Here is a 72,089-nt window from a genome sequence, read left to right on the forward strand (position 1 = left end):
CAAACTTATGGTCACCACGGGGGAAAGAGGGAAGGATAAACTGAGAGACTGGGATTGACGTATACACCCTACTACATGGGCTTCTCATGTGGTGCTAGCAGTAAAGAACCCATCTGCCAGCGCAGGAGACACAGGGGACTCAGATCCAATCCCTGGGTCTGGAAGATCCCCTGGAGGAGGGCATGGCAACCCACTCCAGTATTCTTGCCTGGAGAATCCAATGGACAGAGGAGTTTGGTGGGTTACAGTCCACAGGGTTGCAGAGTCAGACAGGACTGAGGTGACTTGGCCTCACACTATTACATATAAAGTAGATAACTATTAAAAACCTACTGTATAGCACAGGAAGTTTACTCAATAGTCTGTAAAGACCGATGTGGGAACAGAATTAAAAAAGAGTGGATATATGTATATGTATATGTAAATGTGTGTGAATGTATATGTGAATATGTACATGTAAATGTATGTGTATACATATTTATATGCACATAAATATGTATGTGTGATATAATATTTACATATCTTTGTGTATATGTAAAACTGATTCACTGTGCTGTACAGCAGAGACTAACACAACATTGTAAATCAGCTATACTGTAGTAAAAATTAATTAAAAAATAAATGAACAGTTCTGCCCTGTAATCAGGTAGTGACTTCTTCACAAGTCCCTGATTATATTCCATCCCATCCTAAGGACACTTTTCAGATGTTTATGTCTTTCATAAACAGTTGGTAAAAGTATAAACGTAGACATTGTTGGTGAAGAAAATAGTAACAGACTTTCATGAACTGTTGCTAATAAAATTAAGAACCAATACGTATCAAGTCACTTTTGCGTGTACCTTGTAATATTAATTCCTCTAATCCTCATAGCCTACTCCTGAGTTAGTTACTCTTTATCATTCCCTTTACCAATGAGGAAACTGAGGCAGAGCAGTTAACTAACTTTCTCATCATCACGTAGGCTGCAATAGGGCTGGAAAATCAATCTGGCTACAGAACCCGTAGCTCCATATACATCTGACCATGTCTCATCCCTTCTGTAGCTCAGAAGTCCATGCCTTCCACAGGACAGACACAGGTCCTCTCTCATCCAACTCTTAAGAAACCCTCTCCTGCCCTATTTCTACACCATATGATGGACTCCTCAAATCCACCAGGTCCTTTCTCCCACCAAGACGCTAATGTTCCTGGTTGCTCTACACAGAACTGTTCTCAGCACACTGGTGTGAGCGCCAATGCCTCTCTCTCCTCTCAGCTATGAGGAGATGGCAGCTCAGGTACCAAGGGGCACCCAAGGACCGCCTTATGATTGCCCGATTTTCCTGCCTACTTGCTCCTTTTAGACTTCAGGTTCTTTTCCAGTGTTTGTACCTTTCTCATCTCTCCCTATTATCCACTTTAGCCTTTTTTTGTTGTTTACTGAAGTATACTATAATTGATTATAGAATTCTTCAGCTGATAGATAGTTGAAAACATACATTTTTAAAAAAATGGGACATTTTAAATTTCCAAATCAGGTAACTTGGGAGAGGAAATAAAACAGATATTCAAGTCATCAGACTTTGTCACCAAGCTATTTTAGTGACAAAGCAAATTTAAAGTTGTGATAATCTTGCAGTTTTCTTTATCCTTTGGTGAATCCTTTGGTTTCCTTGTGAAAGTAAAGGCATTCTCTGGTTGTCTCCCATCATCATGGTGTCTTGTGCTGTTGGGAGTGAACCAGTCACTGACTCTCCATGTTGTAGTTCCCTCAGCCATCCTTCTTTCTCCAGACATTTTACACTGTGTATATTGACTCTATTAAAAAGTGATTGCATTCATGTTTTTATTTTGAGAAAGAAGGTGACAATCTCCATTCTAGGGTTGAGGACTTAAAAGTAGAGGTCGTGGAGTGCTAGTCACTCAATTATGTCTGACTCTTTGCGACCCCATGGACTGTAGCCCTCCAGGCTCCTCTGTCCATAGAATTCTCCAGGCAAGCATACTGGAGTGGGATGCCATTCTCTTCTCCTGGAAATCTTCCCAGCCCAGGGATAGAACCCAAGTCTCCTGTATTGCAGTTAGATTCTTTACCATCTGAGCCACCAGGGAGACCCTCTGAGGCACCAGAAAAGGAGCTGGAATCCTAAAGGAGAAACCTGGAAGAAAGAAAGTGAGGCTTAATTTTGCATCTATAAAGGGGTGATGCTGGGGTCCATCACCAGTCTGTCTCTAGGTCAGGTAGCGCTGCCCCCGCTCTCACACACAAAACATGTCTGATGACAGAGTGAACAAAGAACAGATATAGTATGTTCTGAAATTGCAGGATACTTTTTATACCTTTTCCTATCTATATCTCTTCCCCTCACAATTGTAATGGAAAATTCCTCAGTAGGATTGGAAGTCATTTTCTCTTCTCCTTTTGGGGGGATTTCAGGAAGAAGCTAGAGGGGTGCCAACCATTATCTGAGGATCAATATTAGGCTTTTAGTGGAGATTTTTCTATAGAAGTTCCAAAGAGCTTCAGCGGTCTTCTTAGAAAAAATGTCCAGTTTTGCAAACTACCTGAGTTTAATTATGGAGGCAATAAAACACATTCTTTTTTATCTCTTTCATGAAATAGAGTCACTCACTACAGCCTTATTCAGGAGAATCCTATATAACCTAACTCCTACCATCTTTCATTCTGTCCTAACCCCTCTCTGAATTCCTATCACGGACAGCAATTGGAATATAGAAAACTCTGGATATGCCTAACTAACTGTACTTTCAGACTTTACCACAGAGCTGGAGTTGGGGCTGGAAGGAAAATAACCATTAAATTATTTTAGTAACTTTAATCTCACTTTTCAAATTCTGACAAAGTATAACAGTGACAGGAGGTCCACAGTAATCAGGAAATATGAGTTCCTCTAAAAACAGACACTTTGCCACATCTCTTTGGACATTAATTTTCTTTTCTTCAGGTAATAGAAAGCCCTGTCCTAGATGAAAACATGTGTTATTGATACTGGCTGAGCAGCAAGACTATCAGAGAGACACCTTGATCATCTTTGAGAGGAAGAGTCACTGTGAGACACAAAAGGAATAAATACCAACAGGGGAGACTCGTGTGGTTTCCATTTCAATAATGGAGCACTGGACAGATTTTGGAATGACTTTCCCATTGCAGGCAACTTAAGACCTGGACCAAAAATATAGGCTTAGAAACACTTTCATGTGACAGTGGAGAATTCTAGTTTTAATTGTGGGATCTGCTTTTCTTCTGGGGACATCTGCCAATCTTGAAGGGGGCAATTTATTAAAAAAAAAAATTTTTTTTTTTTTTTTTTTACTTTACAATACTGTATTGGTTTTGCCATACATTGACTTGAATCCACCACAGGTGTACATGAGTTCCCAATCCTGAACCCCCCCTCCCACCGCCCTCCCCATATCATCTTGAAAGGGGCAATTTAGACAACAAATTGTGATTATGAAGTGCATTGAGGGGGCTTCTGGACTATAGATATGTCTTGTGTCTTGACATAGGTCATGACATGTGAGTGTTTGAGACATAAATCATTGATCTGTTTGTTTAAGTTATACATTTTTTTCTGTATATGTGCTCTATCTTAAATATTTTTTAAAATATCATTGGTCCATTAGTCCACAACCCCTTTAAAGCAACCGAGTTCCATGGGAGAGAGAATGAGGAATAATTTGCCTTTCCAGGTTAAGCTGAGAAATTAAGAAGATGCAAAGTGAACTTCCAACCAAACTTCCTCTTCCAGATTTTTTGTGTCATGAATATTGAGTCCTCTGAAAGGTAATTTTCTCTGTAGTTTCTTTTTCAGAGAAAGAAGATGGTTTTGTCCATTAACAGGTCAAGAACTTGAAAGTACAGGTGATAGGGCCTTAAAGAGGGAATTTGGAAGGAAGTTAAGCTTGATTTTCTTCTGAAAAGGAAGAATGTTTAGAACCCATCACTTCCCTGATGAAACCAGCCCAGGGTGAGAGGTCTGTCTGCTGCCAAAAGCGGGGCTGTGCTTTACTCCAGCTCCTGGAATAGAAGATTCAGTGCCAGCATTCATCCAGACTCAGCCTGCCTTGGCCGCTTGTCAATCTGTTATCAGTGCTCCAGCACCTTTTAGGCTTGTCATCTGGTCACCCTCTGAGAAGGAGCCTCATTCATCCCAAATTTCAGAACTACCCTTTGCCAGTTCTCCTGGATGTTAGGGATGGGGACTTGAGTTCTGAACTCTGCAGATGGACAGGTACACATCGATGGACCCCAAGCTTGGGACTACAAGGAGAACTGAAACATCTTGGAGGACATTTTAAACTAAAGATATTTTTTTTAATATTTAAGATAGAGCACATATAGAGAAGGAAGACTGGCCATCTTGAATATATTGAGGGGCTGAGCCAGATGCTCTCCAAGTTCTCTTTTTATAACCATGACTTTTCACAGACCCAGCTTTTTCCTACCACTTTCCCTTCCCTATCATCACTTTTCTTTTTCTTCTCAGCTTTCTTTACCTCAAGTGAGGTTAAAGTTCGAGATCTTCAGTAAGAATTGACAGTGTTGATTCATTAACATGTATTTGGTTTTTCCCCACTTCAGCTTTTGTTACTGTATTTAAAAGACTCCTTCTAAGACATAGTGAGGAGGCTGACTTAGTGCCTCAGAAATGTCAAAAGGTCCATTTCCAAGTGGTAACCTTTCCAAATAATAAAACTTATTGGACTATAACTATCAGATGTAGATTATTTGTGGTTGTCATTATTAATTTAAATTTAACCTGTGAAAAAATAGCTACAACTTGGGGGAAATAGAGAGTATGTCTAATATTTACCATTGAAAGTAACTGTTATCTCACTTCCCTGCACTGGTCAGGTTTGTATTCTAAAAATAATTGCATTGAGTTCTGATAATTACCATTAATGCTATGAGTCAATCAGAGTTATGTCACCATTGTTGTGTAGTAATAGAAGATGGAGATTCAGTCTAACAAATCTCCATCTAGTACCTGCTACGGCACTACTCAGCCACAAGATAAATTAAGTAGACCTTCCCTTTCAAAGAGAGAAATATCTACACATTTAACAATAAAATGATGTAATAAGCATTTGTTATGTAAGTTATGTGAAGAAAATAGTAAGACAGCCTGAAGAAGAGAAAGACTGAGCCTCCTCTGTGCATATGTTACAGAAGGCATGGGTCAGTCTCAGTGCTGGTTGTCAATGTATATTTATTGAGGGATAAATTGATTAAGTTTTGGTTGAATGAATAAAAATAGTTTACTAAGGGATAACTGACTTACAAAGAAATAGTAAAGAAACTAAAAATGTTGTTAGCCAAATGGTGCCAGAAGCTGGGGGATGATGGTAGAACACGGCAGATATCTGGAGAGTCTAAAAACTTGGTAAAGAAACATTTTCAATAGAAAATTTAGCTGATACAAGTTGAAATACTGCCAAGAATATTCCCTACATATCTGAAACAAATATCTAAGCACATTGTCATAAAACCATAACTCTTCAGAGCAAAGGAACTTAAGAGTTTATCTCAAACAAATGTTCTGTTTTATATCAGAGGACCCTAATACCCAGAAAGAATAAATAAGAGGTGCAGAAATTAAGCCACACAGAAAACTAGGAAAAAAACACTTTCAAAAACTATTTTAAATTAGATCACGGTGACTTTTGCTTTTTTTATGCCCTTTGTGTCACTTTTAACAGTTTTGTAAATGTTGTATGGTAGTCCTGAGAGAGTCAATTCCTAGGCAGGCTGATAAGAAGTCTGGGGCCCCCCAGGAGGAAAAAGGGGTCTGGGACTCTCAAGTAGGAGATAGGGGTCTGGAAATCTTGAGGAGGAGAAAAGGACAAACATCTTTTTTTTTCTCTACATTCCTTAGTCTTAGTCACATAAAACATTTTTTTTTCTTTAAGCCTAAAACTGATGATTACACAACAAACAACTCAGTCTCCTGCTTGAGGATAGTTTCTCCTTTCTGAAAGTCTTCTGACCTATCCTGATATCATAGAATGTATACTATGGCAGTGGTTCTTGTAAAATCTTCCTATTGTTAAGTTCTAATCCTGTTATCTTAAAATGTAAATTGTGGGAGTGGGTCTGGTAAAATTTTTACAAACTTGAGACATTCTTTCGATTTAATGTAATAACTAATTTGAAAAGCATATAATTCCCTTGCTAAAGACTCATACTTGGATACAATCTCAAAAACAAAGAATGGTCTCTGTTCATTTCCAAGGCAAAATATTAAATATTACGGTAATCCAAGTCTATACCCCGACCAGTAATGCTGAAGAAGCTGAAGTTGAACAATTCTATGAAGATCTACAAGACCTTCTAGAACTAACACCCAAAATAGATGTTCTTTTCAATATAGGGGACTGGAATGCAAAAGTAGGAAGTCAAGAAACACCTGGAGTAACAGGCAAATTTGGCCTTGGAGCACAAAATGAAGCAGGGCAGAGACTAACAGAGTTTTGCCAATAAAATGCACTGGTCATAGCAAACACCCTCTTCCAACAACACAGGAGAAGACTATACACATGGGCATCACCAGATGGTCAACACTGAAATCAGATTGATTATATGCTTTGCCACTGAATATGGAGAAGCTCTATACAGTCGGCAAAAACAAGACCGGGAGCTGACTGTGGTTCAGATCATGAATTCCTTATTGCCAAATTCAGATGTAAATTGAAAAAAGTAGGGAAAAACCACTTGACCATTCAGATAAGACATAAATCAAATCCCTTAAGATTATACAGTGGGAGTCAGAAATAGATTTAAGGGACTAGATCTGATACACAGAGTGCTTGAAGAACTATGGACAGAGGTTCGTGACATTGTACAAGAGACAGGGATCAAGACCATCCCCGTGGAAAAGAAATGCAAAAAAGCAAAATGGCTGTCTGTGGAGGCCTTACAAATAGCTGTGAAAAGAAGAGAAGGGAAAAGCAAAGGAAAAAAGGAAAGATATAAGCATCTGAATGCAGAGTTCCAAAGAATAGCAAGGAGAGATAAGAAAGCCTTCAGCGATCAATGCAAAGGAAAAGAGGAAAACAACAGAATGGGAAAGACTAGAGATCTCTTCAAGAAAACTAGGGATACCAAGGGAACATTTCATGCAAAGATGGGCTTGATAAAGGACAGAAATGGTATGGGCCTAACAGAAGCAGAAGATATTAAGAAGAGGTAGCAAGAATACACAGAAGAACTGTACAAAAAAGATCTTCACGACCCAGATAACATGATGGTGTGATCACTCACCTAGAGCCGGACATCCTGGAATGTGAAGTCAAGTGGGCCTTAGAAAGCATCACTACAAACAAAGCTAGTGGAGGTGATGGAATTCCAGTTGAGCTATTTCAAATTCTAAAAGATGATGCTGTGAAAGTGCTGCACTCAATATACCAGCAAATCCGGAGAACGCAGCAGTGGCCACAGAACTGGAAAAGGCCAGTTTTCATTCCAATCACAAAGAAAGAAAATCCAAGGAATGCTCAAACTACCACACAATTGCACTCATCTCACACTCTAGCAAAGTGAAGTGAAGTGAAGTCGCTCAGTCATGTCTGACTGCGATCCTATGGACTGTAGCCTACCAGGCTCCTCCGTCCATGGAATTTTTCAAGCAAGAGTACTGGAGTGGGTTGTAATGCTCAAAATTCTCCAAGCCAGGCTTCAACAATACATGAACCATGAAATTCCAGATGTTCAAGCTGGTTCTAGAAAAGGCAAAAGAACCAGAGATCAAATTGCCAACATCCACTGGATCATCAAAAAAGCAAGAGAGTTCCAGAAAAACATCTATTTCTGTTTTATTGACCACACCAAAGCCTTTGACTGTGTGGATCACAACAAACTGGAAAATTCTGAAATAGATGGGAATACCAGACCACCTGACCTGCCTCTTGAGAAACTTGTATGCAGGTCAGGAAGTAACAGCACTGGATATGGAACCATAGACTGGTTCCAAATAGGAAAAGGAGTACATCAAGGCTGTATATTGTCACCCTGCTTGTTTAACTTATATGCAGAGTACATCATGAGAAACACTAGGCTGGGTGAAGCACAGCTGGAATCAAGATTGCTAGGATAAATATCAATAACCTCAGATATGCAGATGACACCACCATCATGGCATAAAGTGAAGAACTAAAGAGCCTTTTTTTTTTCTAAAATAAAAGTATGTTTATTAAATTATAAAACTCATGATACTAGAGAGGGAGATATGCTACTTTATACCCGCCTAAATTTTTTCTTTTTTTAATATAAACTTATTTATTTTAATTGGAGGTTAATTACTTTACAATATTGTATTGGTTTTGCCATACATCAACATGAATCCACCATAGGTATACAGATGGTGGAGGAATAGGATGGCGAGACCACTTTCTTCCCCACAAATAAAGAGCCTCTTGATGAAAGTGAAAGAGGAGAGTGAAAAAGTTGGCTTAAAACTCAACATTGAAAAAACTAAGATCATGGCATCTGGTCCCATCACTTCATGGCAAATAGATGGAAAAACAGTGGAAATAGTGAGAGACTTTAAATTTGGGGGCTCCAAAATCATTGCAGATGGTGACTGCAGCCATGAAATTAAAAGACGCTTGCTCCTTGGAAGAAAAGTTATGACCAAGCATATTAAAAAGCAGAGACATTACTTTGCCAACAAAGGTTCGTCTAGTCAAAGCTATGGTTTTTTCCAGGAGTCATGTATGAATGTGAGAGTTGGACTATAAGGAAAGCTAAGCACCGAAGAATTGATGCTTTTGAACTGTGGTGTTGGAGAAGCCTCTTTAGAGTCCCTTGGACTGCAAAGAGATCCAACCAGTCCATCGTAAGGAAATAAGTCCTGAATATCCATTGGAAGGACTGATGCTGAGGCTGAAACTCCAATCCTTTGGCCTCCTGATGCAAAGATCTGACTCATTTGAAAAGATGCTAATGCTGGGAAAGATTGAAGGTGGGAGGAGAAGGGGACAACAGAGGATGAGGTGGTTGGATGGCATCACTGACTCAATGGAGATGAGTCTGAGTATACTCCAGGAGTTGGTGATGGATAGGGAGGCCTTACGTGCTATAGTCCATGGGGTTGCAAGTAGTCGGACATGACTGAGTGACTGAGATGAACTAACTGAACTGAAAGACTAGTGAGGGGGCCAGTCTCCGTACCCCCTCTGATGTCTATGTAGAAGCTTCTGTGTCTCTTTTCTTACTTTAATAAAACTCTGCTGCACAAAATCTTTAGAGTAATCAAGCCTGGTCCCTGGTCCTGAAGCTAAACATTCTTCTTCAGAGATCATGAATCCAACGTCATTCACCATAAGCTATCAGTCCCAGCAAAAATGCTCTGGTTATGGACTTCCTTTGTGGTCCAGTGGTTAAGAATCTACCTGTTAAAGAGATGCAGATTCTATCCCTAGGCCAAAAAGATCCCCTGGAGGAGGGCACTCTAGTATTCTTGCCTGGAGAATCCCATGGACAGAGAAGTCTGACAGGCTGCAGTCCATAGGGTTGCAAAGAGTTGGACACAACTGAAGTGACTTAACCAATGCAGGGAAAACAGGTTTGACCCCTGATCCAGAAAGATCCCACATGCCACAGAGCAACCAAGCCTGTTCACCACAACTACTGAAGCCGGTGCACCCTGAAGTCTGTGCCCTGCAACAAGAGAAACCACTGCAACAAGAAGCCTGTGCACTGGAAGTAGAGAGTAGCCCCTGCTTGTGGCAACTAAAGAAAGCCCATGCACAGCAACGAAGACTCAGCACAGCTGTAAATAAATAAAATAAAGTTACTGTTAAAGTCATTTCTTTGACAATATTTCATGGATGAGCAATTGGGGCACTTATGCTGGTATCTAAAATTTCCAATCTCTTTTGCAAAACATAAATCTTATTAACTTTTGCATCCAGAATCATATAATTGGCATAAAGGTCACAAAAGTTCAAAGAAAAATACCATCTATCCACCTTGTAGCTTTCTACAGTTTTGAAAAAGAAAACCAAATAAATGAGAGGGGAAGAGAAACTTCAGTTGTCAGGTTGTATATCAAGACAAGTAATGTCTCTCTTCTGCTTTGCATGTAATTCTGCTGTTACCAGATGGAAATTTGATGACAAGTAGTCTATTAGCATCAGATTTTATGATGGTTTATCTAATACCTGGAAACAAACCTCAGTAACTGCTTTCCCTAAACATGGCCTCTCTATCTACATACCACTGCCCCAAGCCCATTGCTATAGATGAAGAGTTTTTTTAGAAAGATAGTTAATAAAGCACAGTGCCAGTTATGTTCAATGGTCTCCAGAATGACTGTAGCATGTATCTCTATCAGTAAGGCAATAGCCCCAAAGAATAAGTTCACCTCCTTGATTCACGCTTATTACAAGCTATCAACATTTGCTAGGATACTAATATAACATGTGTACTTTTAAATAAACGGGCTTTCCAGATGTCACAGTGGTAAAGAATCTGCCTGCCGAAGCAGGAGATGCAGGAGACAAGGGTTCTATCCCTGGGTCAGGAAGATCCCGTGGGGAGCACGGCAACCCACTCGAGTGTTCTTGCCCGGAAAATTCCATGGACAGAGGAGACTGGTGGGCCACAGTCCAGGAAGTTGCAAAGAGTCAGACATGACTTAGCAACTGAGCACACTTTCAAATAGATACAAAAATAGAAATGTTAAAAATTAGATTAAAATAAACACCAAGAAGAAATGTGCTATTTTCTCACTGCATGTTATCAGAGAAGATCTTCCCCATTACCTGCTGTTAGAAAGATGTTAGAAGCACTGACTCTCCAACTACATCTAAGCTTCTTGAGGTGATGAGGCCTCATCTTATCTTGATTTTTCTCTGCATCTCCATGAAAAGTATCTAATACAGATGCTTGTGTCTCACTGGCACTCAGTTTTGCTGAGAAGTGATTTCACGTATGGACTCACTTTGCACTGATGGACAAGAGGATGAATTGTGAAGAAAAGATCCTCAACCATTTAGTTGGGCTGAGTTTTCAGGCAGAAGACATACTTAGATGCCTGAGGCTGGGCGAGTGAATGGTTTCATTTTCAAAGCACGGCAGTGTCTGCTGCCTTTCTATGGATACAATTTGCTTTCTCCAGAAAACTTTAAACCATACTTCTTTCTTAATGGGCTTTAACTTCAAAATCCGGGGAATTATATTTCAGAAAATAGCATCTGTCAGTCTAGTAGATACAGAAAGTCATTAAATCTGCCATACTCTTTTTACTCCCTTGGTCTCTCAAAAAGCAGGGAAGGGATTATATAGTAAAGATGCTTCACGTTGACAATAATTCATAAGCTCTTTCTTCAACAGGAAATAATTTTTTGGCTTCTAGATTATTTTTAGTCATATAAATAATTTCTCATTTTATTAAGATAGACATTTATTTTAGTCATCTGTGACAAACTATGAGATGTCTGCTTCATCAGCCCATAAAAACAGGCTTCTTTCTTCATTCCTAGAGGTGACAAAGCTAGATCAATGTCTTTAAAAGAATAAAGCTTAAAAAAATTAAAATCACACCCAAACCTAATCGGCCTTGTCCTTACACTGAGGGATTTGTTCACACACCAATTCGTAAATTTAAGCACCAACTGTGTGTCAAATTCTGAACTACTTCCCGATTAACCATTAACCTTTGAACATAAGGATATGAACAATCTAGCTCTAAAGGAACAATTTACCCAAATAAGAAAAAAGAAGATGCATGCAGTGCACGGCACTTCTGCCAGGACCTTTCCTCTCTATGTGCCAGATGCGCCTCCGTTTATCTTTTTCTTCTTTATTGGAGTAAGATTGCTTCACAATGCTGTGTTAGTTTCTGCTGTACAACGTGAATCAGCTATCTGTGTACATGTATCTCCTCCCTCTAGCACCTCTCTATCCCCCCGATCCCACCTCTCTAGGACATCACGACACCAAGCTGAGCTGTCTGCGCTATGCAGCAACCTCCAACTAGTTGTCTATTTTAGACATGTCTTGCAGAGCATTACATTGTTTCTGACTCTTTGCTATCCCTAGAACTATATAGCCCGCCAGGTTCCTCTGTCTGTGGGATTCTCTAGGCAAGAATACCAGAGTAGGTTGTCATTTCCTGCTTCGGATTTTATACACAGTAGTATGTATATGCTAATGCTACTACCTCGGTTCCTCCCATCCTCTCCTTTTCCAACTGTGTCCACTCTCTACATCTGTATCTCTCTTCCTGCCCTGCAAATAGGTTCATCTGTACCATTTTCCTGGATGTTTAACAGCAGAAGAAGCTTCTCAGGCACAGGCTCTCCTCAGCTCGTGTCTTCTTGCCAGGAATACAGTGGAAGACTGGAGAATCAGATGGTTAGAACAGTGAACCTGAAAAGGTCATAAAGTGGAATCTTTATTTTTCATGCTCTGTACAATGCAGTCTTCATCTGTAGAGTGAAGCTTCTGGAAGGGTTTCCTCTCCAGGATCAGCTGGCAAAAGACAGCCCTTTAGGCAATAGCTTCCAGTCTCCACTTGTTTTCTGCATATTTCATTTTCCATAAAAACATCTCAAAAAAACGGGTATCCAACAGTTTAGTTGCACTCTGATTTATTCATTAAACACATATTAGGTGCATATTAAGTGTCATCCCATGAACTGTTCTAGGACTTAATTATATGCTTTGTTCAGTTCAGTTCAGTCGTTCAGTCATGTCTTACTCTTTGCAACCCCATGGACTGCATCATGCCAGGCTTCCTGACCATCACCAGCTAGTGGAGATTTCTCAAACTCATGTCTATTGAGTCAGTGATGCCATCCAACCATCTCATCCTCTGTTGTCTCCTTCTCCTCCCACCTTCAATCTTTCCCAGCATCAGGGTCTTTCCAAATGAGTCAGTTCTTCGCATCAGGTGGCCAAAGTATTGGAGTTTCAGCTTCAGCATCAGGCCTTCCAATGAATATTCAGGACCAATTCCTTTTGAATGGACTGGTTGGATCTCCTTGCTGTCCAAGGGACTCTTGAGAGTCTTCTCCAACACCACAGTTCAAAAGCATCAATTCCCCACTGCTAAGCTTTCTTTACAGTCCAATTCTCACATCCATACATGACTACTGAAAAAAAATAGCCTTGACTAGACAGACCTTTGTTGACAAAGTAATGTCTCTGATTTTTAATATGCTGTCTAGGTTGGTCATAGCTTTTCTTCCAAGGAACAAGTGTCTTAATTTCATGGCTGCAGTCACCATCTGCAGTGATTTCGGAGCCCCAAAATATAAAGTCTGCCACTGTTTCCCCTGTTTCCCCATCTATTTGCCATGAAGTGATGGGACCAGATGCCATGATCTTCGTTTTCTGAATGTTGAGCTTTAAGCCAACTTTTTCACTCTCCTCTTTCACTTTCATCAAGAGGCTTTTTTAGTTCCTCTTCACTTTCTGCCATAAGGGTGGTGTCATCTGCATATCTGAGGTTACTGATATTTCTCCCGGCAATCTTGATTCCAGCTTGTGTTTCTTCCAGCCCAGCGTTTCTCATGATGTACTCTGCATATAAGTTAAATAAGCAGGGTGACAATATACAGCCTTGACGTACTCCTTTCCCTATTTGGAATCAGTCTGTTTTTCCATGTCCAGGTCTAGCTGTTGCTTCTAGACCTACATACAGATTTCTCAGGAGGCAGGTCAGGTGGTCTGGTATTCACATCTCTTCCAGAATTTTCCACAGTTTATTGTGATCCACACACTCAAAGGCTTTGGCATAGTCAATAAAGCAGAAATAGATGTTTTTCTGGAACTCTCTTACTTTTTCAATCATCCAATGAATGTTGGCAATCTGATCTCTAGTTCCTCTGCCTTTTCTAAATCCAGCTTGAACATCTAGAACTTCATATGCTTTGTACATATATACATTTTTTGTCTATTTTTTTAAACATATATACATTCTTTATGGAGGACATACACATCTCATTCAGGAAAGAAGAATGATGTATATTGTCATTACCTTAAAATTTATATTTTATGTTTTTTAATTTTTTTTGAAAATCAGTAAGCCTTCAAAACAAAAGTAGAAAATCCAAGAAAACTGACCAAAAGGGAAAAAAAAATCCTCCTGAAACTGATAAGCAACTATAGCATGCTCACAAGATATGAGGTATATTAATTTGCTCCAGCTGCCATAACAAAATAATCACAGACTTGGTGACTCAGAAAACAAGCATTTACTTTCTACATTTCTGGAGACTGGAAGTCCAAGACCAAGGTGTTGGCAGGATGGGTTCATTCTGAGTCTATTCTCTGTAACTTACATATGGCCACCTGTTTGCTACATCCTCACATTCTTGCCTCTGTGTACACACGTCCTTGGTGTCTCTCAGTGTGTCCAGATTTCTTCTGAGGACCATTAAATAAGTAAGTGAAAATGAAATCTTTAGAGTTGGCCCTAAGCCAATCTGACTGGTGTCCTTATAAGAGGAGATCATGGCATCTGGAGAGACACCCAGGCTGTTCCTTCACAGATTAAAGATCACAAGAAGTGGCAGCAAAATGGTGCCCATTGGCAAGCCAAGGCAAGAGGTCTCAAAGGAGACCAAGCAGCTGGCACTTGACTTTGGACTCCTGGCCTCCAGAACCACAAGATAATAAATATCTGTATTCTAAGCCACCCAGTCTGGTATTTTGTTATGGCAGCCCTAGTAACATAATTCAACAGTCAACACAACACTGAAGTAGTAAAACAAACTCAGAGGACTGACTACTTGACTTCAAGACTTACTCTAAAGTTACAGCAATAATAACAGTGTGATATTGGTGAAGGAATGGACAAATAGATCAATGGGACAAAATAGCACTCAAATTGATAAACACAGATAGAGTAAACTGGTCTTTGACAAAAGAGCAAAGATAAATAAATGGAGGAAAGATAGTCTCTCTAACAAATGGTACTGGGACAACTTGATATCCACACACAAAGAAATAAAATAATTTAGTCACAAACCTTAGACTCTTCACATAAATTAACTCAAAATGGACTTAAATGTAAAGTGCAAAACGATGAAACCCCTTGAAGATTATGTGAAAAAAAAAAAATCTAGACGACCTTGTGTTTGGTGATGACTTTTTAGATACAGTACCGAAGGCTTGAGCCATGAAAGAAGAATTGATAAGTGGAGTTCATTAAAATTTAAAACTTAAGCTCTGTGAAATATACTCTGTCAGAATAAGAAGACCAGCCACAGACTGGGAGAAAATATTTGCAAAAGAGATCCTGATAAAGGACTGTTACCTGAAATATTCAAAGAACTCTTAAAATCCAAATCTAAGAAAATGAAGTACATGATTTTAAAATGAGCAAAAATTTTAAACAGAAAGAAAACAACCTCAGAAGAGTACAGACTATGTGATTCTAACCATAAGACATTCTGGAGAAGGTAAAACTATAGAGACAGTAAAATGATCTGTGATTGCCAGGGGTTTGATAGACAGGGAGGGGTGAATAGGTGGACTATATGCCAGGGGTTTTTCATGGCAGTGAAATTATTCGCCATGACACTGAAGTTGTGGACATATAGCACACATGTCATTATGCATGCGTGCAAGCTGTCTCTTCAGTCATACCCAATTCTTCACAACCCTATGGACTGTAGCCCGCCAGGCTCCTTTGTCTGTAGGATTCTCCAGGCAGGAATACTGGAGTAGGTTGCCATGTCCTCCTCCAAGGGATCTTCCCAACCCAGGGATCAAACCCATGTCTCTTGCATCTCCTGTACCGGCAGGCAGTTCTTTACCATTAGCACCACCTGGGAACCCCACATGACATTTACATTTGTATACAATCCATAGACCATCCAACACTGAGAGTGAACCCTAATGTAAACTATAAGCTTTGATTGATAACGGTGTGTCAGTGTAACAAACATATCACTCTGATGCAAAATGATGATGAGGGAGGAGATTGTGTGTATTTGAGGTAAGAGAGTAAATGGGACTTTTCATTCAATTTTGCTGTGAACCTGAAATTGTTGTAAAAAATACATTCTAAATATTTTTTGGAAGTTAGCATCATGTTCTTCTGACCCTCACCAACACTTGAAATAAAGAGAGCTCCAAATTTTTCTTGAATTTTCTTCAAGATAAAAGTATGTAAGTACAAAATACACACAGTCACACAAAGTTTATCTAAACAAATGAGATCAGTCAATGCAAGTGACCTGTACCTTGCTTTAATCATTTATTAATATATTTAGAAAAATCTATTAATAATACTAGATACCAATGTAGGGCACTTTTGAAAGCTGTATAGAATTTTGTTGTTTGGATGTATTATATTTTATTTAACCAGTACCCTATACATTATGATTACATTGATTTTTAAATGATAGACTCCATATTCTATATTCCATTTCATGGTGAAGTTTTGAAAGAATGTCCCTGGGGCAAATTCTGGTAATGAAATTCTTGGATGGAAGGATGTAGAGATTTAAAATTGTTTTAGATATTGCCAGGTTACTCTTTGAAATGGTATAGTTTGGACTTTAGTCAAATGAGAGTGCCCATATTCCAAGACCTTTCTTAGAATTATATTATCTATATCAATTGTATTATCAATTATATTCACTTTTTTCAATTAGAGAGGTGTAAATGCTGCATAATTTTATTTTTACTCATTTAATATAAATAAATTTTTATGTTTATTAGCTGTCTTTCTGCAAAGAATTAATTTATGAGTGGAATATTCAATAATTAAATAGTATTAATTATTTTAATCACACTTACAAGGCTATTGTATATATTATAAATATAAATATTTTAGGCACTTTATTTTGATTTTCCAACATAACCATGCTTTGCCATAATCTAACTTTTAATTATTTTAAGTAACCATTTTTATCAATATTTCTTTATAAATTCTGTGACTTTTTTTTTACCACTTACATCTGTTCTTAATATTTTTCATATTATATTTTTACCACCCATGGTATTCTTAAGATTTTTGTTTTTACATTTATACAATTAAAACACCTCATATTCATACTAGCACTAAAGCAGCCACCCAGGTTTATCTTCTACAAATGTCAATTCCACTTTCACAATAACCATTATTTTTAGCCAATACATCTTTCCCACTGAATAAAATACCATCTTTAATATATATAACATATTCATGTACATATGGATGAATATTTTCTAGATTCCTTATTTTGTTTCACTGAAACTAATTTTTCTTTTTTCAGAATCATTGTAGCAATTTTGTATATGTATTCCTCAAAAAAACTTCATTTTGCAAAGTCTTCCACAAAACATCTCATTGGTATTCTAATTTGGTTGGCATAGGCTCCACAGATTACTTTTAGAAGATAATATCTTTATGATATTGAAATTACTTATCTAAGAATAAGTTATGACTATTTTTCTAAGTCTTTTTTTATAATCCTCACAAGAGTTTTAAAGTTTCCCTCACATAAACCCTGAATGTTTCTTGTTCTTAGGATTTTTTTTTATGTGTTTTTCTTGGTATTGTAAATGGGCTATTTCCTTCATTAAATTTTCTGTTTATAGTTGGTACATAAGAAAACTAATGATTTTTACATAAATTTTGCAACTAGGGAATTTCTGGATTCTCTTTTTTATTTCTAATAGTTTTTTCAAACAATTCTCATGAATTCTAATAGTATGCAATCATATTGTCTGCAAATAACAATAATTTAATGTCTTCTATTCTCACTTTTATAGTTCTTCTCCTCCCATGTAACTTCACTAGCTAATACTTTTAGAGCTATGATAGTCATAATATTGACCTCCTTGCCAACCTGGCTTTAAATTACTTTTTAAAGTTAGAGCATATGGGCAAGGTTTTTTTTTTTTTTTAATTTTATTTTTCTGTCCCACTCACCTGCTTTCCTTTTGCAGTGCTTACTGGGTGGAAACATGATTAGGAACATCTTCAAGCTTTGGGCATTTTTGCACTCTTCTTTCTCCAGCTTATACTTTTCAAAGACTGTTGTGGGGAGCTGTGCCATTCCCTGTCCTTGACTGTGACCCATACAACAGGGGGTATCCACTTCTGTTAGATCTTTTAGGCTGCATGGATGGAGGTTGTGACCTAACTTCTCTCATTCATCCTCAGGCAGAAATGCCACCCTGATCTTGACTGTATGCTTATGAGCTACAGATCCTTCATTGGCACATTTAACAATCACAGCAAGCCTAAGAGATGGTTATGATCCCTAATCTACTGATGAAGCCTAGAAAACAACTTGTCTTAGTTAAATGGTTAATCAATAGCAGAAGCAGGACTTGAAGACACATGTCTCTGTCTCCAAGCTCCCCAGTCTTCCTGCTACATGTCCTTGCATCTCAAGAAGGTTTTGACCAAACAAGGGATGGTTAAAGTTCTGGGTAAATGTGAATGAAGGACAGATTAATTTTGCTTAGGGAGGGTGGAGAAGTGATGCCTCTGCTAAAGATTGACACTGAAAAGGATGAACAACAAAATCCTGATCTCCCTCCATGATTCAGAAAACACCATCCCTGCCTCCCAAGAGAAGTAAGCACATCACAATCTCATGACAGCCCTTGATTGATTTCCCTCTGGGGTCCCTGCAGTTCCTCATTTTCAAGCATATTCAATCATTTTCAAGTCCAAGCTTACTTGTCCTAAGAGTGGGCGCATGCTCAACAAGGTTCTTTAGGGAGGAAAAAATACTTGTTTTTTCCCAAGGAAACTTAATTCAACTTTTGAACTCATTTCTTCTTTCAAGCAGTTCCTATTGCAAACCCAATTCTGCGGTGGGATTTATTAAAGAACAGAACAGAAAAGACATTTGCTCAGAAGTGACTCAGGAATATGATGTGGATTAGAACCTGGAAAAATAATAAATCATAAAGCTACTGAGTCCTAAAAACACAGCCATATTTGAAACTAGATAGAGATTTGAACCAGTGAACTATTGTTAAATGAACATGAGTACATCAAGAACTATAAGAGTCACTTCCAATTTGAGAAGTCTTATTTTGCCTCTAATTTTTCTCTTAACTATTTTTAACCCTATTAAAGGAAACATTAGCATGCCTTTCACTCTCTTTTATAGATGAATAAATAAAACGATAATTGAATTTTTAGGAGTTATTCAGGAGATAACTAAAGGTTTTTAATTAGAATGGATAATTCCTGATTAAAGGGTCCTTAATTCATTGTATTTATCATGCCTTATTAAGAGGATCCTGAGAGTCTGGAGTTTATCATGGCCATTTTCCTTGTTCTTTCATACCATCCAGCCTCTAGAGCTGTGGCTAATCAGAGCTTAGTTACCTTTACAAGTTCAGTTCAGTTCAGTTGCTCGGTCGTGTCTGACTCTTTGTGACCCCATGGACTGCAGCACGCCAGGCCCCCCTGTCCGTCACCAGCTCCCGGAGTTTACCCAAACTCATGTCCATTGAGTCGGTGATGCCATCCAACCATCTCATCTTCTGCTGTCCCCTTCTCCTCCTGCCTTCTATCTTTCCCAGCATCAGGGTCTTTTCCAATGAGTCAGCTCTTCACGTGAGGTGACCAGAGTATTGGAGTTTCAGCTTCAACATCAGTCTTTCATGAACACTCAGGACTGATTTCCCTTAGGATGGACTGGTTGGACCTCCTTGCCATCCAAGGGACTCTCAAAAGTCTTCTCCAACACCACAGTTCAAAAGCATCACTTCTCCAGTGCTAAGCTTTCTTTATAGTCCAACTCTCACATCCATACATGACTACTGGAAAAACCATAGCCTTAACTAGATGGACCATTGTTGGCAAAGTAATGTCTCTGCTTTTTAATAAGCTGTCTAGGTTGGTCATAGCTTTCCTTCCAAGGAGCAAGCGTCTTTTAATTTCATGGCTGCAATCACCATCTGCAGTGATTTTGGAGCCCAAAATATAAAGTATGTCACTGTTTCCAATATTTCCCCATCTATTTGCCATGAAGTGATGGGACCAGATGCCATGATCTTCGTTTTCTGAATGTTGAGCTTTAGGCCAACTTTTTCACTCTCCTCTTTCACTTTCATCAAGAGGCTTTTTTAGTTCCTCTTCACTTTCTGCCATAAGGGTGGTGTCATCTGCATATCTGAGGTTATTGATATTTCTCCCAGCAATCTTGATTCCAGCTTGTGCTTCATCCAGCCCAGCATTTCTCATGATGTACTCTGCATATAAGTTAAACAAGCAGGGTGACAGTATACAGCCTTGACATACTCCTTCTCCCATTTGGAACCAGTCTGTTGTTGCATGTTCAGTTCTAACTGTTGCTTCCTGACCTGCATACAGGTTTCTCAAGAGGCAGGTCAGGTGGTCTGGTATTCCCATCTCTTTCAGAATTTTCCACAGTTTATTGTGATCCACACAGTCAAAGGCTTTGGCATAGTCAATAAAGCAGAAATAGATGTTTTTCTGGAACTCTCTTGCTTTTTCCATGATAGAGTGGATGTTGGCAATTTGATCTCTGGTTCCTCTGGCTTTTCTAAAACCAGCTTGAACATCTGGAAGTTCACGGTTTATGTACTGTTGAAGCCTGGCTTGGATAATTTTGAGCATTACTTTATTAGCATGTGAGATGAGCGCAATTGTGCGGTAGTTTGAGCATTCTTTGACATTGCCTTTCTTTGGGATTGGAATGAAAACTGACCTTTTCCAGTCCTGTGGCCACTGCTGAGTTTTCCAAATTTGCTGACATATTGAGTGCAGCACTTTCACAGCATCATCTTTCAGGATTTGAAATAGCTCAACTGGAATGCCATCATCTCCATTAGCTTTGCTCATAGTGATGCTTTCTAAGGCCCACTTGACTTCACATTCCAGGATGTCTGGCTCTAGGTGAGTGATCACACCATCGTGATTATCTGGGTCATGAAGAGGTCAAGTCAAAAGGCTTAGAATTATTAATTGGAAGGACTGATGCTGAAGCTGAAGCTCCAAAACTTTGACCACCTGATGTGAAGAGCCAACTCACTGGAAAATATCTTGATGCTGGGAAAGATTGAGGACAGCATTAGAAGGGGGCAACAGAGGATGAGATGGTTGGATGGTATCACCGACTAATTGGACATGAGTTTGAGCAAACTCTGGGAGATAGTAAAGGACAGGGAAGCATGGCAAACTGCACTCTGTGCATGCATGCCTGCTAAGTCGCTTCAGTCATGTCCAGCTCTTTGTGACCTTATGGACCATAGCCCACCAGGCTCCTCTGTCTGTGAGATTCTCCAGGCAAGAATACTGGAGTGGGTTGCCATGCCCTCCTCCAGGGGAACTTCCTGATCCAGGGATAAAACCCACATCCCTTGTGTCTCCTGCATTAGCAGGCAGGTTCTTTACCACTAGCACAATCTAGGAAGCCCATGCTGAAGTCTATGGGGTCACAAAGAGTCAGACATGGCTTACCTACTGAAGAACAACAACAGATAGGCAGCTGGAGAACCTCACCTTTACACTCAAAAAAAGGGTGGAATAATCAATCGTTCATTTGCTGGCAAGAAAATTCAGTGGTTACTTATTGATCACTTCACCAGCCCTGACGTAGGCATAATCTTGCCTAGAATACTTAAAGGAAAATTTGATACATGGCCTTCTCTAACAGAACTAATTTAGTGTGGAGGCAAACTGTTACCCAGAGAATATAGAGAACCATGAACATAGACTAGTAAGAGTAGTCACTTAAATGTGTCATAAATATCAGAGTGTGATTCAGAGCTAATATAGGAGAAGATGTCAAGGTATCTACCATTATAGTTATAAAGAATATCTGCAAGGTTGGGATTTGTTTCTAAAACATCAAGTGTTTTGTTTTTGTTTTCAGTAAGAGTCGAATTCTGAATTATTACTTGATTTCTAGCTTATGTTTCTATCATGAAATTGAGTTTTCTGAATAATAGGGGCATAAAATTCATAGTTTTATTTCCTCTATTGTAAAGGAGAGTTTTATATTACGTGATTAGATAGTTTTATCATGGACAGTTATGGAAAAACCGAAGGATACACACAGACCATACCAATGAGGAGACCTTGCTGTATATTTCCAGGCAGAAGTGATTCCTACAGTTGTCCCTTAGATGCCCACTTGTCAATGACTCCAACCTTGTAGAATAAAGTTCTGACCACAGTGAGAACCACCACTTTCCCATTCTCAAGGGAGATGTATAATCATCTGAAAAATTTGGCTAAGCATCATTTTAATTACCAGGTTCTAGTGACTATGAAAACCAGCCCTGAAAAACTTAACCTCTGAATAAGTCAAATTTGGCAGCTTAAGCCTGCCAAAGACCTGAATTTCTACAAATATCAAACTTTCTTGCTTTCTTTTCTTTTTTGTTTTTCTTATTCTTACTAATTCCCCTATTTCCATGTCTTTATGTAATTTTATCATCTTTTACTAAATGCAATCTTTCAAATGGCCTCAAAATCTTATTATAAAAATATATAGTAAGAACAAAAAATATACATAGGAAATTAGATTAGGGTAATAGTCTGAGAATACATGCCTCTATCATTTACTTCCCTAGAGGAGACATAAAAAATTTTATTAGAGAAAGCAAAATTATAACATTAGCAGTAAACAATAAAGAGTCTCTTCAGTGAATCACACTTGCTGAAGAATCCTTGAAAGTAATGCAGGAAGAATTAGCTTGACAAAGAAGTGTGTGTTGTGTACTCAGTTGCATCTGATTCTTTGTGACCCCATGGACTGTAGCCACCGGGCTCCTCTGTTCATTGAAGTTTCCAGGCAAGAATCCTGGAGTAGGTTGCCATTTCTTACTCCAGGGGATCTTACCGACCCAGGATCTTAATAATGAAGACCACTGATCAAAGAATGCAAAGAAAGGACAGCTGTTAAAGCAGGAGGGTTTGTCATGTCAGAGGCAAAATATATGAGAAGCAGGAAAGTATGCCAAGGACAACTGTCAAGGTCTTTTTTCACGGAACTAAATTTATAGCTGTTGATCTTTCCTACATTTGTAACAGACAGTTTTGGGCAGTGATGTGGATACTTGTGTGGGAGAAGCCAGAAAGTGCCAAGATGGGCTGTAACATCCTGAAAGAACAGAGAACATGCTCTTTTCAGCTACCAGCTACTGGTGACTCACACGGATACACTTAACCCATAACAGATCCATAATCACCATAAGTAGGCTTTAGTTTAAACTGAAATGGAATTCCAGAAAAAAAGATGAAAAAATATTAAAAAGCATATTTTGAACAAAACCAAGAGTATGACACAAAGGAATGAAAATGTAAATAAATAATATTTCATTTACTACTTTAATAAAAATTTGTTTATTTAAATAGAATTTATTTAATAGAGAATATTTAATAAGCTAATGCATAAGAAATTAGATTTATTATAGAAAATATAGGAAAGGACTTATTAAGCAAGGTCTTAGGAAAAATACTTTTAAGTTTAATTTCAGAAAAGTCATAAAATCCTTTTATGAATTTTCATACATAAAATAATATTAAAATAAAGTTGGTAGGTCTGAGAATATAATCTCAATATATGTAATAAATAATTTATATGAAAGCTATTTGAAGAAATTCTATAAATGAAAAAAATTAAAAAAAAACCTAAGTCCCTGGCAAAGTTACTTAGGAAACTTAAAAAAATGCAACTGTACAAATTACCAAGGAAATGAAAACAATGAGACAGTTTTTTCATCCTCTAGACTGGCAATAAGGACTACCATAAGTTTCTTTCTTTCTCTCTGTAGCTCCTGATATTTATGAAATTTTATGTCAAACACTATTTAAATACAAGAGAAAGTAAAGAGACATCAGTGACCTCAAATGACAAGGAATACAGTCTTTGCAAAAATAGTCTGGCAAAGCCAGTTAGTAAATGAATCAGGACAGCCTTCAATAATCCATTCTTCAAGAAGATACAACAATTATAAATATATACATGCACAAAATAACTGAGCCTCAAAATATATGAAGCACATATTGAGAGAATTATAACAGAATTTAGAAATAAACATTTCTAAAATAATAGTTGGAGACTTTGATGCCCATAATTTCTATAATGGATTGATGTTCTAGATAGAAAATCAATAAGGAAATAGAAAACTCGACACTATGTTATAAATCATTAGACCTAACAGATATATATAGAATATTCCCTTCAACTCCAATAGAATACACATTCTCAAGTGCACAGAGCATACACAATCTTCTTTATCAAAAAAGAAAAAACTAAACTCAAAGGTAGCGGAAGGAAGTAATAAAAATTAGAAATAAATTAATGGAAAGTAGGTGTGGAGAAAAGGGAACCCTCTTACACTGTTGGTGGGAATGCAAACTAGTACAACCACTATGGAGAACAGTGTGGAGATTCCTTAAAAAACTGGAAATAGAACTGCCTTGTGACCCAGCAATCCCACTGCTGGCATACACACCGAGGAAACCAGAAATGAAAGAGACACATGTACCCCAATGTTCATCGCAGCACTGTTTATAATAGCCAGGACATGGAAACAACCTAGATGTCCATCAGCAGATGAATGGACAAGAAAGCTGTGGTACATATACACAATGGACTATTACTCAGCCATTAAAAAGAATACATTTGAATCAGTTCTAATGAGATGGATGAAACTGGAGCCGATTATACAGAGTGAAGTAAGCCAGAAAGAAAAACACCAATACAGTATACTAACGCATATATATGAAATTTAGAAAGATGGTAACGATAACCCTGTATGCAAGACAGCAAAAGAGACACAGATGTGTAGAACGGACTTTTGGACTCTGTGGGAGAGGGAAAGGGTGGGATGAGTTGGGAGAATGGCACTGAAACATGTATACTATCATGTAAGAAATGAATCGCTTCTTATGGAGTCTATGTTCAATACAGGATACAGGATGCTTGGGGCTGGTGCACGGGGATGATCCAGAGAGATGATATGGGGTGGGAGGTGGGAGGGGGGTTCATGATTGGGAACTCATGTACACCCATGGTGGATTCATGTCAATGTATGGCAAAACTAATACAGTATTGTAAAGTAAAATAAAGTAAAAATAAAAATTAAAAAAATAAAATAAAATAAACCTATAGTTACACAGAGGGGAAAAAAGAGATAACTAACAAAATTAAAAGCTGATTAGGAAAAAAAAATCAATACTTTGACAAATGCAAAGAAAACACAGTGAAACACCATTTCGAACCTGCTAGAATAACTATAATTTTAAAAAGTGGAAGTAAATGTTGATGAGGATATGAAGAATTTAGGACCCCAGCCCTTGCTGGTAGGAATGTAAAATGCAGCTACTGTGGAAAAGAGTTTGGTAGTTCCTTAAAAAACATCAAATTCTTAAACATAGAATTACTGTAAGATTCAACAACCACACTCTTAAGAATACACCAAAGAATTGAATTCAGGGATTCAAAATGTACACAAATATTGATTGCAGCTCTGTTCACTACAGCCAATATGTGAAACAACCCAGGTTTCCATCAACAGATGACTAAACAGAATATGGTACTTACATATAATGGAATGTTGCACAGCCATAAAAAGGAAAGAAGTTGTAATACACGCTACAACACCAAAGAATCCTGAAAATGTACCCTCAGTGAAATAAGCCAGTTACAGGTCAAATATTGCAAGATTAACTGAAATATCTAGAATGGGTAAATTCATACAGAGAGAAAGCAGGGTGGAGATTGTCAGGGGTTAGGGTAATGTGAGAATGAGGAGTATTATTTAATAGTTACAGAGCTTCTGTTCAGGGTGATGAAAAAGTTTTGGAAACATAATGGCAGTAGTTGCAGGGCATTGTAAATATAACTAATGCCACAAAACTGTTGCTTTAAAATGGCAAATTGTATGTTATATATATTTCCACAGAATAAAAATTTGAGGAAAAAAATCAGTGCTATTATAAGGTGAAGAAATTAATATTAATACACAGGAAGGTACTTCTTGATACTTCTTGAAGGACAATTTGTCACTATCAAAATATGAAATATTTATGGATGGACACAATGTATTTTTCTTTTTTGATAGATTATTAGGACTTGAAACATACCAAGTTACTTACACTCTGGAAAAGCACAGTCTTGAGTGTAAAGTTGAATGATTCACCACAACCTCTTTCTGCCTTATGGTTGGGGTGAAGGGTGTCGAGGAAAGGGGAATCATATTAAATGAAAATCACTTTCTTCTAATGACTCAAAATGGTTACAGTGTGGCAAGTATGCATTTTATCTCTTACCTCATTGCCTTCCTGGAATAAGACGATATACTACCACCTCCTCCTGGGGCATAATACAAGACCAGCCAGAATAACAGTTGCAATGCAAATGAAAGCCAAGAATTGGGGAGTTTGTAACTGTTGTTTTATTTTGGTTTTCTCTTCTGTTTTTTCGCATAAAATACTTGGCAATAGGAAAAGGCATCTTGTATTTATTTGGCCCAGGATAGTCAGTCTTCATTTATCCCTCTCCTGTATTCTAATAAATTGGAAACCATCAGTGACAATGTACAAGGAGAAAGAAAAAAACCACAGTTTGAAACACAGCTGAGAACAGAACCCGAGAGCTAAACTGTGGGTCAGAGACTGAAGGAGCAGAAGGATTTAAGATACTGAATGTCTTCTGGGAAAGAAAAGAGGGAGCAATAGGAAGCCCAGGATCAGGGGAAGATAGTTGATCAGCCCAGGAGTCAAGAAAAACCTTCAGGGCCCATCTAGGGAAGACCAGACCAAGATTTGTATATTTGACTACTTACATCAGTTAATTTTTTCCTGAGTACAAACCATCTCAAAACAACTTACTGTATAGCACTGGGAACTCTGCTCAATGTTACATGGCAGCCTGAACAGGAGGGGAGTTTGGGGGAGAATGGATACAGGTATGTGTATGGCTGAGTCCCTTTGCTGTCTATCTGAAACTATCACAACTATTATTAATCATCTTTAATATAAATAAAAAGTTAAAAAATAAAAGCACACACAGTGACTTGAAACAACATTCATTTAGTTGACATATCCGTGGATTAGCCATTTGGATTGGGTTTAGCTGGATGGTTTCTCTGGTCTCATCTGTATTAATCATGCATAGGTGTTCAGCTGCAAAGTCATCTCCAGGGCTAATGAGTGGGTAAGACTCTGACAGCTCCAGCTGAGATGTCTTCTGGTCTATGTTGTCCCTCATCTTCCAGAAGTCTTGCTCAAGATCACTCACAGAACAGCTGGACAACTTCCCAAGAGAGCAAGCACAAGAATTCAAGTCCTTCCACTGTGTTTTATTAGTGAAGCAAGCTCCAAGTTCAGCCCAGATTCAAACAGCAGGGAAACAAACTTCACCTCTTACTGAGAGAAGTGCAAAGTCACAGTGCAAAGGGGTATTGATACAGGACAGGAAATAACTGTAGCCGTCTTTGGAATCAATACAAGACTTCATGTCCTCAAACAATCAAGAAGCAGAATCTGAATTTATACCCTGTGTATAAGACTGTCCCAGGAACTATGATTTTTAAAAAAGTAAAAATAGTTTTTTATTGCTTTTTGGTGAGTGCCTGTTCTCTGTGCAGATTTTTCTCTGCATACCATGGAGAAAAATAGTGGTCTGGGATTTATGGAAGGTGCATATGTTCCTCTGAATGTATTCCAAACAGCTATGATTTTGCAGCTACAGCTACAGAATGAATGCCCAGTTGTTGCCTTTTAGTGGTTTTGAGTCTTTGGGGAACCCCAGATGGAAAATGTGCCTGGGAAACAGAAATGAAATAGGGATCCATTCTCTTTCAATAAGATGATGATTTAAGTTTAAGGATGAGCAGAATTTGCCAGACCATTAAAATCAGGAAAGGTAGTCCCAATAAAGAGGAGAATGTAGTAAGAGATAACCAGGTACATTGTACTCAGCAAAGGGTGAGTGATTCAGTGCAGAAGTCTCAGCTATAAGAGCCCAAGAAGCAGTGAAGACTGGCTATAGACTTTTACGAAGGAGTCTCTCCCACCAGATGCAAAAGTGTCTGCGCAGGCTCCCACACCTCACTCTGACCACTTGTTTTATTAATGGCATAGTTCATGTCTGAGACTATATTGTTGTTGTTCAGCTACTAAGTCATGTTCAACTCTTTGCTGTGCCATAGACTGCAGCATGCCAGGCTCCCCTGTCCTTCACCATATCCCGGAGTTTGCTCACATTCATGTCCATTGAGTCAATGATATTATCCAACCATCTCATCCTCTGTTGCCTGCTTCTCCTCCTGCCTTCAATCTTTCCAGCACCAGGGTCTTTTCAAATGAGTCAGTTCAATTGAAAAACCCACAATTCAAGCAGAACACCTTCAGGTTTCTATGAAGGCAGGCACCGCGCTGCCACTTTGTTCTGTCTAGGATTTTTTCCCCCACTTTCTCCTGCAGAGTGGGGATACTGTTGGCTTCACATGAGTCCACGTGTCTCCCAATATTACACATCCCAAAGTTAAATGATCCACTTGGATTGGAATGATACTCTTTTATAGCATTTCCCACACTGTCACTTCATACCAGAAAAGTTACTTTTCTCCAGAGATTTGTTTTGAGTATAAAATTGCATCCTGGCACAGTCTTGATTCTTATTGACAAGCTTCCTTGTTTACTGTTGTTCATCCTTAAGATGATGCCTCATTAAAGACAGAAAGGTTAACAACTGAACCCTGTTTGCCTCGAGTAAATCAGACTCAATTTTCTGGAGCTCACTGCAAACAATCTGCTCCAAAAGAGCTAATTAGGGCTGAGAATACAAAATGGGAGTCTGGATGGCACCATTTGCATCATCTCAATTGCAGGCTTCTTTTTCTCCTTCACATCAAAAGAGTCATTCTGTGAAAGTCAATCTCTCTCTTTTTTTTTTCCTTGAAAGGAAAAAGTGTGCTGAAGATGGGGATCCATACACTGTGGCATTCTGATGTCAGTGATGGCTGCAGAGGCAGAATGAGGGCCATACAATGTATGAAAACACTTCTCAGCTTCCTCGAGCTGAGCTCATGGTTGCTGACAGGCTCCTAAAGGTGCTGGGATGGCCATCCATTTGCTTAGGAACCACAGAGTGGGATTTCTGGATGCAGCCTTGGTAGAAACACCTTGCTTTCTCTCTCTCTCTCTCTCTCTCTCTCTCTCTCTCTCTGTGTGTGTGTGTGTGTGTGTGAAGGAAGGGAGAGACCTGTCAATAGATAGAATTAGCTCTTTTCTCATGTGTCAGTTTGGTTTTGTGGTATAACACACCAGCCCAAACAAGCTGGTTTGACTCAACAACACTTTATTAATGCTTTGATGTCTATAAGGTGATGGGGTAATTCTGCTGATCCGAGCCTGGCTCAGCTAACCAAGGCTAGGCCCACTCATGAGTTTGCAGTCACCACGAGGTCCAGTGGAGATAGGGCTCAGCTTGGATGGCTCATCGCTAGTCCATATGGTACTTCATCCTCCTACAGGCTCGCTTGGGCTAATTAGGCTGGCAGCTTGGCAGGTTTCTCCAGGAGTGAACCAAAGCATGCAAGGCTTCTTGGCCCAGATTTGGAACTGGCAAGGCATTCCACCCACCACATTCCATGGGGCAATGCAAGTCCCAGGGCCAGGATGGATTTAAACAGTGGGAAAAATGACTTCAGCTCTTGAGGAATTACAAAGTCACTGAAAAAAAGGGCATAGAAATAAAGAAAGATGGAGAATTTACCAAAGTCATAAGGGATTACTAACTCTGTTATGAGCAAAATCTCAGGATGAAACAAATTATATGTTCTTTAGTTATTTTGATAAACAAACAAAAAATAAATGTGTTCTTTAGTTATTATATCAACAAATAGGGTAGGTTAGGGTTGTGTTGGAATATGAAGCAGGGTAGGTTGATGTACCACTCACTTTTCCAATTTAATCTTGCTCACTGGTTTTGGAAGCTCTTTGATAAGATTTTTAACATACCATATTATGATAGATAACTTTAGTAGGTGTGAATAAAGGGTTTCTCTGCCTAACAGCACTTAATAAACCTTTTGTATTCCATTAGACACAAACCAACTCAGAGAAGCAGCTTAGGACGGTTTTGTGAGACAGGGCATCTGAGCAGGCAATCACTCAGACTGCATTGGCCCTTTGCCTCTATCTCACTGTATTAAAGAAAGAAATGGTGAGGTCTTGACAGTTTTGGTTTTAGGGACTCCAAACGCATGTATAAGAATAGTTAAAAGCTTTCTCATTATTAGTGTATAGGAATGAAAGGGATTTCTGTGTGTTGATTTTATATCCTGCAACTTTACTATATTCATTGATTAGCTCTAGTAATTTTCTGGTGGCGTCTTTAGGGTTTTCTCTGTAGAGGATATGCAGATGACACCACCCTTATGGCAGAAAGTGAAGAGGAACTAAAAAGCTTCTTGATGAAAGTGAAAGTGGAGAGTGAAAAAGTTGGCCTAAAGCTCAACATTCAGAAAACGAAGATCATGGCATCCGGTCCCATCACTTCATGGGAAATAGATGGGGAAACAGTGGAAACAGTGTCAGACTTTATTTTGGGGGGCTCCAAAATCACTGTAGATGGTGACTGCAGCCATGAAATTAAAAGACGCTTACTCCTTGGAAGAAAAGTTATGACCAACCTAGACTAATATATTCAAAAGCAGAGACATTACTTTGCCAACTAAGGTCCGTCTAGTCAAGGCTATTGTTTTTCCAGTGGTCATGTACAGATGTGAGAGTTGGACTGTGAAGAAGGCTGAGCACCGAAGAATTGATGCTTTTGAACTGTGGTGCTGGAGAAGACTCTTGAGAGTCCCTTGGACTGCAAGGAGATCCAACTAGTCCATTCTGAAGGAGATCAGCCCTGGGTGTTCTTTGGAAGGAATGATGCTAAAGCTGCAACTCCAGTACTTTGGCCACCTCATGCAAAGAGTTGACTCATTGGAAAAGACTCTGATGCTGGGAGGGATTGGGGGCAAGAGGAGAAGGGGATGACAGAGGATGAGATGGCTGGATGGCATCACTGACTCGATGGACATGAGTCTGAGTGAACTCCAGGAGTTGGTGATGGACAGGGAGGCCTGGCATGCTGCAATTCATGGGGTCGCAAAGAGTCAGACATGACTGAGCGACTGAACTGAACTGAACTCATGTAGAGGATCATGTCATCTGCAAACAGTGAGAGTTTTACTTCTTCTTTTCCAATCTGGATTCCTTTTATTTCTTTTTCTGCTCTGATTGCTGTGGCCAAAACTTCCAGAACTATGTTGAATAGTAGCGGTGAAAGTGGGCACCCTTGGCTTGTTCCTGACTTTAGGGGAAATGCTTTCAATTTTTCACCATTGAGGATAATGTTTGCTGTGGGTTTGTCATATATAGCTTTTATTATGTTGAGGTATGTTCCTTCTATTCCTGCTTTCTGGAGAGTTTTTATCATAAATGGATGTTGAATTTTGTTAAAGGCTTTCTCTGCATCTATTGAAATAATCAAATGGCTTTTATTTTTCAATTTGTTAACGTGGTGAATTACATTGATTGATTTGCGGATATTGAAGAATCCTTGCATCCCTGGGATAAAGCCCACTTGGTCATGGTGTATGATCTTTTTAATGTGTTGTAGGATTCTGATTGCTAGAATTTTGTTGAGGATTTTTGCATCTATGTTCATCAGTGATATTGGCCTGTAGTTTTCTTTTTTTTGTGGCATCTTTGTCAGGTTTTGGTATTAGGGTGATGGTGGCCTCATAGAATGAGTTTGGAAGTTTACCTTCCTCTGCAATTTTCTGGAAGAGATTGAGTAGGATAGGTGTTAGCTCTTCTCTAAATTTTCGGTAGAATTCAGCTGTGAAGCCATCTGGACCTGGGCTTTTGTCCACTGGAAGATTTCTGATAACAGTTTCAATTTCTGTGCTTCTGATGGCTCTGTTAAGATTTTCTATTTCTTCCTGGTTCAGTTTTGGAAAGTTGTACTTTTCTAACAGGATTAGGAACACGTGTACACCCATGGCGGATTCATGTTGATGTATGGCAAAACCAATACAGTATTGTAAAGTAAAATAAAGTAAAAAAAAAAAAGGAATAGCTAAAAGCTGATACTATTGATTAATTTAGACAAACTTTAGAAAGTTCGAAATTAAATCTTTAGACGATCAAAAGGATTATGGCTAGTTTCACTTTACTAAGGAAGGAAATCTTCATTCATAGTAAGCCTTGTAAAAAAAGCATCATGGCACGATGGGAAAAAGATAAGACACCAGTTTAGAGTCTAATCTAAACTGAGTTTGATCGGTTTTAATTCTAGGAATGACACTACACTTAGAAGGCAGGGAATTCTGAAAAGCAAATAATAACAGCCAAATCGAAACGCATGTACACCCGTGGTGGATTCATGTCAATGTATGGCAAAACCAATACAGAATTGTAAAGTAAAATAAAAAATAAATTAAAAAAAAAAGAAAAAGAAAACATTCCAAAATATCCCTGAACCTAGAGGGAGTTTACCATCCCTCCCTTGACTCTGGTATTCCTAGGCCTGCATTCAAAGCAGCCCCAAATGCAGAAATACTCATCAACATGAACAGAAAAGCTCCAGGAGAAGCCTTCTAGTTTTGTTCTCAACTGTCATCCACATGTTAAATTACTCCAGAAGAGTTCTATTACATATATTTAGAAATTTATCTTTTTTTTATTTCTCTTCTTTTATTGCTGATGTTCCTAGTTGCTTACTTTCTGATGTCATTTATCTGCTGTCTAAAGAAATTCCTTTAGTCATCTTTTTTAGAGTACATCTATGGCAAGGACTTCTTTTAGCTTTCCTTCATCTAAGATGTATTTATTTCAGCTTTATTCCTGAAGGATATTTTTTCTGCATGTAAAATTAGAGGTGAACCATTCTTTTTTTTTTTCAGCATCTTAAAAATGTTATTTAACTTTGTTCCAGACTCCGTCCCTTTTTATGAGAACTCTGTACTCATTTGAATCATTATTCATTTATAACTGAGGCATGTTCTTTCTAGCTTATTTCTAGAATTTTTCTTTGCCTCTGATCTTTGACCATTTTTTAAATAATATATCTTGGTATTGATTTCTTTGCATTTTTCCTGTTTGAAGTTTGCTGAGCATCTTGAATCTATAGGCTTATATCTCTCAAAAATGTGGGCTATTTTAGCCATTATTTCTTCAAATAGTTTTTTTCCCCTTGTTCTTTTCTTTTTAATCATCAAAGATTATAATTGTACAAGATTGAGAAGTATAGAACAAAATAAAAGTACTGGAGGACAATTGCTCTATAATATTGTGTTGGCCTCTGCCACACATCAACACGAATCAGCCACAGATATACATATGTTCCCTCCTTCCTGAACTGCCCTCCCATCTCCTTCCCCATGCTACCCATCTAGGTTATCACAGAACGCTGGGTTAAGCTCCCTGTTTTGCACAGCAAGTTATCACTTGCTATCTGTTTTACATATTGGTAATGTACACGTTTCCATGCTATTCTCTCAATTTGTCCCACTCTCTACGTCCCCCACTGTGTCCACAAGTCTCTTCTCTATGTCTGCATCTCCACTGCTGCTCTGCAAATAGGTTCATCAGTACCTTCTTTCTAGATTCTATACACATGGGTTAATATACAATATTTGTCTTTCTCTTTCTGACTTAACTCACTCTGTATAACAGGCTCTAGGTTCATTCACCTCATCAGCACTGATTCAAATGCATTCTTTTTTATAGCTGAATAATACTGATGCCTTTGATCTGTGGTGCTAGAGAAGGCCCTTGAGAGTCCCTTGGACTGCAAGGAGATCAAACCAGTCCATCCTAAAGGAAATCAACCCTGCATATTCATTGGAAGGATTGATGCTGAAGCTCCAGTACTTTGGCCACCTGATGTGAAGAGCCAGCTCATTAGAAAAGACCCTGATGCTGGGAAAGATTGAAGGTGGGAGGAAAAGGGGATGACAGAGGACAAGATGGTTGGATGGCATCACCGACTCAATGGACATGAGTTTAAACAAGATCTGGGAGATGCTGAAGGACAGGGAAGCCTGGTGTGTTGCAGCCCATGGGTCACAAAAGAGTCGGACATGGCTGAGCAAATGAACAACAACAACAACAATATTCCATTGTATCTATGTACCACAATTTCTGTATTTGTTTATCTATCAATGGACATCTAGGTTACCATGTTCTAGCTATTGTAAAGAGTGCTGCAACGAACATTGGCATACATGTGTCTCTTTCAATTATGGTTTTCTCAGGGTATATGCCCAATAGTGGGATTGTTGGGTCATTTGGTAGTTATTCCTAGAACTACTTTAGTTATTATTCCTTCAAATAGTTTTTTAATGCTCAGTCCATCTTCTTTCCCCTTTTTTGGAACACAAATGCCATTTCATGACTTAAGTTGATTATCATCTTTTGTATTTTAATATAGTGCTACTAGATTATGTCTTACCTGTCACCACATACTTTGAGTTTTACTTCTCACTTTTCCCCATAAATATAGACCAATTTGCAACCAAGTTGACCTTTTTAGTCTTTTTTTCTTTCACCACACTGAATAGCATGCAGGCCCCAACCAGGGATCAAACCCATGTCTCCTGCAGTGGAAGCACAGAGGCTTAACCACTGGATCACCAGGAAAGTCCTCAGACTGACTCTTTTACTTTAGATAAGAACTAAATTCAAAGATTAGGGTTAAAAAAATGGAAGCATGTGGAAGATATTAAAAAACTGAGTATTTTTTTAAAATATAAATTTATTTTAATTGGAGGCTAACAATATTGTATTGGTTTTGCCATACATCCATGGGTGTTAAAAAAAAAGTAACCCCATTTAGATTAGTGCCTGACACAGAATGGTGTCTCCATGAGCAGAGAACATGAGGGTCTTTTCTGTACATTCCCACTATAACTCTCCAACCCAGAAAGGTAGACATCAGCCTCAGCCATATTATGAACAACAATATCATTTATACTGGTATTTTTATTAACAGACTATTAGCATTGAAAAATGAGTAGGCAACAAGAACTGAGAATAAATTAGCATGCATTCATATAATGAAATACTGCAAAATTACAGAAAAATATTCTACTCTTTGAGACTATTTAAAGATATGAGAATATGCTATAATGTATGTTGTTAAGCAACTAAGGAAGACATGAAATTTTTATATCAGATAATTACAATTTTTGGTAAAATTTTGTAGTGGATTTCTGAAAGCAAATATCCCTAGTTGGTTACACGATAATGAACTTTCTTTTTTTTTTAATTTACCTTTCAGTTTTTTCAAATGTTCCATTTTGAACATATATTACTTTCTAATCAAGAAAATGAACAAAAAATAAATAACATTCAGTACATTAGTGTCTCATGTGATTATGGTATTCTGATGTTCTGTGCTACTGGTGTCCTGTGGGTAAATACATAACCCATTTTATATGGACAGCTTTGTTCTGCTCTGAAGGGTCCCTAAGTGCTGAGGATTCTCACATATAGAAAAGTTTAAAGATTTTATTTCAGAAAAGCCTTTTTGTCATCTGTCTAGTGGGGCACTTAGATTGATTCTTGGCCTGGAGTCCAAGAGGGCACAAGCAGATCGCCTCCTCTGAGATCTCCCAAGTTTATACTCCAAAGCAGTTGGTAACAATAGCTGGTCCTAGGTCTGGAGACAAGTAGTTCGCAGCCCCAGGATAATATTAATAGTGCAGACCCCACACCTGCTCTGATTTCTAGAAGTTCTTTATGAACTAGGAGATTGGACATTTGTTGTGATGTGAGTTGTGAACATATTTTCCAGTGACATTTATCTGTTGACACTGTTTAGTATGTTTTCTTTCTGCAGTCAATGTCATCAATTATTTCTGAGCTGATTTCTGCTATATGAGTGACGGTTTTAAAAGATTCCTACATTCTGAAAAGAATTTGCGTTTACATCTGATAACATTATGCTTTCATTTTTGTGTTTAAATTGTTGAACTTTCTATTGCAGAATAAGATACATATGTGAATGTATATAAACTATCATTATAAAGCTGACTGAATTTTAAAAATGGAACATACCTATGTGATCAGCACTCAGATAAAGAATCAGCATGTTAGCAGGATGCCTGAAGCCCCCAAGATGTCTCTTAGTCACAAGCACCCACCTTTCAAGGTTAAACACCATCTTGACTTTAGAGAAAACAATCTTGAGATTCCTCACAGAATTCCCCTCACTTCACACTCTGAGTGCCCAGAAGATTATTCAGCCCTGGATAATAGTTTATTGAGCAGAACCACTTACAATAATCAGAATAATTATCCATATTGCCAATAGAAATGGCTTTGTACACACAGAGGAGAGGGTATGGCAGGCATTTATGGATGAATCAAACATTGATATAAAACACCTGGGACACTGTGAAGATAAAAACTACATAAACTTAAAGATTAAAATAGAATCCTGAAGAAGCTGCCTTTCCCATCCCCACAAAACAATTTTTATTCTTATTGAGTGTGCCATTCCTTTAACGAATGACAAGATTTTTACTACCTTCATTGTTGTTTAAAATGAACCAAAATTATTAATAATGTATCTGTCCTTCCTTTAATGTCCATCTAACTTGCACAGCAAGCTCCAGAATTTAGGGAGACTTACTGATAATACCTTGAAGAAAAGCATGGTTTATATGCTCAAAGAAAGGCAAGAAAACCAATTTTGATGAGGCTGGAAGTTAGTCATTGTTTGCTGGGTAAAGTCAGAGGAATCAAACATTTAGGGGTTCACAGATAAATAAAAGGAGTTGGAAGGGAGTATAAGATAAGGTCAGAGAAGTGGGCTGGTGAGTAACTCCTGAGAAAGTGGCATGTTTTTATCATAAAAGGGGCAAAATAAAATGTGGGAGACAAAAAGAATATGGTTAAATTGTGTTTGACAATTATTGAAATATTGAACAGATGACTTCTCTGAGTGGATCAAAAATGTTAAAGCTTATAGCCTTTAGATGGAGATAATAAGGAATTTTGTAGCTCAAATCTAGAGAAACAGAAGTTTTGAGCAAATTTCAACAACATAAGAAAAATCTACCTTCTTCATTGCATTGACAGTTCTATTCCAAGGTTACCTGTAACCTTCCAATTACTCAATTTGATTCTTTTCAATTCTCATTTTACTTGACCTCTCTTTAGTTCTTGATGCTATTGATCACTGTCTCTTTCTTGGAATTTGTCCATCCTTTCAGTTCAGTTCAGTTCAGTCGCTTAGTCGTGTGCGACTCTTTGCGACCCCATGAGCTCCAGCACACCAGGCCTCCCTGTCCATCACCAACTCCCGGAGACTACCCAAACTCCTCTCCATTGAGTCAGTGATGCCATCCAACCATCTCATCCTCTGTCGTCCCCTTCTCCTCCTGCCTTCAGTCTTTCCCAGTCCACCCTTTGGCTTTTGTGAAATAGCTTTCTCCTTTTCTTATCACTTCTGCTCAATCCCTGTTAACAAGAACTTGTGTCCAAAGATTAAGTGACCCACGGAAAAGAAGTGAGAACAGCGGAGGGTCGAGTAAGGAGGAAAAGATACTAAAAGGAAATGTGACTTAGTTTGCTGCTATGGGATGCTAGAGGGCTTCCCTGGTGGTTCTTTGGGAAAGAATCCACCTGCCAATGCAGGAGAGGCAAGTTCGATCCCTGGTCTGGGAAGATCCCCTGGAGAAGGAAATGGCTACCCAGTATTCTTGCCTGTGATACCCCATGGACAGAGGTGTGTGGAGGGCTACAGTCCATGGGATCACAAAGAGTCAGACATGACTGAGCACAAGCATGTGTACACACACACACACACACACACACACACACAGGATGCTAGGCTCAAATCCATTGTTAGGGCCACATTTGATACTATCTTAATTGGATTTCTCCCAGAAGCAGGGTCAGACATAAGGATTTGTGAGCGGGTAATTTAACTTGGAGTTTTCCCAGGAGATAGGAGCAAAGGACTCAAGAGACAGAGGAAAAAAGAAAAACCTCCATATGAAGGTCACCATGGAGGGTAACTGGGGTTTGATTCTTTCTGGAACCCTCTAAAGAATACATAGGACACTTCTCAGAATTGTCCACCCGAGGACTGTCCAGAAGAACTTAGCTATCAGCTCCTATACCATTACCTATGTATTAAAAGTTACCCTGGGGTCATCAACTCCTTGCATTTCCAAACTGTGCACAGATAAAAATTTGCAAGTCTCCTGCCAGTGTCTGAAGTGTTAGAGAAACCTGGAATATGAAGTGGAATATGAGGTGGAACATGGAATATGAGGTGGCCTGGCCTGAAGGTGGAATGCTGTCCACATGAGGTGCATCAGAGACCACCGGAACTGTCTGCTGGAGGACACCTAAAATCAAGTTGTGTCTGGTACACAGCTTTTCCATAAGATGGTATGAAAAAAACTCAAATGAAATTTTTGGCACTCTCTCTCTCTCTTTCTCTCTCTCTATATATATGTATAGGAATATATAAGTATTCTAAAAGAAGGAAGTCAAGAGATACCTGGAGTAATAGGCAAGTTGGCCTTGGAGAACAAAATGAAGCAGGGCAAAGACTAACTGAATTCTGCCGAGAGAATGCATTGGTCATATCAAATACCTTTTTTTCAATAGCACAAGAGATGACTTTACACATGGGTGTCACCAAATGGCCAATACCAAAATCAAATTGATCATGTTCTCTGTAGCCAAAGATGCAGAAGCTGTATAGAAAGGTGTACTCCAGTACACTCATACTCTCACAAAGCTGTATAGAAAGGTGTACTCCAGTACACTCATACTCTCACAAGAGTATACAGTCAGCAAAAACAAGACCTGGAGCTGACTCTGGCTCAGATCACCAGCTTCTCATAGCAAAATTCAGGTTTAAACTAAAGAAAGATGGGAAAACCACTAGGCAAGCCAGGTATGACTGAAATCAAATCCCCTGTGAATATGAAGTGGAGGTAACAAACAGATTTAAGGGATTAGAACTTGTAAACAGTGTGCCTGGAGAACTATGGATGGAGGTGAGCAATACTGTACAGGAGACAGTGAAAAAAAAATCCCAAAGAAAAAGAAAAGCAAAAAGGCAAAATGGTTATCTGAGGAGGCCTTACAAATAGCTAAAGAAAGAAGAGAAGCAGAAAGCATGGGAGAAAAGGAAAGGTATAGCCAAATAAATGCAGATTTCCCAAGAACAGCATGGAGAGACAAGAAGGCCTTCCTTCTTCCTCCTTCAGTGTAAAACTAGAAGAAAAGAATAGAAGGGGAAAGAGTAAAGGTCTCTTCAGGAAAACTGGGAATATAAAGGGAACATTTTGCCCAAAGATGGGCACTATAAAGGATATAAAAGGTGGAGACTTAGTAGTTGCTGATGAGATCAAGTAGGGATGAAAAGAATACACAGAAGAACTATATAAAAAATATCCAGATGAACTGGATGACTGCAATGGTGTGGTCAGCCACCCAGAGCCAGACATTCTGGAGTACGAAATCAAGTAGGTCTTAGGAAGCACTGCTGTAAATAAAGTTAGTGGATGCGATGGAATTCCAGGAGAACTATTAAAAACCCTAGAGGATGATGCTATCAATGGGTTACATTCAATATGTCACATTCAATATGTCAGCAAATCTGGAGACCCAGCAGTTGCCACAGGACTGGAAATGGTCAATCCTCATCCCAATTCCCAAGAAGGGTAGTGCTAAAGAATGTGCTAACCATTGGACAATTGCACTCATCTCCCATGTTAGTGATATCATACCTAAAATCTTGCATGCTGGGCTTTAGCATTATGTGAACCAAGAACTTCCAGATGTCCAAGCTGGATTTAGAAAAGGAAGAAGAACCAGAGATCAAATTGCCAACATTCGCTGGGTCATAGACAAAGCTAAGGAATTCCAATTTATCTACCTCTGTTTCATCAACTATGCCAAAGCCTTTGACTGTGTGGATCATAATAAACTGTGGAAAGCTCTTAAAGAGATCGGAATACCAGACCATCTTACCTGTCTCCTGAGACACCTGTATGCGGGTCAAGAAGCAACAGTTAGAACCCTGTATGGAAAAACTGATTGGTTCAAGATTGAGAAAGGTGTACGACAGGGCTATCTTCTGCCACCCTCTTTGTTTAACCTATACGCTGAGCACATCATGAGACATGCTAGTAGCCTGGATGAGTTACAAGCTGGAATCAAGATAGGCAGGAGAAACATCAACAACCTCAGATATGTGAATGATACCACTCTAAGAGCAGGAAGTGAAGAGGAACTGAAGAGACTCTTGATGCGGGTGAAGGAGGAGAGTAAAAGAGCCAGCTTAAAACAAAATACTAAAAAAATTTAGATCATGGCATCTGGCTCCATTACTTCATGGTGAATAGAAGGGGAAAAGATGGAAGCAGTGACAGATTTCCTCTTCTTGGGCTCTAAAGTCACTGTGGATGGTGACTGCAGCCATGAAATCAGAAGATGTTTGCTTCTTGGCAGGAAAGTGATGACAAAACCGAGACAGTGTGTTGAAAAGCAGAGACATTACTCTGCTGACAAAGGTCCCTGTAGTTAAGGCTATGGTCTTCCCAGTGGTCACATATGGTTGTGAGAGCTGGATGGTAAAGAAGCCTGAGAGCCAAACAATTGATGCCTTCAACTATGGTGCTGGAGAAGACTCCTGAGAGTCCCTTGGATGGCAAGATCAAACCAGTTGATCTTAAGGCAAATCAACCCTGAATATTGGTTGGAAGGACTGATGCTGAAACTCCAATATTTTGGTCACCTGATGCGAACAGCTGAATCATTGGAAAAGTCCCTGATGTTGGGAAAGATTGAGGGCAAAAGGAGAAGAGGGCATCAGAGGATGAGATAGTTGGATGGCATCACTGAAGTAACTGACATGAACTTTGGGAGATGGTGAGGAACAGAGAGGCCTGGCGTGCCACAGTCTATGGGGTTGCAAAGAGTCAGACATGACTAGGCAATTGAACAACAAATACATATATATTTTTTTGTTGTTGTTGTTGTTTGTTTGTTTTCCCCTTTCATTCACCAATCAAAGCATATGTGCTGATTTTTCTACCTATGGTTCTGACCAATATTCATCTTGGAGTAATTATTTCATTAAGCACATTTATGCTTCTGTAATGAGGATATATATTAATGATACTATAATGCAACTGTTTTGCTGAAATATCTCTCCAGATTGTTGATCTTCTGAAAACTGATGAACTAGTTCCTTTTATATAGGAAAAAGAAAATACTTCTATCACAATTATTATGAAGAGTTGACAACCATAAAAACATACTCATAAACTCATAATCTTCTTGCTGTTGAAGGATGGAATCTAAAGTGGTCTAGACAGCATGTTAGCAGTTGGAAAAATGGAATCTGAAACTCCATATTTGTTTTAATTTTTGAGTATTGGTCACTGGGGTAATAACTGGCTGAGGTTTCCTGCTTCTTGCTTGCTGATACGCCAGGTTTTGAACCTCTCCTCCTTTTCTCTTTCCCACACATCTTCTTTCCTCCAGAGAAGACTGTCTGCAACCTACTAACATATTTTCTTGTTTGTTTTTTTTTTAATGTTGGATTTTCTCTCACTGTCCTGTTTTCTAATATGGAGGGTAACATGAAGAATGTTATCTGGATTCTGATCTAAATGATGTCTCTTAAATATATGTACAAGACACTAATTAGGTTCCCCCAATGACCTATCAAGTTACAGTTAAGCACATACTATATTAAATATGGCAGTACAACATACTCGGGAAAGTCCAAATGAATGTAAGGGTAAGGAATACAAACCTCATATAATACTTTCAGTTCAGTTCAGTTGCTCAGTCGTGTCTGACTCTTTGCAACCCCATGAATCACAGCACGCCAGGCCTCCCTGTCCATCACCAACTCCCGGAGTTCACTCAAACTCATGTCCATCGAGTCGGTGATGCCATCCAGCCATCTCATCTTCTGTTGTCCCCTTTTCCTCCTGCCCCCAATCCCTCCCAGCATCAGGGTCTTTTCCATATAATACTTTAGCAAAGGTTTAAAATACAACAACCAAGATGCACAGGGTGAGAAAGAGCATTTTGTTTGGGTGCAGAGAAAGAGGAAGGAAAGAGATCAATAAAAATCTCATCTGGAAGGGCTGCCTAGCATAAAGGATCAGTAGTGATTTGTGGAGATTTGAAGGGATCCACAATAAATAATAACCTAAGACAATGTCAGCCTGCTGTGCCTTATGTAAAAGGAATCGTGATATATTTTTATTTGTGAGCAACTGTGCATCTTCTTTGCCTACCAGGACCCTTTCTCTATATGTCGCTTTGAGATCATCTTCTCTCAGGATTGACACCTTCCAGAATAGCTCCTAGATGTGCTGATTATTCTCTGGGTTTATCCACAAAGACTTGTTTCATGTCCTCTCTTTTATTGTGAAAATAAAGAATGCCTCCTTTACCTCTTCCTCAGACTTCTCCACGTGGTCTCTGAAGATTAGTTTGTCTTTGAGTCTGGGTTGCTCTGAGTGAGATGCCTCCAGAGGGGACTAGATCTGACCCAGAGGAAAGACAAACAGACCACATCCAGGAGTAATGTGCTGTTCACAACTATGGCATCAGAAAAGCCATGAACATCAAGGCTGGAGAAGGTAGATGCTGGCAGTAGCTGCCAGGAGTTGGTATTTGTCAGGGCTCCTGAGAAAGCAGAGCCTGATATAAAAATGTGAGTTTGCAAGATTTGCTGAGGGAAATGTCCTTCAGGACAACCCTTTGAGAGTGATGGGGAAAGGAACTGCATGGAGAAAGAACCAAACAAGCTTGTGATCTGAGATAAAGTCATAAAGTATAAATCACAAGACTGTGGGCTTGGGTTATGAACTTCCATATCACTCATGCATGCCCACTGGTTGGCCCTATGTTTGGAGGCAGGACATCACCTGCAGCAGTAAGCCAGTTTTCCATTGGTCGAGGTCAGTTTGACCAAAGAGGGGAGGCAGCTGGCGGTCATCAGCAGCCCATATTCACATGGCTGGAGGATGGGAGCAGCCGCTGGCCTTGGGGATCAGGCACTTACCCAGATGCAGTTTCACATGAGAAGTTGACATCCTCTCTGTTGAGGGCCTTAAAAGTCCCTGACTACACCCTCGTTATCACAATGAAGCAATCTATGGGATGGTGTTGAGCTCAGTACTAGGACTCAGAGCTTTCCCTCTTTTCCTCCATCCATCCCCAAAAGGATATTTACAGAGATTTTTCAAGCTGCCCCTAATGGTGTGCTGTCTAGGGAAGAACTCTCTACTCAGTTCCATGTGAGTAGTTAAACTAGAGCCCAGATCAATCATTATTCCTAAGGAATTCAAATAGTACCTGAGACAGGGTAGGAAAAGTTTTGCTAGTTAAGAGGAGAAAGTGATTCAGAGATCAGGTTGCCTAGGATTTGGAGTAGGAAATGGCAACCCACTCCAATATTCTTGCCTGGAAAATTCCATGGACAGAGGAGCCTGGCGGGCTACAGTCCATGCGGTCACAAAGAGTCAGACACGACTGAGTGACTGAGCGTACATCCAAGGATCAGGAAGAGGCAGAAGGGTGCCTTGTGGGGTCATACCCTAATCACAAGGTGGGTGATAACCTGAAGCCAATGACAGAGAAGGACAAGGGTCTAAAACCCTTGACTTTGCTGTTGTTTAGTCACTAAGTTGTGTCCAAATCTTTGCAACCTCATGGACTGTAGCCCGCCAGGTTCCTCTGTCCATGGGATTTTTCCAGTCAAGAATACTGGAGTGGGTTGCCACTTCCTCCTCCAGGGATCTTCCCGATTCATGTATTGAACCCCTGCACTGGCAGACAGATTCTTTACCACTGAGCCACCAGGGAAACCCCAAAATACTCAGCTAGGGAGGACTATCCCTGGAGAAGGAAATCTCAAGTCTAGTTCAAGTTCATGACAGCAGAGATCCTGCCAAATGTCTGGGCTGAAGAAGAGCCAACACACTGAAGACATCACCTGTAGCACCAGCCTGAGCTTATCCCATCTCCTGCTGGGGCTGTTCACAGTAGGGGGGGGGGGCACAGGAAATAAGCCCTGCACTGGCCAGTGCAAGAAAGGGCTGAGCACCTCTCTTTGTAGTCCCTGCCTTTGGGGAGAAAGGAATAGGAAGGGGGGCGGTTAGAATGACAGTACTAGCCTATTTTGACACTTCAAGCAACCTGCTTTCTCCATCAACTTTTCCATTCCAAATTATTCAAATTAATTTGAATGATCGTCTTGGAATCCCTAGTTACCATTAGGGGAGGCAAAAATTATTCCATGACAACAGGACTTGATATTTGGTGAAAATGTTTAATCAATATCAATGTCTTTTAATGAGCAAAGTCATAATGCACATATTAGCTTTTGGTCTGAACATGCTGATAGTTTCAGGAAAAGAAAAAAAAAAAAGCTCCAGAAATACAACTAATGGGTTCCATCAGAGCTAGAAAGCTATATTTAATAGCCTTAATACTCTCTTGCCAGCAGCTCCAAATACCAAGCTACTCCCACTATCCCTTGAATGTTCTCTGATTATGACATGTTGTGGGCTTAGGGTGGAGCTCTATTATTTAAGCATAATTGATCTCTTGATACAAAAGCTGTCCTCCTTCTTCCTAACTTGTGCTTATGGCCCAGAAGGGAAGGCTCTGGGTCATTTAGGGGTGTGATCCTTCTCTGATGAAGATGTGTTTGTTTGTTTATTTGTTTGTTTTTCCTAATAATCACATTTGTGAATCTTACCTACATCTTTGGGGACCTAGAATGGCTGGAGGTTCCCATCACTGTAGAAGTAATGCACAGGTCACCTTGTGGTAACTAACATCTCATGCATTAGGGGCTTGCCCTTTTTTTAAGAAAAAATTCTATTTTTTAAGCTTTTAAATATTTCAAAAAATTCTACAGCATAGTTTATTACTATTGTGCAGCACTGTGAATTTTACTAAATGTTTACAGCCATGAATCCACCATCACAATCAGCATACAGAGACACCTAAAAGTGGTGTCACTGAATCATATGGTAAAATATGTGTTTTACTTTATAAAAAGCTCTCTAATGGTTTTCCCCTGTGCTGTTCTCATTTTGCATTCCCCCCAAAATATAGGAGAATTTCACTTGCTCTGTTTTCTTGGAAGCATTTGTTTTTTTTTTTCATATTTTTTTGTTTTTTCTATTTCCTTTCCCTCTGCTGAATATTTGTGCAGTGGTATCTCATTGTGGTTTTGATTTGGAATCCATAATAAATAATGATGAAGGGTATATTTTTGTGACCCTCTGTCCATGGGATTTTCCAGGCAAGAATATTGGAATGGGTTGCTATTTCCTTCTCCAGGGGATCCTTCTGACCCAGGAATCAAACTTGGGTCTTCTGCTTGTCAGGTAGATTCTTTACCAGTGAGCTATCTGGGAAGCCTAACATTACATTTTGATTATGTCTAATTTATCATTTTTTTTACTAGATCATGTTTTTTGGTATCTGATATAAGAACTTTTTGTCTAACCAAAGATCACGAAGATTTCTTTGAGAAGTTCTATACTTTTATGGTTTACATTTAGTCTTTGAAGAGAGAGATTATCACGCTGAAGTTGCCCCATATTGGGCCTACGTTAAATGGTGAGGTTATGTACAGCATTAAAAATAGAGGGGCGGTCCTAAGATGGTGGAGAAATAGGACGGGGAGACCACTTTCTCCCTCAAAAATTCATCAAAAGAACATTTCAACGCTGAGTAAACTTCACAAAACAACTTCTGAATGCTGGCAGAGGATATCAGGCACCCAGAAAAGCAGATCATTGTCTTCAAAAACAGGTAGGAAAAAATATAAAAGATGGAAAAAAGAGACAAAAGAGGTAGGAAGGGAGCTCCGTCCCAGGAATGGAGTCTTAAAAAGAGAGAAGTTTCCAAACACCAGGAAACACTCTCGCTGCTGAGTCTGTGGCAAGCCTTGGAAGCACAGAGGGCAACATAACAGGGAGGAAACATAAATAAATAATTAAAAGCAACAGATTATGAGCCCAACGGTTACTCTCCCAGCTGAGAAGCAGCGCAGACGCCTGCATCCACCACTAGCAAGCAGGGGCTGGGCAGGGAGGGGTGGGCTGCAGTGCTTTTTAAGGATCGGGCCCGAATGCCCCGAGTGTAACCAGAGCGAACTAACTTGGGCTAGCAAACCAGACTGAGGGATAACTACCACGGGAAAAGCTCTAACATAAGACACTGCCAGGACCGCGCACAGAACAAAGGATGGAACAGAATTAGCTGGCTGCAGACCATCCCTCTCCGGTGACATGCAGCCAGAGCCAGAAGGGCCAGAAGGGGTCAATCACAGCCCCAGAGAAACACTAACTTCCAAACTGCAAGCAAGCTTCTTTGCTCACTAAGATTTCTTGGGGTTCTGGACAGTCATCATCTGCCTAAGAAAGGGCACCAGTTGTACAACCAGAAAACTGAGCAGCAGGGATGGGAAAGGCTATAAGTTGCAGCAACCACGCTCACCAAACACCCGAGTTGCTGGGACCTGGGAAGGGCACAAAACGCAGGCCCAGCCGAGTCTGTGCCTCTGAGGACTACCTGAGTGCCTGAGCCTGAGCGGCTTAGACCTGGGAGGTGCATGCAGCCCAGGGCCGGCCTCAGATGGTTCCTGGCAGAGCAACCTAGAGCCTGAGTTGTGTGCACCATGAGTATGAGTGGGGGCAGGCCCAGCACGGCTGAGACACTACGAGCACACGCCAGTGTTATTTGTTTGCCGCATCCCTCCTTCCCCACAGCGCCACTGAACAAGTGAGCCTAAAAAAAATAAAAGTGTCCACAACCGTCCCCTTTGTGTCAGGGCAGAAAACAGACACTGAAGAGACCAGCAAACAGAAGAGGCTATAACAGAGGGAACCACCCTGGAGGTGTAGATCTTAAGAAATATAAGCCAGACCAAGGAACTATCCGAAAATGAACTGACCGCGCACTGCCCACAACAACACCAGAGAAAGTCCCAGATACACCTTTACTATTTTTATGATTCTTTTTTTGTTTTGTTTTTTTCTTCTTTTCTTTTTCTTCTTTTTTATTTTTATTTTAACATTTTTAAATTTTTAAGTTCTTAAAGCAAATGCCATATATATATTTTTTGTGGTTGTTGTTGTTTTTAATAATTCTTGTGACTTTTTTTTTTCCTTTCTTTCTTCTTCTTTTCTTTAACACTGTATTTTAGAAAATCCAACCTCTAGATTTTTAATCTTTGCTTTTTGGTATTTGTTATCAATTTTGTACCTTTAAAAACCCAATCTTCAGTACCCATTTTTACTTGAGTGAGATTACTGGCTTGACCGCTCTCTCCTCCTTTGGACTCTCCTTTTTCTCCACCAGGTTGCCTCTGTCTCTTCCCTCCCCCTTCTCTTTTCTACCCAACTCTGAATCTCTGTGTGTTCCAGATGGTGGAGAACACTTAGGGAACTGGTTACTGGCTGGATCTGTCTCTCTCCCTTTCATTTCCCTCTTTTACCCTCCTGGCCACCTCTGTCTCCTTCCTCCCTCTCCTCTTCTCTATATAACTCCATGAACATCTCTGAGTGGTCCAGACAGTGGAGCGCACATAAGGAAGTGATTACTGGCTAGCTTGCTCTCTCCTCTTCTGATCCCACCTCATCTCATTCCAGTCACCTCTAACTCCCCCCTCCCTCTTCTCTTCTCCATGTAACTCAGTGAACCTCTCTGGGTGTCCCTCAACGTGGAGAAACTTTTCATCTCTAACCTAGATGTTGTATTATTGGTGCTGTATAGATGGAGATGTCTTGAGGCTACTGTAAAAATAAAACTGAAAACCAGAAGCAAGAGGCTTAAGTCCAAATCCTGAGACCATCAGAGAACTCCTGACTCCAGGGAACATTAATCGATAGGAACTCATCAAATGCCTCCATACTACACTGAAACCAAGCACCACCCAAGGGCCAAAAAGTTCCAGAGCAAGACATACCATGCAAATTCTCCAGCAACACAGGAACACACCCCTGAGCTTCAATATACAGGCAGCTCAAGTTACTCCAAAACCACTGACATCTCATAACTGATTACTGGACACTTCATTGCACTCCAGAGAGAAAAATCCAGCTCCAGCCACCAGAACTCCGACACAAGCTTCCCTAACCAAAAAACCTTGACAAGCCACTGATACAACCCCATCCACAGCAAGGAAACTCCATAATAAAGAGAACGCCACAAACTGCCAGAATACAGAAAGACCACCCCAAACGCAGTAATATAACCAAGATGAAGAGACAGAGGGATACCCAGCAGGTAAAGCAACAGGATAAATGCCCACCAAACCAAACAAAAGAAGAAGAGATAGGGAATCTACCTGATAAAGAATTCCAAATAATGATAGTGAAAATGATCCAAAATCTTGAAATCAAAATGGAACCATGGATAAATAGTCTGGAAGCAAGGATTGAGAAGATGCAAGAAAGGTTTAACAAGAACCTAGAAGAAATTTTAAAAAAAGAGTCAATATATAATGAATAATGCAATAAATGAGATCAGAAACACTCTGGAGGCAACAAATAGTACAATATCAGAGGCAGAAGATAGGATTAGTGAATTAGAAGATAGAATGGTAGAAATAAATGAATCAGAGAGGAAAAAAGAAAAACGAATTAAAAGAAATGAGGACAATCTCAGAGGCCTCCAGGACAATATGAAACACTCCAACATTCGAATTATAGGAGTCCCAGAAGAAGAAGACAAAAAGACAGACCATCAGAAAATACTTGAGGAGATAATAGTTGAAAACTTCCCTAAAATGGGGAAGGAAATAATCACCCAACTCCAAGAAACCCAGAGAGTCCCAAACAGGATAAACCCAAGGTGAAACACCCCAAGACACATATTAATCAAATTAGCAAAGATCAAACACAAAGAACAAATATTAAAAGCAGCAAGGAAAAACAACAAATAACACACAAGGGGATTCCCATAAGGATAACAGCTGTTCTTTCAATAGAAACTCTTCAGGCCAGGAGGGAATGGCAAGACATACTTAAAGTGATGAAAGAAAATAGCCTACAGCCCAGATTACTGTACCCAGCAAGGATCTCATTCAAATATAAAGGAGAAATCAAAAGCTTTACAGACAAGCAAAAGCTGAGAGAATTCAGCACCACCAAACCAGCTCTCCAACAATTGCTAAAGGATATTCTCTAGACAGGAAACACAAAAAGGGTGTATAAACCCGAACCCAAAACAATAAAGTAAATGGCAACGGGATCATACTTATCAATAATTACCTTAAACGTAAATGAGTTGAATGCACCAACCAAAAGACAAAGACTGGCTGAATGGATACAAAAACAAGAACCCTATATATGTTGTCTACAAGAGAACCACCTCAAAACAAGGTCACATACAGACTGAAAGTGAAGGGCTGGAAAAAGATATTCCATGCAAATAGAGACCAAAAGAAAGCAGGAGTAGCAATACTCATATCAGATAAAATAGACTTTAAAACAAAGGCTGTGAAAAGAGTACAAAGAAGGCCACTACATAATGATCAAAGGATCAATCCAAGAAGGATATAACAATTATAAATAGATATGCACCCAACATAGGAGCACCACAATATGTAAGACAAATGCTAACAAGTATGAAAGGGAAATTAACAATAACACAATAATAGTGGGAGACTTTAATACCCCGCTCACAGCTATGGATAGATCAACTAAACAGAAAATTAACAAAGAAACACAAACTTTAAATGATACAATAGACCAGTTGGACCTAACTGATATCTATAGGACATTTCACCCTAAAACAATGAATTTCACCTTTTCTCAAGTGCTCATGGAACCTTCTCCAGGATAGTTCACATCCTGGGCCATAAGTCTAGCCTTGATAAATTCAAAAAAATTGAAATCATTCCAAGCATCTTTTCTGACCATAATGCATTAAGATTAGATCTTAATTACAAAAGAAAAAATATTAAAAATTCCAACATATGGAGGCTGAACAACACACTTCTGAATAACCAACAAATCACAGAAGAAATCAAAATATGCATAGAAACGAATGAAAATGAAACCACAACAACCCGAAACCTGTGGGACACTATAAAAGCAGTGCTAAGGGGAAAGTACAGGCATACCTCAAGAAACAAGAAAAAAGTCAAATAAATAACCTAACTCTACACCTAAAGCAACTAGGAAAGGAAGAAATGGAGAACCCCAGGGTTAGTAGAAGGAAAGAAATCTTAAAAATTAGGGCTGAAATAAATGCAAAAGAAACAAAAGAGACCATAGCAAAAATCAACAAAGCACAAAGCTGGTTCTTTGAAAGGATAAATAATATTGACAAACCATTAGCAAGACTCCTCAAGAAACAAAGGGAGAAAAATCAAATCAATAAAATTAGAAATGAAAATGGAGAGATCACAACAGACAACACAGAAATACAAAGGATCATAAGAGACTACTGTCAGCAATTATATGCCAATAAAATGGACAACGTGGAAGAAATGGACAAATTCTTAGAAAAGTACAGCTTTCCAAAACTGAACCAGGAAGAAATAGAAAATCTTAACAGACCCATCATAAGCACGGAAATTGAAACTGTAATCAGAAATCTTCCAGCAAACAAAAGCCCAGGTCCAGATAACTTCACAGCTGAATTCTACCGAAAATTTCGAGAAGAGCTAACACCTATCCTACTCAAACTCTTCCAGAAAATCGCAGAGGAAGGTAAACTTCCAAACTCATTCTATGAGGCCACCATCACCCTAATACCAAAACCTGACAAAAATGCCACAAGAAAAGAAAACTACAGGCTAATATCACTGATGAACATAGATGCAAAAATCCTTAACAAAACTCTAGCAACCAGAATCCAACAACACATTAAAAAGATCATACGCCATGATGAAGTGGGCTTTATCCCAGGGATGCAAGGATTCTTCAATATCGGCAAATCAATCAATGTAATTCACCACGTTAACAAATTGAAAAATAAAAGCTATATGATTATCTCAATAGATGCAGAGAAAGCCTTTGACAAAATTCAATATCCATTTATGATAAAAACTCTCCAGAAAGCAGGAATAGAAGGAACATACCTCAACATAATAAAAGCTATATATGACAAACACACAGCAAACATTATCCTCAGTGGTGAAAAATTGAAAGCATTTCCCCTAAAGTCAGGAACAAGACAAGGGTGCCCACTTTCACCACTACTATTCAACATAATTCTGGAAGTTTTGGCCACAGTAATCAGAGCAGAAAAAGAAATAAAAGGAATCCAGATTGGAAAAGAAGTAAAACTCTCACTGTCTGCAGATGACATGATCCTCTACATAGAAAACCCTAAAGACTCCACCAGAAAATTATTAGAGCTAATCAATGAATATAGTAAAAAAGTTGCAGGATATAAAATCAACACACAGAAATCCCTTGCATTTTTATACACTAATAATGAGAAAGTAGAAAAAGAAATTAAGGAAACAATTCCATTCACCATTGCAATGAAAAGAATAAAATACTTAGGAATATATCTACCTAAAGAAACTAAAGACCTATATATAGAAAACTATAAAACACTGATGAAAGAAATCAAAGAGGACACTAATAGATGGAGAAATATACCATGTTCATGGATTGGAAGAATCAATATAGTGAAAATGAGTACACTACCCACAGCAATCTACAGATTCAATGCAATCCCTATCAAGCTACCAGCGGTACTTTTCACAGAGCTAGAACGAATAATTTCACAATTTGTATGGAAATACAAAAAACCTCGAATAGCCAAAGTAATCTTGAGAAAGAAGAATGGAACTGGAGGAATCAACCTGCCTGACTTCAGGCTCTACTACAAAGCCACAGTCATCAAGACAGTATGGTACTGGCACAAAGACAGAAATATAGATCAATGGAACAAAATAGAAAGCCCAGAGATAAATCCACACACCTATGGACACCTTATCTTCGACAAAGGAGGCAAGAATATACAATGGAGTAAAGACAATCTTTTTAACAAGTGGTGCTGGGAAAACTGGTCAACCACTTGTAAAAGAATGAAACTAGAACACTCTCTAACACCATTCACAAAAATAAACTCAAAATGGATTAAAGATCTAAATGTAAGAGCAAAAACTATAAAACTCCTGGAGGAGGACATAGGCAAAACACTCTCCAACATAAATCACAGCAGATCCTCTGTGATCCACCTGCCAGAATACTGGAAATAAAAGCAAAAATAAACAAATGGGATCTAATTAAAATTAAAAGCTTCTGCACAACAAAGGAAACTATAAACAAGGTGAAAAGACAGCCTTCCGAATGGGAGAAAATAATAGCAAATGAAGCAACTGACAAACAACTTGTCTCAAAAATATACAAGCAACTTATGCAGCTCAATTCCAGAAAAATAAACGACCCAATCAAAAAATGGGCCAAAGAACTAAATAGACATTTCTCCAAAGAAGACATACAGAGGGCTAACAAACACATGAAAAGATGCTCAACATCACTCATTATCAGAGAAATGCAAATCAAGACCACAATGAGGTACTATTTCACACCAGTCAGAATGGCTGCAATCCAGAAGTCTACAAGAAATAAATGCTGGAGAGGGTGTGGAGAGAAGGGAACCCTCCTACACTGTTGGTGGGAATGCAAACTAGTACAGCCACTATGGAGAACAGTGTGGAGAGTCCTTTAAAAACTGCAAATAGAACTGCCTTATGACCCAGCAATCCCACTGCTGGGTATACACACTGAGGAAACCAGAATTGAAAGAGACACGTGTACCCCAATGTTCATTGCAGCACTGTTTATAATAGACAGGACATGGAAACAACCTAGATGTCCATCAGCAGATGAATGGATAAGAAAGCTGTGGTACATAAATACAATGGAGTATTACTCAGCCATTAAAAAGAATACACTTGAATCAGTTCTAATGAGGTGGATGAAACTGGAGCCGATTATACAGAGTGAAGTAAGCCAGAAAGAAAAACACCAATACAGTGTACTAACACATATATATGGAATTTAGAAAGATGGCAATGATAACCCTGTATGCAAGACAGCAAAAGAGACAGATGTAAAGAACAGACTTTTGGACTCTGTGGGAGAGGGAGAGGGTGGGATGATTTGGGAGAATGGCATTGAAACATGTATACTATCACGTAAGAAATGAATCACTAGTCTAGGTTCGATACAGGGTACAGGATGCTTGGGGTTGGTGCACTGAGATGACCCAGAGAAATGATATGGGGAGGGTGGTGGGAAGGGGGTTCAGGGTTGGGAACTCATGTACACCTGTGGTGGATTCATGTCAATGTATGGCAAAACCAATACAGTATTGTAAAGTAAATAAATAAAATAAAAAATAATAAAATAAAATTAAAATAATGACACACTCCATGACATGCCACAGCATTTTAGATGATAATGTCACAACAACAACAAAAAAAACTGTAAATATTAGAGATGTTGACAGGAAGTTCCTTTAATGTTAAACACACACACACTGCTTTATCTGTCCGAAACTTCTTCCAAGCATAAATCTAGTCACGATTCTAATGTCACCATGAATTTTCTCTCCATGATGGTGTCCAAGATCATGTCAGATGATAGACTACAATCTGATCTAATCTAACTCAAGTTATATGTCCCTTTGTGTGATAGATTAAAATAAAACAGGATTTTGAAGCAGTTAGAGACTAAGGAAGGATTTGTTCCATACCAGTTTCACTTTATCAGCATGTCATCTCTTTCTGGATTTATTTTCACCCTTTCCATTGCAAGTCCCAGGTAGACATGAATTGGCTAAGATCAACATTAGAGAATTCTTAAATAGTTCAGATAAAGTTGCAGGATGCAAATTCAATTCCATTAAATTACACAAATGTTCATTGCACCTCTGTTATTTAAGCTAGGCTAAGTGGAGAACTAGGCTTCCCTGGTGGCTGAGTGGTAAAGAATCCTCCTGCAATGCAGGAGACACAGGAAACTCAGGTTTGATCCCTGGGTTGGGAAGATCCCCTGGAGGAGGGCATGGCAACCCACTCCAGTATGCTTTCCTGGAGAATCCCATGGACAGAGGAGCCTGGCGGGCTATAGCCCACGGGGTTGCAAAGAGTCGGACATGACTGAATCGGCTGAGCACACATGCAAACAAGTGGAGGATAATCATGAGTAAGAAACCCTAGCCCTGTCTTGACAAAGCCGGTAAACTGGGGAAAGAGATAGATACTTTATGGTAAAGATAAGTTAGCTCCTTACCAGATTTAAATCCTTTTCTTCTTGGGGAGAGGACAGTATTCCATTTCTCAGTCTCATTTTCAGTTTGATGTGGCTCTATGCTTGAACGTGGCCATGGGAAAATGTAGAAGTCATATATGTGCTTTCATACCTTGCCCACGAAAATCTCCTACAAGAACCTCCAGCTTTTATCTCTACTCCATCTTCCAACTAAACACCAAGACCTGGGGTGATCTTGGAATCCAGGTGTTCAATACGCAAAGGCTCTATCAAGTCAGCCCCTGGATGACTGACTCTAAGCTTCCCTGCTGTGGCACGCCCTCATGCCAGTGAACTTCATAGGACCAAGAACTCAGTTTCTACTGTGTTAAGCCATCAAGATCTTCTGGTTTGTCTCTGAGGGCAAGTAATGTTTCCCTTAAATATTACAGACTTTCATAAAGACAAATTTAATATTGAGAAAATGGATTGACTCTAATGAAATTTCAAGTCATTATTTGGAGAACATATATTTAGAATTTAGTGTGGTGGAAGCTTAATTTTCAATTTCCTATTTTTTCTCCAAAATACACTGATGGAAAAGTTAAGAGGCAGAGCAATTCTGTAACCTCCAGGTTAGGTGACCAGTAGTTCAAAAGCTCTTGAATGCAAGAGAAACAGCACAAGAAGCCACAGAGTTAGATCACAAGTGGACAGGGATAACAGGTATGGCCCTGGTCATGGAAGGTTCCACACATCACTCGGTGACATCTATCTACTGAAAGAGAGGACAAATGCTGACTCAGAACTGCTGTGAACTGGGCTGTGAATGAACAAAGCATGAGCATTTGGGGAGAGATATGACACAGTAAGTTTCCAGGAGTCCCAGAGGTGCCAGTTCTCAGCAGTGATCACCTTCTAAAAGAGAGAATGAAACTCTGGAAGGCAGTGGAAATCTTCCTTGGAAACAGCAGCTGGTAAAAGGAATTTAGAAAATTCAAGAAAGGTGGTAGACACTGACTCAAACCAGGATCTAAGGCAGAAGGTGCCATACAGAAAAGAAAAGGAAAAAAAAAAAAAGCAATTTTGATTAAGAAACCACTTAGGTAAGCTTCTCTAATATAACAGCTGTTGCTGCTGCTAAGTCTCTTCAGTCGTGTCCAACTTTTTGTGACCCCATAGATGGCAGCCCACAGGCTCCCCTGTCCCTGGCATTCTCCAGGCAAGAACACTGGAGTGGGTTGCCATTTCCTTCTTCAATACGTGAAAGTTAAGTCACTCAATCACGTCCTACTCTTAGCAACCCCATGGACTGCAGCCTTCCAGGCTCCTCCACCTGTGGGATTTTCCAAGCAAGAGTACTGGAGTGGGGTGCCATTGCCTTCTCTGAATATAACAGCTAGGTAAGGAAAATTCAACACATTTAATAATTCTATATAAGTTTTTTAAAGCTATAACACACCTAAAAATACAATAAGAGAACCACCTAAAAATGAGCAGGAAAACATCTCTTTAGAGAACTCTCACTATATAGTAGAGAAAACTTTAACTCAATATTTTAATATGAAAAACGACAATAACAACAATTGACTTTCTCAAGAATTTCAGCTATGAGGAGACTACAAAACAGAAATATAAAAACTTTGGAAAATAATTACCATGTAAAAAGAGATGATGGCCAGTCAAAACTAGGAGGTAAAGTGGAAGCTGATAATAATTTAAAAGAGAAATGGAAACAAAAAATAATCAAAATTAAGAATAACAACCACATTTAAAAGAAAACAAGGGACAAAAGAAAGCTGCCCCTCAAAACGACATAATTTAAAAAGACACATGCACCCCAATGTTCATTGCAGCACTATTTACAATAGTTAAGACATGGAAGCAACCTAAATGTCCATTGATAGATGAATGGATAAAGACGATGTGGTGTATATATATGTATACAATGGAATTTTACTCACCCATAAAAGGAATGAAATTGGGTCATTTGTAGAGATGTGGTTGGACCTAGAGTCTGTCATACAGAGTGAAGTAAGTCAGAGAAAAACAGTACATATTAACACATATATGTGGAATCTAGAAAAATGGTACAGATGAACCTATTCGCAAGGCTAGACTGGAGACGCAGACATAGAGAATGGACACGTAGACACAGCGGTGAGGGAGTGGGGATGAATTGGGAGATTAGGTTTGAGATACATACACTACCATGTGTGAAACAGGTAGCTAGTGGGAAAGTGCCCCATAACATAGGGAGCGCAGCTCTGTGCTCTGTGATGGCTGAGAGAGGTGAGGCAGGGCAGTGGGAGGGAGATCCAAGATGGAGTGGACACATTTATAAGCATGGTTGATTCACTTCACTGCACAGCAGAAACTAACACAATATTGTAAAGCAACTGTATTTCAATAAATTAAAAAATAGAAAAGAAAAAAAAGAAATAGACTTGCAGAAAAAGACAAGGAGAACAGAGACGGCAACAGAGAAGGAACCAATTGAAGAAAGAAGAGAATGCTTAAGAGACAGAAGAGTAATATACAAAGCAGGCAACACAGAGACTTGAGGAGACAGATTCCTGAAGGACCAAAGTCAAGACAAGGGCACAGAGCTAACATTTAAACCAAACAATTTTCCTAAAATAAAGGGGATTTCTAATATATATATACAGCAGGAGTATACTGTAGTCTAAAGAAAAATGATGCCCCAGAATTCAACACAAAAATAATTCAAATGTATTAAACCTGAAAGATAAAGAAAAACCACAGAGATACAAAGATCACATTATTCTGAGAGAAATAAAATTGAGTTAACCATCAGATAGTAAAGCAATACTAAGAAAACACCTTCCAACTAAAGAAAAGACAGTGTATGAGCCAAGAGTTTTATATTCTGCCAAGTAGTAATAGCTACAGGCAATTTGGCTTTGCAAAGTCTCAGGAAATATTGTACCTACATGCTACTTTGAGGACGATAACCCTGTATGCGAGACAGCGAAAGAAAATTTTTAGTTAGATGACCAATGGTGAACACTAAATATATTTATCTACATAGAGAATTAAGAGTAAGCCAAAGGACTACAAAATAAAATGCAAATAGACACTTCTCAATTATAGAAAACAAGAAAGAAAATAGACAATATTGACAATGATGTAATGGGCTATTAAAGAAAATGAATTTTTAGGTAGAGTGACAGAATAAGTCACAATTCTCTGTGCGATATGTAAGAGACACCAACACCAAATGATCAGACAGTCTAAAAATCAACAAGCAGACAAGGCAGGACAACTGCAAACCAAAACAAGAAAGCTTGGGGCTTGATCTTAATATTAAACAAGGCAAATTTGGGGCAAAAACACACTGACTTTACCAAGAGAAGGACTAAACTGCTACAAGGTAGCATACTGTGGAAGTCTAAATAATACCACCCCTGGAAGATGTCTATTTCCTAATCCTGGGACTTTGTGAATAGATGATATTACATTTCAAAGATTTTGCAGATGAAGATGTTGAGATGAGAAGATCATCCTGAATTTTCTGGGTGTGTCCAATGTAATCAAGAGGTCCTTATAGAAGTAAGGCAGTTGGTACATATTCAGAGGGAAAAGTAAGGATAGAGATTCTTAAATACTTCCCCGGTGGTCCAGTGGTTAAGAATCTACCTGCCAGTGCAGGGGACATGAGTTAAAATCCCTGGTCTGAGAAGATCCCACATGGTGTGGGGCAACTAAGCTCCTGCCACAGCTACTGAGTCCGTGCTCTAGAGGCCACAAACTGCGACCACTGAAGGCTGCAAGCCCTAGAGCCCATGAGCATGCGTGCATGCCAAGTTGCTTCAGTTGTGTCTGACTCTTTGTGACCCCATGAACTGCAGCCCATAAGGTTCCTCTGTCCATGGGACTCTTCAGGCAAGAATACTGGAGCAGGTTTCCAGGCCCTTCTCCAGGGGATCTTCCCAACCCAGGGACTGAACCTGTGTCTCTTATATCTCCTGCATTGGCAGGTGGGCTCTTTACCACTAGCACCACCTGGAAAGCCCAAAGGAGGGGTAGGTTTCTGGCAAATTTTGGCTTGACTTACATATCTACTGTTGACTTACAAACAGTTGCACAGAGTTGGTCACTCTGTGCAATGTACAATAATAAATATTATTTATGGCTAAAAACAATACCAAAAGGTATGTATTGTCACAATTTAGAGTAGAATAAAGTAGAATACTGCTGTTCATAAAAGGGAAGTAATTTCCCCCTAAAATAAGCTAGAAATAAGTGGAGCCAGACTTTAAACCTCTCTCTGCTTGGCACCCACAGTCATGCTCTCTTCAAATACTGTGTGTTTTAAGTATTTCCATTTTTCCTTCTATCCTGATGCTTACATCCTGGATGAGGACAATGCGGGGTGGTAAGGAAGGAAAATTAGGACTAATTGAGCTAAGGAATATCTTAGGCTTTTTCACATGCATGTAATTGTATTCATTTCTCTAATTCCAGAAGCAAGCTCAATAATAACTCTGGATTAAGAGGTATATCATCTATGCAGGTGATCTCAATCCAAATCTATAGCTCACAGCTCCCCAAACCTCAGTGAAATAAATTCAATCTAATGGTACATGACTACAGAACTAGTGAAGGGTGTTAGCCACTCACCTGAAGCTTAAATGAACTTCAGGAAGAAAAGCATAAGATACAATAATATCCCTACCAGCTGCCACTAACCCACTGTGGAGCAGAACCGTAAAAAAAAAAAAAAGAAAGAAAGAAAGAAAGAATGGTGTGGGGGGCAGGAAGGGACCCCAAGGAGGCCTGGCCAACACTCTGGGTTCGGCATTCCAGAAACCAAAGGGCAAGTGGCTGAGGGGCAAACCTCAGAGTTCCTGGAGCCTCTAGCTTAGTCACCAATATTCACCTGGCACAAAAACTCAAGAGTAATAATATTCACAGCCTATGCTTGCAACTCACCTCAGCAGATCTACCTGTGCAGGGAAGAGGCTATGCTTTGACTCTGGCTTCTTCCAAGTATCAGAGGGCCTTTGGAAAGGCAGTGGCACTCCAGGGAGCTTGGTGCTATCAAGCCAGACCAGATGCAGCAGTTGGACAGCTGAGGCACCTCCCTCCAAATATAGCCATCATCCTGGATCTCTGAGTTGGCAACAGAACATTACAATGGATTTAAACAGCTCCTAACTATGCAGTGATTTCCCCAATAATATGCTAGACATTCATGGGCTAGAAATGTGAACCAGCTCTGCCTGATTCTTAAGCCCATGCTCTTTTCAATATTCTCCACTTTAAACATTCCTATTTCTTCTTCTATTCTGATGCTCAAGGCCAAGGACTCTGGAAGAAAGAAAGAAATGAGAAGGGAAGAAAAAGGAAGGGAAGAGAGATCCTCCCACAGCCTGAAAGAAACTATGTGAGATCTCAGTGCTTCAGACAATCATTGTCACTCCCCCTCACACAGATGAAAAGAACGGGCAGAGAAAAACCATCAAATAAATGTAAAGACGCAACATATCAAGAAAGAGAAAGTGTGGACAATGAAAATTTTCTCCCAAAGAGTCACCCTTGATTCCACTGTTGAAAAAGAAAGTCCTTGACGTGAGAGAGAGCCAGGGAAAATAAGTTAGTAATTCACATAAGAGGAAATAGATGGTGGAGGCAGGGGGTAGGAGAGAGAAGTACGTATGACTTTGAATTCAGAGTCCATCATCACCTGACTAGCCCTGGACAAAAGATTTAATTTAATTGAGTATCTGTTTTCTCAAATTAAAATGAGAATAATAACACTTGGCATTACTTTTGGGTTCTGGCTAATGTAAGCAGATATGCACACTTGTTAGAAGGATATTAATACTTTACAGAATGAACAAAGAAGCACAGGAAACAAGATAACGTTGTGGGCAAGTTAGCAGGAACAGGACAGCCTCAGTGAGAACTGCTAGGAACAAATACTAACAATTTTCAGTAACTGCAAAGCTCAGCTGAAGATTGATCTACCCAGGGTTAATTGTCAGTGGCTTGACTGAGTTCACAATGTTAACACGGTTATGATATCTTAAATAACTGTCTAACTGGATAGTATAAAATGGGGAAAAGGTAATTTGCTAAAAGGAAGTAAGGAATTAGTGCCCCTAAAAAGGTGGAATGGATGTTTCATTTCAGTTCAGTTCAGTTCAGTTCTGTCACTCAGTCATTTCTGACTCTTTGCAACCCCACGAACTGCAGCACGCCAGGCCTCCCTGTCCATCACCATCTCCTGGAGTTCACTCAGACTCATGTCCATGGAGTTGATGATGCCATCCAGCCATCTCATCCTCTGTTGTCCTCTTCTCCTCTTGCCCCCAATCCCTCCCAGCATCAAAGTCTTTTCCGATGAGTCAAGTTTTCGCATGAGGTGGCCAAAGTACTGGAGTTTCAGCTTTAGCATCTTTCCTTCCAAAGAAATCCCAGGGCTGATCGATCTCCTTTAGAATGGACTGGTTGGATCTCCTTGCAGTCCAAGGGACTTTCAAGAGTCTTCTCCAATACCACAGGTGAAAAAGCATCAATTATTTAGCACTCAGCTTTCTTCACAGTCCAACTCTCACATCCATACATGACCACTGGAAAAACCATAGCCTTGACTAGATGGACCTTTGTTGGAAAAGTAATGTCTCTACTTTTCAATACGCTGTCTAGGTTGGTCATAACTTTTCTTCCAAGGAGTAAGTGTCTTTTAATTTCATGGCTGCAATGACCATCTGCAGTGATTTTGGAGCCCAAAAAAATAAAGTCTGACACTGTTTCCACTGTTTCCCCATCTATTTCCCATGAAGTGATGGGACCAGATGCCATGATCTTAGTTTTGTGAATGTTGACCTTTAAGCCAACTTCTTCACTCTCCTCTTTCACTTTCATCAAGAGGCTTTTTAGTTCCTCTTCACTTTCTGCCACAAGGGTGGTGTCATCTGCATATCTGAGGTTATTGATATTTCTCCCAGCAATCTTGATTCCAGCTTGTGCTTCTTCCAGCCCAGCGTTTTTCATGATGTACTCTGCATAGAAGTTAAATAAGCAGGGTGACAATATACAGCCTTTGCGTACTTCTTTTCCTATTTGGAACCAGTCTGTTGTTCCATGGCTGTTTAGGGATCTAAAATACATCCTCCTCAGGTAGCTATAAGTTAATAAGAGTTAATAAGAGATTGTTGGCAGAGCATTCAATAAATGAAAGCTGAACTGAAACAAAGTAGGAAGCAGATTTTACAGTCCTGTTAGTTAGAGGACTTAGCCACTTTGACTATTTAAAACAGCACCTGTGAACTTTTGCTTTCAATTAAGCCACTTCTGTGGGACCAGAGTTGGTTTAGCCATTTTCCTTAAACTGATCTGAAAAGAATCAACACAATCTGCTTTAGAAACCTTCCCCCTTCTCTTCTAACATGTATGTAGCAAGAACAACTTTTCCTCTAGCCCTTCCCTTCCATGGTTTTGTTTTAATGTCCCCCCAAAATTAGACACAAATTGATTGGCAGGCAACAATTCTAACTGTGGTAGTATCCTTGGAAACCACAGAAAACTGGCTATTTTAGGCTAATTTGTTATTGTGATTTTCATGACAACAGCCAAGGGTATATTTTAACTACTGTTTTTACTCTAATGCAATTAGAAAATAAAAGATGTTTAAAGCCAAACAGCCCTTAGACTCTCTGAGGCTGTTTCTGTGTTTTTATATGCCTCAGTGGTGAGCATATGAGAAGCCAGAAGCTGAAGCCAATTCAGACTCCTCTTGTCTTTCTGGGTTTAGCTACAAGCAGGATATCTAGATTGTTTGGTGAGAGCAAGGTGATTTACGGCCAATACTGTTTCCAAACCCTATGTGGGAGGTTCAGGGCCATGGATCCAGACCTGCCCTGGCCAGTCGTCTTTCTCCCGAGGGTATGTATGACTAAAAGGAAACCATTTCTTCTGGAGGTGTAAGTTTGGAATCACTATCAAATTCTTCCAGGCAAGAAATATGCAAGTGTTGCCAAATACCACCTGAAACCCACCCTTCTCAGTCTAAGATTGCAGCACTGCCTGGATTGGAGGGATGGACTCCATACCTTCTCAGTGTTCATACTAATTCATTCACTAATGCATGAGGAAGAGGGATTAACAGCCACAAAGTCTCATTAATTATTGTCCACACTTCCACCCAGCCAGAGGGGAAACTGGGGGAGAAAGAAAAGGAACGTAGTTATCCTTTTACTGTGAATATACAGCATCATGGGGATTCTCAGGTGGCGCTAGTGGTAAAGAACCCACCTGCCAATGCAGGTAGGTGTCAGAGACCCGGGTTCAATCCCTGGGTCAGGAAGATCCCCTGGAGAAGGAGATACTCCACTTCAGCATTTTTGCCTGCAGAGGAGCCTCGTGGGCAGCAGTCCATAGGGTTGCACAGAGTCAGACACAACTGAAGGGACTTAGCACTCACACACACAGATATCATTGCTTCCCAGCTGATAAATCTCAACATAAGTTGAAGGCAGGGTCCTTCCGTCTATAAGTTCCAGAAAAGAGACATTCCCTTCAGCAACCCCTAGCATAGGAAATACAGACACATTTCTTAACCCTGGTCTGTCCCTTGTGAACCTGAATCTCTAGGGTAGGATGTAAAAAGTACAGGGTCAGTTGGAGATGAGTCGCCTAGACTTCCATATGCAGTTGAAAGTCAAATAGCAAAGCAGCAATTACCCTTTTCAGCAGAGCTCAATGCTGCATGGTCTGTGGCCACCGCTCCAGTGATATTTTCAGCTGTGGTGACGTGGCTCCAGGGGTGAATGCCCTTAGCGTAACTTGCTAAGCAGTGATTCCTGCAGGGGGATGGGTGTAGGTCTCTGCCTCCATGACTTCCCAGCCCTGCTTCTGCAACCTGAAAAGAGAAGGGATAAAAGGTAGGGAGGGTGAGAAAAAGAACGGCTAATTTTTGTCATAAGCGTTTTATACTATGGATATTAAAAAGTTTATGGATATAGCTTTAACAAAATTAACACTTAGTGATCAAAAAGGCTTTGGGAGACAGAAACGAGAAAGTTGGTTTATTTTATACAAACTGTTCACTCACTCCTAACTGTATCCTACAAAATCCTATAAAAAGGACCAGAAGGAACTCCTCTCATCGAGTACTCAAGAAATGGGAGGAGAGAAAACCAGCATTGCTATCGTATATTCTTAACGTTGCTGGTAGGAGACGCTGATTTTGAAATTGACCGCTTGACTTTCAGTAGGGCTGGAGGATGCTTGGATGGTATAACTGTTTAGGAAGGCATAACTGCCTGAGGGGAAAGGTGTGCATGGCTAAAATTAACAGCAGTGGGGTAAAACGATGATGACAGGGGTCTGAACCACAGGAATATATGGCTATTGCTGATTGATAATGGTGTTCTGTGTGGTAGGAAAGGATAGGCAGGCAGCCTGCTGACATTCTGCTTGAGATTCATAACCTCCAATATTCTGTGTCCATCAGAAGCAATACCTGAGCCACCAACATAGAACCCCTTTACACTCGAGTTACTTGCCAGATTCAGACCTCTAAGAGAAGGCTAGATATCCAGGAGGGAGGATTCTTTAATAACACAATAGGTAGTTACCTTGAATCTTCCTCCTTCCCTTCCTCAAAGGGTCTTATAGCCATTAGGCACGCTAAGTGGGCACTGAGTAAAGAGTTTCACCCAGATGAGGAGGTTGTGGGAAGTTCAATTTAAATCAAAGCTTATCCCTAGGGACCGAGAGTGTCATCGTGATTCATAGGAACTAATGAGGGCTTTACAGAGGTCAGGTATTAAATAGACTGTGACTTGAGTGTACCTCAAAGTAGTCCCCGGAGAAGGCGATGGAAGGCACCCCACTCCAGTACTCTTGCCTGGAAAATCCCATGGAGGGAGGAGCCTGGTAGGCTGCAGTCCATGGGGTCGCTAAGAGTCGGGACACGATTGAGCCACTTCCCTTTCACTTTTCACTTTTATGCATTGGAGAAGGAAATGGCAGCCCACTCCAGTGTTTGTGCCTGGAGAATCCCAGGGACGGGGGAGCCTGATGAGCTGCCGTCTATGGGGTCGCTCAGAGTCGAACACACTGAAGCAACGCAGCAGCAGCAGCAGCAGCAAAGTAGTCCCAGCTGGGTCTTCATCTAGTCATGTGTATTTCCTTGGTTCCCAAGTATATTTTAGACTAGTTATTGTCAGCAACTGGCATAATCACAGTTGTAATCTGACCCATGGAGGAAGGTTTATTTTGGTAGGAAGATGAATGAAAGTTTCTAGAACTCCATTTCCGTATGAAAACACTAAACCCAAATATAATGACATCCCTGGGGAAACCTCAGAAGTATGTGCCACCAAAGAAGATTTTAGAGGGTTGATTCTTCTCATGGAGTCATCTGACTCACCAATTTGGTTGATACAAAAGACAAATGAGTCCATAAGGGTGACAAGCAATAGTCTTATGTTTAAGTAGATGAGACCCATCTTACAACTGATTTGCTAGATATGGTCTGCTTACCAGAAGAAATATTCTATAGTAGCCAGTATGCTGCTATTAATCTAATCAATTATTTAGTCTTACCCACAAAAGAAGAGACACCAGGATCCATTGCTTTTATCTAGCAGAAAGAGCCAAACAACTTTACCCTTCAGACTTAAAATCATTTCGATATTCTGTGTCTGTTTTACAATTGCACTTTCAGGGACCATGATCTTTGTACCATCCCAGAAAACACCATGCTGGTTCATCACGTGAATGAGACTAGGAAGATAAAAATAGCAACTACAGCAAATGCCTTGGAAACACTTGCACAATAGTTCTGAGAAAATACACTCTTACAAACAGAGAATGCTTTTACTTTCTGGGGGTGCAGTGATGTGGGGCAAGCCAGGATATTCTTTCTTAGGAGAAAAGGTCCTGAATCTTGCATTCCCTATCATCACTAAAAAGGAGGCAAAGTGGACTTGTGGGTTTTATAGGCAACATATACCATATTTAGTTGTGCTTTTCCAGTCTATTTGCCAGGTTATTAAAAACATTCAGTGCTGAGTAAGTGCAAGAGCAAGAGGAAGCTTCCAGCTGATCCAAGTTGCAATGCGAGCAGCCCTGCCACTTGGCTCACAGCTCAGCTGAACCCAGGCCACCCTGAATCCGTGGTAGACAGGGATGCTCTCTGGGGTCTGTGACAACCCTGATGGGAAAAGCACAATTCTTGGGATTTTATGAATAAAAATCCCCTATGTTCTTTACAAAGTATTACCTGGAAAAATACTCTTGCCTGAGATTATGCTCTGGTTGACACTTAATTTGTGTGTCTGTGCAAACAGGTAGATGTCCTGGACTGTGCATTATTTACAGTCTCTGGGGTGTGAAGTCAGACTCACACACCAACACACACCTTCATCAGATGGAGAAGGTGTGTGCAGGACTGGACCCACGCAGTTCCTGAAGCATGAGAAAGCCCCGTGGGCAGATGTCTCACATCCACAGCATGACTTCTCCAGGCACACAACCACCCCTCCATCAACCCACACGTTTGATCTCATGGGGAGTCTCTTATGACTAGAGCAACTATAATTTATCATATAAACAGGGACACATTTGAGCTAAAAAACAGGCCAGGGCAACAGGCCTGAAACGGGACCGTTCTAGTCAAATGGTTTTGCATTGTCACCCTACCTTAGTCATTTTTAACTGGGAGTAATCTTGCCCTCCCACAAGAACACTTGGTAATGTTCAGCCACACTTTTGGTTGTCATGACTCCGGGGAAGGTGTGTTGTGGGCATCTAGTGAATAGAATGTAAGGATGCTGCTAGACACCCTAAAACGCACAGAAACAGCTCACCCACAGGAATGAATGAGCCGACCCAGAGTAAACAATAATGCTGAGACTGAGAAACTTGTCTGTAAGTATTAAACACTTAAGATTTATGGGACGTTTCACCACAAGAGAACGTGGACTGCTGTGGCATGAGAACCACACTCAGCAGTGGACTGGATGTGAAAGAGTTCAGGAAAGAGAACTATCCCTAGGAGGCAGAAAGGTAAGGGTTACAATACAAAGAGGTATGCAGAAGTAACGCCAGGACTTTCCTGGTGGCTCAGACGGTAAAGCGTCTGCCTACAATTCGGGAGAGCTGGGTTCAATCCCTGAGTTGGGAAGATCCTCTGGAGAAGGAAATGGCAACCCACTCCAGTAGTCTTGCCTGGAGAATCCCGTGGACAGAGGAGCCTGGTAGGCTACAGTCCACGGGGTCGCAAAGAGTCGGACACGACTGAACGACTTCACTTTCACTTTTCTTTCATGCAGAACTAATGACCCACACAGATCTGTAAACACAGGGTCCATCCATCCCTTGGAAATAAAAAGTCTGGAAGACTGCTGGTAAGGCAATTTGGGAGCGATATAGATTAATGTACCACTTGTAAACGGGCCTCAAGACCTCACTGCAGAAGAGGCCCTTAATTAACAGGAACACCTATTCTGAGTCGTGTGTGTGTGTAGGTAGAATAATTTATTTTTCGAATATCTATTTTATTGGAATATAATTGCTTTACAATGTTGTGTTAGCTTCTGCTGTCTGCTACACCAACGTGAATCAACCACATGTACACACACGTCACCTCCCTCCTGAGCCTCCCTCCCACCCCCCAGCTCACCCCTTCAGGTCATCAGAGAGCATCAGGCTGAACTCCCTGCGCTATACAGCAGCTTCCTGCTAGCTAGGTGTTCATACATGGCAGTGTGTATATGCCATGCTACCCTCTCCATTCGCCCCACCCTCTCCTTCCCTCTCTGTGTGCACAAGTCCATTCTCTTTCAACTGACCAATTTCTGTCAATTGGCCCAAGATCCCTAGTGTGGGTCTAAAAATGTGACCATAGTAACAGAGATGATGACTATACATAAGCTTTTTTGAAAAAAAAGGGGGTGCTTATCTGTATATCACTTTTGGTAGAGTGTCTGATTCACGCTAAATTCATCCACAGCAGTGACCACTAGGAGTTCCAAGCATGGTGCCATACTCTGAGATCAATCAGTCTCCTGGTGGCAAGGTGATTACATTGGATCCCATCAATTATAGGAGAGCCAGTTATTTATCCTCATTCTCAACAACACTTACACTGGACTCAAGCTTTCTTTACCTGCTAAACACGCTTCTGTCAGCATCATTTAAAAGTGTTAGAACATTAATATGGTGTGCTTCCAATCACAAACACAATGATGCTTCCAATGCAAAATATAACAAAGCAAATGGAAAACCACCTGATGCCTGTGGGATTGGATTTAATTGCATGCACCCTATCATCCAGAAAAAGCTTGTCTCAGAGGATACAGCCTCCTGAAAAGTCAGTTCCAACACCAGCTGGAGAATGACCCCTTGCAATTTCAGGGCAGTGCTCCAGAGGAAATGGTATATATTCTGTACTGAAGATAAACATATGGTGATTTTTTTTTCCACAAAGCCAGAATAAACAAGTCTATGAATCAGAGATTTTAAAAAGAAATGCCAATTCAAAATGTTATATCTAGTATTATTTTATCTTTGTATTTATTTCTGTTTTCTGCAAGCCAAATTAATCTCTTGCTCAAACAATATTCTATTTGGTTCTTTCTTGTTGTAACTACCATATTTAATAATGAATGTACCCTATAATGTTCTATAAGTAATTTTCTATAGGTACTATATCTTACCTGTTTTCACAGTACTTAGTGGAGAGTGGAAGTACTCAGTAAATATTTATTTAATAAATGCATGAATAAAAAGAAGCTGAGTCTCTAAATAATAAATAAAGCCAAATCAGATATTCCCATATTTTTCAAATAACCTCAGAGGAAATTTGCCTTCATTTGTGAATGTTCTTATCCAAGCCAGAAAAATTATTAAGTCAAGGATATAATCACTTGTGTTCATTGATCTTACTCTTCACTTTTAGAGAAACAAAATGAAAAACAAAAATGCAGTGTGAAGGCTTTTATAACATAACCTCACTATGATTTGGTTGCATATAAATCTAAATTATCAATTTTTTTGGCCACTTAGCATGTGGAGTCTTACTTCTCAGACCAGGGAGTGAATTCACGTCCCCTGCATTGGAAGTGTGGAGTCTTAACCATTGTACCACCAGGGAAGTCCTTCAATCTGAATTATTTTGGTACACTCAGAATGCCAATGATTGTACAACTACATGACCTAAATCAACTAGAATATAATTTATCAAACCTGGAGTTATACTGTTTATCTGTCACCTTTCTGTCCATTTTGGTTAGCAAACAGCACAGAAGTGAGCAGGCAATAATCACATAATATCACTTCCAGTCACATGCTTCTGTGACACTCAGTGCACTCTTTCCTTCCTCCACAACCTTTCTGCCTTCAAAGAAGCCCTTTGTTACTGCAATGTGACATGATTGGCAAATCAAAATAGGGAAAGTGGACGCTACCTAAACTTTGGCAGAGCAGAAGTTTCAATTTAAAGAAGAGAGAGACTCAAAACTTGGGTAGTCCCCTGCTTCAGAATAATTTTCAATGAGACACTTTGAACACATTTGAAGTAGAATCCAGTTTTACTGGATACCTCTGAAAGAACAGAAGTTCTTCAGTAATCACAGTGAAGGATGAGAGAGGGATCAAACATATGGGTGCCTAAACAGTCAAGCGAAAATATTCAGCACCCTGGTGAGTCACTTAGCTTTTGATGTGCAATAAACCATCCCCAAACTTAGTGGTTTAAAAATTGAAGCTTTCCTTAGCTCATACTTCTGCAGATCAGCAATTTGGGTTGGGTCTATCCCGATGGTTCCTCTGGTCTTGGCTGGGCTGTCATGCACCTGCAACCTGCTGTCAGAACGGTAGCTTCCCAACGACCCTGGGATGCCTTCTGCAGGAAGACTTGGGAGTCTTTCAGAAGACTATCTCAGACTTGCTCACATGGCAACTTGAACGAGTTCTGAGAGCCATCACAAGAATGCAAAGCCTCTTGAGACCTAGGTTACAACATCATTTTGCTGCATTCTGTTGGTCAAAGCAAGTCATGTAGTTCAGGCTAAAGAGGAGGAAAAAATACATTTCAGGTTTTGATGGGAGGAGCTGCACAGTCATGAGATAAACTGCATAGTTTTGCAATCTACTGTCCCAGAATTCTGAGAGAAAGCTGACTGATTTATAGAGCACCGTGGTCCATTGGTAACAAGTGACATACAGTCTCATCTTAATGAATTAATGGGTAGAATCTGGAGTTTAGAGTAAGAAGACTCTGCTGAGACCAGATGATTGACCTCGAAGTTACTTAACCTCCTAGAGCTTCTACATTCTCATAGTTAAGTGGGGATAATGATACTATTTAACTCCCATGATTTCTAGGAAGATAAATTGTGCTAACTAATGAGAAAGCAGTTGAAATCTGTTACACATCAAATCAAATATTAGCATAAGCAGTGAAGTGTGAGAGTTAAGAGCACTGACCTTGGAGTCAAACTGTCTAGGTTGGAATGCTATGTCAATTGCTGATTGACTTCTTACCATTAGGCAAGTTCTTTCTTTTTTTAATTTTTATTACAGTGTAGTTGATCTACAATGTTGTGTTAGTTTCAAGTATACAGCAAAGCGAATCAGTTAAACGTATACATATATCCACTCTTTTTAAGATTATTTTCCCATATAGGTCATTACAGAGTACTGAATAGAGTTCTGTGCTATACAGTAGGTCCTTATTAGCTATCTATTTTATATATAGTAGTATGTATATGTCAATCCCAACTTTCCAACTTATCCCTCCCCCCAACTTACCCCCTGGTAACCATAAATTTGTTTTTTACATCTGTAACTCTATTTCTGTTTTGTAGGTAAGTTCATTTCTACCCTTTTTCTATTTTCCACATGTAAGCACTGCCATATGATATGTCTTTGACTTCACTCGGGATGACAATCTTTAGGGCCACCCATGGTGCTGCAAATGATATTATTTTATTCTTTTATGGCTGAGTAATATTCCATTAGGTGAGTTACTATACTCTCTGGGACTTAGTTTACTCATCTTTAAGTGATAAGTATTGTAATTTTGACTGTTAGAATAGTCAGTGAGGCACTCTGCTAGAATTTGAGGACAAAGAATGTTACGACTTGGTGTAAAACTTGACATACCTCTCTTGTTAACAAAGAACATTATGAAGACTTTAGGCAAGTCACTATTTTTTCATGTATTAAATAGGAAAGCTTCAACTTTGCTACTTGCAGATATATAGTAAGAAGTAATTAATACATGGGAGTTATAGATGCTGAGTGATACAAACATGCTCCTTTAGATAAATCTAGGTCTGAGGAAGATTGTTCAAAGGAACATAGCCTACTCCATGCTTGCTGGGAAGTGGGCTGCTGTCAGTTTACGAGGCTCGCAAACCCTAAAAGCCCTCAGTGACCATGGTGGAGCTCTGGTCTGGAGTACCCTCACGATTTCAGTAAAGGTAGTCAAAGAAAAGAGTTAGGCTTTAACGTCTCGTGGCGCTGGATTCAACCTCTAAATATAATTTAGTTTTATGTGACTTCTGTAAGATGCTAAAAAAACCTCCCAGATCTTTCATTTCCTCATTTGAAAAATGAGTTCTGGGACCCTGGGTGTTTATTCAGGGTTTCTACACTTCCCACCTTTCCTAATACTAATATCCTAGCTTCTACAGTAGTTTGACAACTTGATTGGCTTTCAACTGGCAGTCTGAACTCCTTGAAAAAAAATGTGCCACAAAGACCTACTGAATATCTCTATCTCTCAGCCAAATGACATAGCTGTGTGGCCCTTCTGACACATCTTTTTGGTGTGGTTCATAAGAGAAGATTGGTGCTAGTGCTGATATGACTGAAGCCCCATGGAAATATGAATTACCGAACTCCATTAGATCTCCACCCAACCTAAGCTACTTTCTAGTGAGTGAGTCTCCAGAGCCATTTTCTGTTAACTTATGACTTAATCAAATGTGGCTTCTCCTTTAACCCTTATCATCTCCAATCCCATTCAAAACCTACTGCTTATGGCTCCTGTGACAGAGGCTTACAACTCAACTTCCCTAACAAGTAGGAAAGTCACGAGAGACGTGGGATAGATCTAAGGTCCTGCAGCAGCCCATGATATGCCTGCTAACATTTCCTTCCATCACTATTTGAGTACACTGACCCAGACTCGAGGGAGAACTATGCTGGTGATGCCTATTCCTCAAAAACTTCCATCCCCCTCTTTATGTCTCCTACAGCATAACATTATCTGGCTTCAGAGTTCTGGTTTTGTTATTTTCTGCTTACGTGCAAGGATTCAAAAAAAAATAGATTCAGAATCAGATTTAGTCATATTTGAAAAAGTTAGATCAGTATAATGATATTACACAATTACTCACCTTTATTCAGAGGGCTTTGATTCTGATAAATGTAAAGTTTTATGAATATTAAAGACACAACTGAAGTTCTAAAGGGTTAGATTATGCAGCAAATTCTGTAAGTGCAGTGTTAAGAGGAAGGAATAAATCTAGGCTTAATTGTCATTATCTCTTTAGAAGAACTTTCAGGTTGAACCTCTTTGCCCAGGCTCTTGATTACGTGCTCCTAACTGTCCACGTTTTGCTTTTCTCAATAATTATATTAAATTAGATAAATTAGAGTCTAACCAAAACTAATTTTGCATAATATCTCAGTCCATTTGTATCTCTAAAAACCTCTAAGCTATTTCTCCAGGCAGTAGGGGAGCTAATTATTTACCCTCCCAGCAGCCTTCAAGGCACTTCCAATCCTATGTTTGGAACACAGAATGATCCCATTCAATTAGGAGAAAAAATACCCACGGCTTTCCTAAGATAACATGAAAATTCCATCTATCCAAGGGGACTAAGTAATTTACTCTCTG

This window comes from Oryx dammah, unplaced genomic scaffold (assembly GCF_014754425.2).
Source record: "Oryx dammah isolate SB20612 unplaced genomic scaffold, SCBI_Odam_1.1 HiC_scaffold_9, whole genome shotgun sequence".
Taxonomy (NCBI): Eukaryota; Metazoa; Chordata; class Mammalia; order Artiodactyla; family Bovidae; genus Oryx; species Oryx dammah.